This window comes from Pteropus medius, unplaced genomic scaffold (genome assembly GCF_902729225.1).
Source record: "Pteropus medius unplaced genomic scaffold, Ma_sr-lr_union100, whole genome shotgun sequence".
Taxonomy (NCBI): domain Eukaryota; kingdom Metazoa; phylum Chordata; class Mammalia; order Chiroptera; family Pteropodidae; genus Pteropus; species Pteropus medius.
In genome coordinates this window covers 23695725-23767813 of record NW_024354875.1, presented here as the reverse complement: position 1 = coordinate 23767813, position 72089 = coordinate 23695725, and the positions used below count along the sequence as shown (strand labels likewise).

At 35.4% G+C, this 72089-nt stretch overlaps 1 long non-coding RNA gene and 3 pseudogenes across 2 annotated transcripts; 3 read left to right on the top strand and 1 right to left on the bottom strand.

Annotated features, from left to right (window-relative positions):
- The first annotated feature begins 14440 nt into the window (after nt 1-14440).
- LOC120596884 (uncharacterized) lies at nt 14441-58296 on the top strand. 2 transcript variants are annotated; one of them, XR_005651246.1, is made up of 5 exons: nt 14441-14519; nt 16472-16624; nt 18118-18206; nt 50915-50985; nt 57199-58296. It is a non-coding gene; the product is annotated as an uncharacterized LOC120596884 (long non-coding RNA). The 2 variants fall into 2 exon arrangements; XR_005651245.1 differs by lacking the exons at nt 14441-14519; nt 16472-16624 and having other exon boundaries at nt 17632-18206.
- On the top strand, nt 39885-40003 carry LOC120597259 (uncharacterized; annotated as a pseudogene).
- LOC120597303 (uncharacterized) lies at nt 46332-46450 on the top strand (annotated as a pseudogene).
- Nucleotides 53963-54081, bottom strand: LOC120597374 (uncharacterized; annotated as a pseudogene).
- Nucleotides 58297-72089: the final 13793 nt, after the last annotated feature.

Genomic DNA, 72089 nt, shown 5'->3' with positions numbered 1-72089 from the left:
ACCCCCAAAAAAGTATGGCTGTCAATACTTGCCTTCAAGCTAAAGACTATGGTAGAACATTTATTTTACAATAGTATATGAATAATTTGTACTAGTGTCACTCTATATGTTTTTCATGGATCAAGCAGTGCTATTTCCATAAGTGGGTTCAGTAAGCTGTGTTATGGTTGTGGTGGTTGCTGCTGTGGTGTCGATATTGTTGTTGCTAGTCTGTGTCCGCATCATCGTCTTAGGACGACAGTATGAGAATCGTGAGGCTGGGTGGGAATCTAGAAAACAAGTCAATTCTGTCTCTACACTGGGGGACAATGCTCTTTTGGGGGGGTCATTTCAATTCCACTAAGATTTCCTGGCCTCGGCTGACCAAGACTGGGGAAGAGGACATTGACTGATAAGTCCTCCAACACTGAGTAGTTCTCTTTGGAGTAGAGTGACAGGTTTACAGTCCATCTTCCCAGCCTGAACCTGGGAACCGATCCAACTTTAAAATATGAAAAGGATATTCACAGGCATCAGCATTTGTTGCTTAACAACCCTCAAGGACAGGCTCTTCTGCTTTGTAATTAACTATAATCTCTCCTCTTGAGGATTAAACTGCTTTCCTTGTTCTTACTTCTTTCTGGTGTTCAAGTAAAGATGGAGGGCAGAAATGTGGTGGGCATGAAGGAGAGTGAAGAGGGAATAGCATATTATAGTAACAGCCCATCTCCTATATTTTGTACTCTTAGAAATTCTCAAATCACAGTGTGTTTTCCAAAATGTAATTATCTTGGTTTCTTAAGAATTATCTTTAAAATCAATAACATGATATGTATCAACTCTAAAAGTACTCTTTTTGGAAAATTACATACAAAATATATTCACCATAACTGAGGAAATGGCCACTTTCAAAAAAAGAGAGCTGTGGATCCCACCTGACTAGATTCCATGTACTGTTTTAAAAGGCAAAATTAATTTTGCGATGTGTCTAAATAACTGCTTAATGTCACTGCAGGTAAATTTATAGTTTGGATTTCATGGATCAAATCGTATTTGATTGCAACAGTAAAAAAAGTTATTCTAGGAATCTGTTATTATCTCAGCGAAGTAAAATATTTATGTAGGCTGTTTTTTGCAGAGCACAAAGTTTTCATTGATGGCTGCCCCCTGTTTCTTCAAGTTCAGTAATACTCCGAGGCTCAGCAACAGAAACCAAAGTTGTATTCATCGTGCACATTTAGTCCTATGGATTTAATTTCACATTCACATTGGCTTGCTATAAATAACTAAGCAACAGAAATCTACCAAAAAATTACCAATGAAGACTTGGGAATAAAACTCAGGCTCATAAACTAATATTTGGGCAAAATCTGAGCAGTGCTTTTCCAAGCACAGGCATTGGGAGCTCTTTCACCAACACCACAAAACTCAACCATCCTTATTACAAGTTTCAGGGAAATTCTAGACTCAGAGCATGGAGGAAAACAATCTACCTCTGAGTTTAGAACACTTCCCTTCCACTCCTCTCTTCTGAAATGGTAAATTTAGTCCAGTAGCACTCACTAAGAGAGCTAGGCCTCCCAAGGTTAAGACAAAACATCTGCTTAACTGCTAATGGGTTATCAATTGTCCTGTTCTTCCTGTGTAAATTATGTTTATTTTGCAAACCTTCAAGTGAGGCTGACAGTTAAAAGTGAATTTCACAATTTTCCTCCAGAAACCTCACTGGAGTTTCTAACAAACTTTACTATACCAGAGATTCTTCTTTGGATCTAAACTAAATCCTTTGAGCAACAGTTTAAACCATTTCTAATAAGTCACAGTAATAAGGATATATAAGCCACATGTAGCTTAGGCCACAGCTCTTCTTTACCTCTTTCTCTTAAGTTCAGTTTAATTTAGGAAATAAGTCCTGCGATTTCCACTTCTATCAAGAGGGTATGATAAGTAGACCAGAAAGTAGAGTCAACATTTCTGGGCAGACTACAGCTGTTCTTACTTCCAAGGGACATGGTTATCATTTAAAATGTTTTTGCAAAAAAAAAAAAAGAAATTTACAAGAGAAAAATTTTGAAGATACACACACAGACACACACACACACACACACACACACGCACACTTTACAATGTTTCCAGATAAATGATTTTCACCTTCTTGCGTTCTCATCCAACACTGGTCTTATGTGTGGCAGACTGATTTATTCAAAAGTGGTTGCAACAATATTTTCCATTTCACCTGTTCTTCTGCATGTGCCCTTGCCACTTCCTCATCAAGAGGTGGAATCTCATTGCTCTCTCTCGAATGTGAGCTGGCCTTGGTGACTTAGTGGTAATCAATAGAACAAGGCAGAAGTGGTGTCACATGGCTTTTGCAGCTGGACCAGAAAAGGTCATGCAGTGTCCATCTGGTTCTCTTGGAATGTTCACCCTCCAGATGCTCCCTCACAGGATACCTCCTCTCACAATCCAGCCACCATGCTGGCAAAGCCCATGCTACATGGTAAGATCATGAATAAAACCTGTAGTCCATAGTCCCTGCTGAGCCTACCCTTTGTGTCCTGGTGCCAGGAATCTGAGAGAAGTTTCCAGATGATTCCAGACCCAAATGATCCAGTCACTTCTAGCCATTCGAATTTTCAGGCTGAGAACTCAGACATTATAGAGCAGAGAGAAGACACCCCAACATGCCCTGCCTAATTCCTGACCAGAAGAATTTGTGGGCATATTAAAATGATTGCTGTTTCGTACCTTTAAGGTACTTACTGCTGAGCAAGAGAGATGACTGAAACAAAATGCATATGTGCTTTCTTAGCTGTAATCTATAAGATGCATGATTTTATAACCTTCACTTTTTCCACTCAGGCTTTTATTGATCACCAATATGACTGTTATCTAAAGGGTAATAATAGGGAAATAATAGGAAAATAGTTAAATAATAGGGAAATAGTCCATATTTTAATCTGGATATCTGAACATCTCAGCCAACTGAGGGACAACTGCTTTAATTTCTTCATCTGCAATATGGTTACAATAATACTTACTCGTAAAGATTATTGTGAGGATTAAATAAAATGCCACATGACAATAAGTGACACAATGCCTAACACATAGCAGGATTTTGGAGATTTCTTTTTATGTAGGTTTCATATCTATCACTTTGTTGGCTTTATTTTTTCTTTAAAAACGCAAAGATATGTTACCAACTTTGAGTCATTCATCAGAATTTCATAAGAATAAAAACTTTCAATATTTCTTTAAATGAGAATCTCAACTCTTTCCCCCCATATAAGTTGAGAATATATCATTCTACATTATACATGTACTTTTTATTTCCCTCTAGTGTTAGCATTAGAAAGTGTTTAGAATGCTGGCTGTTATCTGGTGAGTGTTATAGAAATGTTTAGCTACTATTATTATTACTTTCCATTTATTTTTATCGAGCTGCGTTGTATTGGTTTCTGACTAGTGTTCAACTTTATCAAATCCAATTTGAAGCTTGAGTTTCTAGGCAAAAATATTTCCATAGCTAACCTCAGACCATTGTCTTTCTATGTCCAAGCACTCTTATTCTCCCTATGAAATATGAAACAAGGTGGCCCACCACTGGCCCCAAGCCCTGCCTGATGGACCACCTGTCTCTTAAAACTACTGTGATGATACAGAAGTCTGGGAACGCAATCTGCGCTTTCAATTCTGTTTTGTAATCTAGATTATTAATGAAAGTAAAACACTAGTCTAGAACCTAACCCTCAGAAGTACCATCTTTCAGATTATCTTCTCCTGTACATCTAATTATTCTAATTATTCTTTATATCCTCATGATGTTCCAAAGGATAAGCCTCTATGATTTCTGATGATTATATATTCTAATGTTTCACATCTAGATAAAAAAAGATTTTTTAAATCTTTAATCTAAATCCTTCCTGCAGCAGATGAAGTTTATTCTCTCCTTATCAAGTCATTCAGTACAAAGACAAGTTTCCCAAAAGCATCCACCCAATATTCCTGCAATTTCTTAAACACCATTAATTGCCCCGCAATATTTTATCTATGGGACATGGAAGAAGCTGGTTTTCAAGGTTTAAATCATTTTTATGTCCCTCCAAGTGGACCATAAACTATTAATAACAATTTTTTAATATAATCCATGTATCACCTTGATCAGTGTCTGTCAAAAGAAATACATCAAATTAACACACTTAAAGTTCGTCTTGCCAAATCTTTGATGGTGATTAAGCCATATCTTTTTATGGGAATTTAAAAATAAATTTTTTATAATACCTTACAATATATTTTCTAGATGCAGAAATTAAGTTTATCCTTTAATGCTTTTGAGAATTTTCTTTTAAAACAACATATTACCTTCCCACCACTTATTCCTTTCAAAACCTGAAAGTGATAACAAGTGTATATGTAATGATTTCAATAAATTGCTGCAAATATTTATCTCAAACGATTTATTTTGAAATTCATCATCAGTTCATTCCTTGTCCCTGTCAATCTCACGATTCCCTCTTTCTCGTTGTCTGCTCTTTTCTGATGTCCTAATTTCCAAGGATAAGTATAAATAAACAAATAAATAAATGTGCATATGTACTTTTTCTACTATTATCTTTTCCTGAGTTATAGAAACAACATATTCCTTGAAATTTTTGTTTCTGATTTTTAAAAATATTTCTAACTTGTGATGTCTAATAAGAAGAGAAGTTTCTAGTACAGCTTTCTGTCGGGTTCTTCTGTCCTTCACCTACAATGGCCAATGATGATATATAGTAGCAGAGCCAATATTCAAGGGGCAGTAAATAGGGACTTTTAGATACATAGATGGCAGAATCCCCTAAATATTTGAGAAAAGCCAATAAATGTCATGAAAGAGCCCTGAAAGTCCACTAACAAAAGAACTTATCCTCTAGAAAAGGAAGTTAAGATAGCAAGCAGAGACTTTGAAATAAGTAAAATTAGGGTCCGAGAGATTTAAGAGGACAATGAATATCTTGGGGAAAAAAAAAACAAACAGAAAATTCCCATGAGTTAAATATTCCATTCCATTAATAATATTAAAAATATGACATTTAATTTGAATAGAACATTCACAGCTAAAGAATAACATTCATCTAGAAGACTAATCCAAAGAGTCTCTCACAGTACAGCTTAAAGAACTTAGTTGCGGGAAATATGAGAGCTTTGTGAGAGACATAAATGATGGACTCAGAAGTCCATCTCTCTAATAGGAGAGTCAGAAAAAGAAAAGAGAGGGTGGAGAATAGGTGGAGCAAATAATCAATAAAATAATCAGGAAAGACTCGGTTTCTCTGGTGTAAGAGATCACTGATAGCTAAAAAGAAGAAGTACAGAAACATAATACCAAGAAACATAATAATGATATTTCGAAGCTACAAAGAAAATCCCCAAAATTTCCAGTAAGAAAAAAATTATATAAAAAACAAGTCAATCAGAATGGTAACAAATTTTTTATTGTCAATACCAAGTATGAGAAGACAAAGGAGAGGTTTATCAAAGTTCTGAGGAAAAAAACATTTTGAATGTAAAATCTTATATTTTAAAAGCAACTGTGGAATTATTAATACCAGATAATATCAGACAGAATGGAATTCTAGGAAAAACACATTTTTAGAATGAAAAAAAAAGTTATATTTTCCATTGATAAAAAGTATAATCAATCAAGAAACTTCGCACAGCAAACAATGAAGCTTTAACTATGTAACACAAAATATGATAGAACTGTAAAGAGAAATTGGTAAATATTAGATCATAATCAGAGACTCTAGTATACTTCTCTCACAAATCAAAATATCAATAAACAGTGTATCCAAGGACACAATCGACAGATTGCATAGACAAACTACAGTATTAGAGAAAATATTTCCAGAACATATATAAGGAAAGGGTTAACAGTCACAATCTATAAAGAATTTACACAACAAAGAAAATCCAAGTTTTAAAATGGACAAAGTATTGTTCTCCAAAGAAGATATACAAATGGCCAACAAGTGTATAAAAGATGCCCAATGTCATTAATTATTAGAGAAATGTAAATTAAAACCACAAGAAGTTTTCATCTCATACCTATTAAGATTACTGCTATAAAAACAAAGGAAAACAGAAAATAGCAATTGTTAATGAGGATGTAGAGAAACAGAAAGCCTTATTTACTGTTGGTGGGAATGTAAAATGGCGTAGCTGCTATAGAAAATCGTATGGTAGTTCCTCAAAAAAATTAAAAATAGATAAAATAATCTGGCAATCTAATTCCTGGGTGTATTTCCAAAATAATTGAAAGTAAGATCTCAAAGGCATATTTGTACCCCCATGTTCGCAACAGCATAACAGCACTATTAACAATAGCCAAGAGGTAGAAGCAACTCAAATGTCTATCAAAAGATCAATGGATAAGCAAAATGTAGTCTACACATAGAGTAGAATATTATTCAGCCCTAAAAAGGAAGGAAATTCTGACCTATGCTACAACATGAATGAATCTTGAGGACATTATGCTAAGTGAAATAAGCCAGACACAAAAGGATCAATAGCATAAGTTTCCACTTTTATGAGGTACTAGAACAGTCAAATTCATAGAGACAAGAAGTAGAACGGTGATTGCCAGAGGCTGTGAAAAAGAGGAATGGAGAGTTAATGTATAAGACGTATGGATTTTCAATTTGGGATGATGAAAAATTCTGGAGATGGATAGTGATGATGTTTGCACAACAGTGTGAGTGTGCTTAATACCACAGAACTGTACACTTTAAAATAATTACAATGGTAAAATTTATATTATAGGTATTTTACCAGAATAAAAATAAAATAAATTTTTAAAAAGAAAGAACTCACAGGTAAGGTTGGGAGCAACTCAGAACAGAAAAGATTTCCTTGCTTTCCAGGAGATAGTCCTACACCTTCCTGGAATTTTAGGTAGAGACACTTCACAGAGGTTTTTCCCCAGCACTGTCTTCCACAGTAGGGTGGAAATAACATGGAAATCAAAGCAGAGGGAAGCCTAAAATAGTGTCTCCCTTAGTCCTGTGTGAGAAGTAGAAGTTACAAAGGGCCTCACTGGGTACCATATTTGAATTTTCCACATAGCAATGTTTTTGTTACTTTTCCAGTGTATCTACTTGTGTGTTTGTTATCTAGCTCTTCCCACAGACTGTAATCTGAAAATAGGCAGTTCACTATCTCCAGTGTTTAGAACAGTGTTGGCCCTGAATATGGGCTCCATGAATATTGTTGGATGAATAAATATCTTGAAAATAAATCTTAGTGCATATATACAAGTATTTCCATAAAACCTATTCCTGGAAATGTAACTGCTAGATGAAAGAGCATATGCATTGTGCATTTTGGTAGATATTAAGATTGTCAGTATGTCTAGATGGTTGGATGTGCTTGAAGAAGCACTGTGTCTGAGAGGTCAGTGTGCTTGGGTTCACCCATGCGTCTCCAGATGGTTCCAATGTGCAACAAGATGAGGAACTACTGTTTTTGACCATCATCTATGTTGTTCTAGCTTTGAAATACATTAGGGTTCGGCTGGATTTGTTTTTCATATAATTGCTCCAGCCAATTCACTCATAATTATCTACTCTAGCAATTCATGAAACCTAGTCTTTTATTTATAAATGTCAACAATGGCATGTAAGAAGCAAGGAATGATTGCAAGAATTGTGTGGTTATCTAATGTTTAACTATTTAATCTTGAAATAAAGGTCGTAACAATGTATAATGTTAAACACATGTCGCCCCCTTTGGCCTTTAATTCCTCAACACAGATATGGTTATATAAGAATTGTGCAAGCAACCTAGACTGTCACAAAGAAAAGTTTGGGGCAAAATCTGCTTATATGGTTCAAAACCTGTATTTAGTTATGGACAAACTGAATGCCTTTGCAAGCATCTTATCTTTGTACTTATTAAGTGTAAGACTCTAAAGAATAAAAGTTTTAAATGCCTTTGTATGAAATATGTGAATAAAGAAACCAACATGCATCAGTGTTTTATTATAGTTTTACCATGTGCAAAAATGGCATATGTTGTGCTAGTAAAGAAAAGATGGACCAGATATAAAATGCATACAGCCACAGAGAATAGGGAGCCAAGATACAATTTATAAAAACTAGGATTTCCTGAAGAAGAAACTAGAACTTATAGACAGTGGTAATAACAAAACTGAAATATAAGAAAATATGCCTGAGAGAAACTAGAGTGTGCACACACACACACACACACACACACACACACACACGTATTTATACCTAAATAAATTCTGGAAAGAAAGTCTAAATGACAAGAAGAAAAAGCCCCTAGAATTTTCAAGGATGCATAACAATATCAAGCTATGTACAAAGATAAAAATCAGCCTAGTCTCACAATTCTCAACAACAACCAAGATACATTTGTACTAGAACTTTCAGGTTTGTCATTCATGCATGTAGACAATAGATAGTCCTAGATATACAAGGGCTTAGAAAATATTTCATGCAGGGACTATTCACACACACACACACACACACACACACACATTACTTGAAGATATACTCTAGTGACCAAGAGATTAACAAATTAATAATTGTAATTTTTAACCTGTAAAATTCACAATGATCAAAAAGCTTGAGAGTACAAAGTATTGGCAAGGATGTGATAGGAAACAGACACCCATTTCTCATTTATGAGAGTATGATTTGGTGCAATCTCTTTTAAAAGCAATTGGAAATATCTAGCAACATTTGAAATACTTATATCCTCTGGTAAGTAGCAAACCACAGTCTTCATGGAGGAGGAGGCATAGGAATTTCATGGCAAAATCCCACAGATAACTGGGAACACCAATATTTGCACAAAGCATGGTGCTTATGGGGTAAAACATTTTGTAGGTTGTAGAGACCACAGGAATTTCTTAACAACTACTTTGATGCTGAGAATCTGGGGAGACACATAAGCTAATGCTTGTTAGAAAGGGTAAGAAAAGAGTAGCGGGCTTGGAACGTAAAGAGAAACCAAGCTTAACCGTGACCTCTCCTTCATGGAGGCCTCGAATCAGAGAAAGCACATGAATGAAGTTGTGCTGGTGAGATCCTACCATATGAGCATTGGAGATGGAGAAGAGTGGCTTTGACTATGAAGAAGAGGACACACTGGACATTGAGGCTGTCTCCCTAACATCCTTGCTCCTTTTTCTTCACTCTATTTAATCACGGTGACCCTATTTCTCTTGTCTGGTTCAGGATCCACCTAAGCCATTGAGAACAGAGATTGGTTTAAGAATGGAGATGTGACCAGTGAGAGGGGAGGGGAGGTTTGCTGGAAGCTTTTGAGAAAAGTTTTCTCTCAAGAGAAGCATCTGGAAGATGTCCTCTCTTCCTGCACTGGGTGTTGTTTTGTGTACATGCCAGGCCAGGAACATCTGCAGCCACTTTCCGACTCCTTGAAGAGCAATGACAATCAAAGAGAGAGACAAGATGAAGCATAACTTAAAGCCTACCCTACTCTATGACTTGAAGTTAAATAAGGCAATCATTTCACCCTCTTTTATAAGCTCATGTGAGTTGAGCTTAATCTCACAACAGTCTAAGCCCTCTTAAGTGATGCAGAAGATATGAGACAGGCAAGCTGGTCCTTCAGCCACTCTCTTGGCCAAGCTTAAGGCTTCATACAGTGGAATTAGTGTAAAGTCAGTAGTAATCCCCATTCATCAAAGGCTTCCTGAAAACTTTTTCTGATCAAAAGGAAGGGGACTTTTTCTGCCAAAGTATACCTCAGATAAGAATAGATTGACATGGAGTGAAAAAAACTTAATATGGGAAATTAGCACTTCAAGTAAAATTGCTCCTGAATCCCTATTTCATACACAGTGGGAAACCCAATCCCTCTTCCAATGTCTCTGGAGATCCATAGGTGTGTGTGTGTGCGCGCATGTGTGCACGTCTGTGTGTGTGTTGGTGGAGGAAGGCTCTTGCCTACATTTTTTCTCATATCTTCTGGTTTCAAGTGCCTATGACTGCTGCATTCTTCATCTTCAAAGTTTCTTTTCTGTGTCATGTCACCCTTCACTGCTGGACACTGACCAATTCCTTCCCTCTCTAAGTTTGTAATAGTGGACTGCTACAGGTGTGAGGCCATGGAGGATGTGACATGGAAGCAGAGCACAGCCGACCTCAGACACCCCTCTCCTGACACAGTCTCTTTTAGTTCTGGCTATCTTTTTTCCCTTGGGCTTCAGTTTCCTTCTGTGCAGCCGGACCATCTTGATCTTGCAAACTTCTCCTCTCCTCCCCACTTTATTTACTCCCTCCTTCCCCAAAATCTTATTTCTTATGAGGAACAGTTTAGCTCTCTGATTGACTCATCCAGCCTATTCCAGCTACACCCAGAGAGACTTAACAGCTATCTCTTAAAATAACATTTTTGTCTCTCTTGACACATTTATAAGAGTAACTACCAAACAATGGAAACAATATAACTGCTTAAATAAGTCATCAGAGTTTATTTAAGCAAATTACAGTCCATCCATATAGTGGAATACCAAGTAACCATTAATATCCTGTGTAGTCTTTCATTTTAATATGTCAGACAGCATATCCCAAAGTAAAGACAGTAAAGAAGTAAAAAAAAGAATAAGTGCATAACAGTGTTATGAAGGAGAGGAGGAAACATCAGGCAACCAAAGCTTTGATAAATCTCTGGAAGAAACTAGAATGGACACTGAAAAGGCTCCCTGAAGAGTAAGAGTAATTTTCCTCAGCCACAAAGCCAAGGAGAAGCTCTAAACTTGGAGACTCTAAAGTAGGCATGAATTAATCAAGATGATTAATTCAAGGATTATTTGCACAGCAACTATACAATTTGGCCCCTCCTCAACCCTATCCTACCTTCCCTAGGATGGTCGCAAAGTTTGCTTCTAGGGTAAAAGCAAAGAACTAATGTCTAAAAAACTAACCACCAGGCCTGGAAGAGAGAGTAGGACCACTGAGGAAAGATAGTGCTCCAGAAAAAAGCCTTCCTCTTTTGGCATGAAACAGGATTAACTGGTCTAATGGCCTGCCCGCTCTCTGGTCTTAGTCCCTAAATAAAACTTTCCATTCATCATTCTCTGTTCCTATTCACACTCATTTCTCCATGAATAAGAGAAACTTGTTGGGTCAGCAGATCTAGACACCTACAAAAGAAACCCAAACAAGTTACCTTATCCATAAATTGATGAAAAAACAAAGTAACTTGACTACAAAAAAAAAAAAAAAAAAAAAAAAAAACAGTGATAATTACAGGAACAGACAATAACTTTTAACTTTAAAAATATTAGAGAACAAGTTTAATAAAGAAAACAAGAATACAATGCTAAGAAATGCAATTAAAGAATACTAAAGAGTTCTTAGAAATTAAAAACATCACGGCAAATAAGAAATTCAATGGAGATACTTAAATCTTCATTCTCATCCTCTTTCTCTCATATTACAGTGTGATTTTATCTCTTTTTCTCTCACTTTCTCTTCTTAATTTGCTTTTAGTAATATTTTCCTTGGGACAGCACACATTTAGTGACATAAGAATGCATATCACATTTTTCAGGGGAAAATTTTATTTTCCATATAGTTTGAAATTTTGTTACCTTGTGCATATGCTACTTAAAAATATTTTTAGATATTGTTGTAAAATATTTATAAATATTGCTGTAGAAGATTATTTTTGTTATGGAAAAATATATCATGTTAAATAAAAAAACATGCATAGAAATAAATGATATCTTTGGTTTATAAAATTATTAATGATGTTTTTCTCTTCCAAATTTTCTACATTGAAAACTAAAAGTAACAATAAGTGTTTTTTTTAAAAAAGAAAACTTATGTCATCTCAAAAATAACCAAAAGTTAAAATTCGTCAGGCAGATTACATCAGAAAAATTGAAACATTTTGTAATGGCGCAATGCTTCCGTCCTTAACGTCTCAAAGCTCATATTATATCTTTGGGGATTAAAAGTTGACATCTAGATCCATTTTTATATCAATTTTCATTTTCGCTTTTCAGTGCCTTAAAACCTGTATATCCAATGTGCACTGAGAGCTTCCAAACATATGTAAATATACAATCCAGAAGCTTCTTCCCTGGTTAAAATCTAAATGGAAAATGTTGAAACTAACACATGTTCTGCTCTATTACTAATATTGAAAAGTTTTTGGCATGATGTGACTTTCTTGTTTTTTATTTGTTCATTTTTGTGTAAAAAGGTGTATATCAGCATTTAGGTTTTAGAATTTTGCCAGAGACAGGAGCCAGCAGATATAATGACATAAAATGCAATTGATTGGAGTATACTTTAGTTACCTCTTAGCATCGCCCATCTGGACATGGAGGATGTATAAATCCAGTAAGTAACTTTTAGTTGAGAAACAGGAAATAAAATGTTAGGTATAAGACAGCAAAATATTTCAAGCCAAAGGCGAAGCTTGAAGGGAGAACATGAAACAGGATAGGAGAAAAAGGAGGTGAATAGTGAGGTAATAAATTCTGTCATATTAGTTTTGGAGAGAACAATTGGAAATGGACCCAAAGCATCTGGTAAGTTACTCAAATTAAAATAAACTAAAAACCAGGGGGGAAAAAATGTTTTTTTTTTTACAAGATACAAACAGCTTTAACTCACTCTTTCCAAATATCCTTTCCAAGTATCACCAATTCTAAGAAAAGTTGTTTGTTCCTGCATGGTTAGAGGTCAGTAGGGCACATCATTTCTTGGTTACCTTGAAATTAAATGGTCCCTATATGATAAAGCTTGGTTTTTAAAGCCTCAAACCGTGAGTAGTGTATTGGCAGCACCAATATGCAGGCTCAGGCTCCAACTTAGATATGTGGAGAAATGACATGGGGTGGCATATGAAGGCAGCAGGACCACTGTCGGGGCGGGGGGAATCACCTCAGTCCCAGCCCATGGTGCTTTCGCAAAACAAGGCCTGCAGCAAAGTCCTAACATTTAACTATGAGAATGGGGTAGGGGTGGGGGGAAGGTGCACAAAGATGAAACAAAAGGAACTCTAGGAAGATCCAGAAAGAAAAGTGAAAAAGAAAAGTGGAAATAAAAGAAGAGAAAGAGAAGAAAAAAAGAGAGAGAGAGAAAGGGAAGGAAGAAAGAAAAAAAAAAAAGTTGGGAAGGGATTAAAAAGGGCTGCAGATAACATTTAAAGCAGAGCCCAGGGCAGGGGGCCAGGACAGACAGCAGCTCTGCTCACTCTTTCCCACCCTCCCATAGGTAATATCCTCAGACCCAGGCAAGAGGCCCCCTGTTCTGGTCCTGAGCTTTAGAGAGCCCTGCACTAGCCCTCCTCCATCTTATTGGAGCCAAAGGAACAGGGTCAAGTGGACATGGTCACTCAGAACCCATGTCCCCACTTCTAAATATTATTCTGTAAACTTTAAGCCCTAGAATTCTCTATGCAAATGGCCCCCAGATGCCATGTAAGCTTCCAAGGTTTACATGGGCACTTTTTCAGCATCATCTTTTGGAAGGTGGTTTACACCTCTGATGTATGTACACCCAGCTCTGAGAGACAGCCAAAGAATAGCCACTTGTAGTATAGGAGTGTATGTGGGGTTTGGACACGGCCTAGGTTGTCCACATGTGTGTATACTTGAGGTCCTTCAATGTGTTGGATGGCGCTGGGAGGGGAACAAGAGAGGAGACAGCAGCCAGTAGTCAGTGGCAGCTTCTCCCAATCACATTTGACATAGAACCCATAGGATTCCAAGATTCTGCGTTAAAATCTGAGCTTCCAGGTTGTTATGAAGAAACATTTCTCAAGGTAAGAAAATAAAAATAATCCCACTTAATATGTTGCTAACTTGATTTGAAACTATTAAATATTTAAATATGTGATATATGGTTTTCCAGCTACACTCTTGCTCCAGGCCTGCAAAACCTACTATGGGCCATACATGTAGGGGCAGGATAGACAGATAGACTTTATTTGTATGTAAATAGAGGAGAATTTTTGCACACACAGAAAACACCAACAAGTGTTTTTAGTATATCTCTATATACATAGCATGGTTATGGCATGGTTAAGCCAATCTACAATATACTTTGGAACATAAAATAAATGTGACTGTTTTTAGTGTTAGAGTAAGATTCTTCCACATACAGTTACCTGGTTTAGTCAGTTACTAAGTATGGCAGATTGTGGCTTCCATAAATGACCACAAGAACGCTTCTCATCCCACATGCTCTTCCAGAACTTCGCCATTCGCCCATCAAGGGGTAAAAATCTAGATCTCCTCCCTGGAACCAGGGTGACCTTTTATCACCTCTTTAATTAATAGAGTACAGCAAAAGCAGCACTATATGATATTTGAGAATAGAACATGAAAAGCAATACAACTTCCTTGTAGCTCTCTCTGGGGACACTTATTTTTGGAATCCAGTCACCATGCTATAAGGAAACCAAGCACCTATGTGGAGAGGCCAAACATAGGCATTCCTGCTCACATTCCTAGCTGAAGTCCCAGCCAAGAGGCAGAATCTACCACCAGACATGTGAGTGAGCAAGCCTTCAGAATATTTCATCCTCCACACGCCCATTCCAGAGACTTTACACAAATCATTGATTCCTGAGCTAAATTATTAACTGCAAATTATTGTTGTTGTTTTAAGGCACTAAGTTCGGGATGCTTTATTGCTCAGCAATAGATAAATAGATGCCTAAATATGAAGTTTTATTTTAAAATGTGTTATTACATAACAAATATCTCACTGTTAAAAATAAAATTTAAAAAAGAATAAGCTACTTAAGCAAAAATTGAGTTATGGTTCTTTCCACATATTCAACAGGCTTAACTCTATTTAATAATTTTAATGTCTGAATTTAGTTAAATTTAATGAAGGACAACATCACATTGATTAGAATGTCCGATATTAAAAAAAAAAAAGAAAACATAAAATAACTGTTGGTGAGGATGTGGAGAAATTAGAATCCTTGTGTGTTGCCAGTAAGGAAGTGAAATAGTACAGCTGCTGTGGAGAACAGTATGGTGGTTCCTCAAATAAATAAATAAATAAATAAATAAACAAAAATAAAACTACCATATGATCCAGCAATTCCACCTCTGGGTTTATATCCAAAATAATTGGAAGAAATATATGGTCTAGAGAAATATATGCATACCCACGATCATAGCAGCATTATTCACAGCATTATTCCAAAAGTTAGAAGCAACCCACGTGTTCACTGATGGATGGATGGATAAACAAAACTCTGCATACACATATAATGGAATATTATTCAACCTTATAAAGGAAGGATATTCTGTCGCATGCTACGACATGGATGAACCTTGAGGAGATTATGCTAAGTGAAATAAGCCAGTCAAAAAGGCAAATGCTATATGATTTTACATTCATAAGGTACCTAGACTAGTCAAATTTATAGAGACAGACAGTAGAATGGTGGTCACTGGGGGCTGGGGTACGGGGAATGCGAAATAGTTTTTTAATGGGTATAGAATTTCAGTTTTGCAACATGAAAAAGAGTTCTGGCGATTGGTTGCACAACAATATGATTGTACTTAACACCACTGGTCTGTACACTTAGAAATGGTTAAATGATAAATTTTATGTTATGTGTATTTTATCACAATTAAAATTTTTTTTAATTAATCAAGGACTTTTTAGGCTCCATGATTCCAGAGTTTCCCCCAGTCTTATTCATTCTCATATCATATAGACATAGCCAATGTTTATTATAGAATAAAATCACCTGAATTTTCTCCTACATTTGCATAAGCAATATTGCTCAACAAATTTGGTGATATTTTCTGAAATTTAATAATGTTTAGGCCAACAAACTGTTGGCCAATGAAACAGGGAATCTGACACTTATTTCATTGCTTCTTTAATAATAATAATGTATTTCATAAACAATACATTGTGGTGCATAACATCTTTTTAAGACTGATGGTAAAGGCTCTGATTAGTGTTTATTTCTATCCATGTTTGATTCTTATAGTCAATTATTCATTCATATTTTATATTTCAAGTTTGAAATCTGTACAAACTGTTTGATTCATACAGTTATGTTCCTAGATGTGGCCCATTAATGTTTATTGTAGACAATTACAATTTTCAAAAATGAAAAAATTGTTTTCTTTATCCTGTACAGCAAATGGTTTAGTTTTCTCATTTTACATTGCTGAACAAATTGAAAATATCTGCAATTACTTTGAATTATTAATTTCAAAAAAGAAAATATTTCATCAGTATTTCTTTGGGGAATTGAAATTGTAATTTCACAGGCTACAGTCCAACAGATAGACTCCTTTTTTAAAAAAATAATAATAATACTCAGAAGCAGAGATGATGTTTAAGAAAAAAAAGTCACGATAAAAACTTCAGTAAATTGTTTCAATAAAAAAATTCACTTAAAAAAATTATAATATACTGATGAGAACTTAAAATTGTTCCCAATGCCTTTCATTTGTTTACCTTGGAAGAAAAAATTACTCATATCAGAGCCACCTTCCTGATGACAGCATCGCATGAGTGTTTTGACCTAAATAAATTATTGTTGACGTTCGCCTTCTGCCTTAATATTTGGGTATTACACACAGAAGAAAAAGAAGAATTTCTACTCAACAGTACCCAAGGTAAGATTTTCTTTCTAATAGGAATAAGTTCAAGTATGTAGAGCAATTTTTTAATACTAACACTTTTTTATAGTTTATAATACAATGACCCATATGGTTCCTGTCCCAGGATAGTATTGTGATTTAAAATATGCAATCCTTGCAAACAAATCTAATTTCAACTTCAAAATAAATCAAGTCTTTTCTTTTATTCCCTGAATAGTATGATGAGGATACATGAGTCCCAGCAATTCTTCTTAAAATCCTCTTTCTTTCCTCTATCCCCATCTGTCACTGTCATACATGATTTATTTCTGGACCTTTCTCCTCAAATCCTCCAAAAACTCTCCCCTACCTTCAGTTTCTTCTACTACTTTCTACTATTATACTCTTTTCTACTATTTTCAACTTATCTTTCCTCTCCTAGCCCCTCATTATATAAATTGACATTATATGTAAATAGGACATTATATATAAATCGACACTAAATTGTCCTCTTTCATCCTCCCACTATTCCCATTTATATCTTTGTTCTCCTATTCTTTTTCTAAGAGAACTGGCAAGACACCTTTTCAGGGGGAAAAAAACAACTGAGCAAAGCTGAAAATATCTCTTTTGTAGACAGGTTGTAAATATGAGAAAGACAAAAACTCTTCATACCACCAGTAATTTTGGGTTTGCTACACTGTAATAGCTACAAAATATACTGAGTTTTCCATAAAAATATAAAGCTGTTCAATGAAGACTCTCTAAACTTAAAATTCTGAAGCCCCCTTTCATTCCATACCGTAATTTTTAAATAACATCAGCAGCAAGAGCCTAATAAATTGAAGGTTCCCTCCACTTGTTTTTAAGGACCTCAGAGAGTTTCAAACCTAGAAGAAAATAGTGTTAGTGTGACTGCTTTTGCTCTTATACTTTCCTGCTTTGGAGAGTTGCCGTGATCTGGATTGAAATTTTGGCCCTAAGCACCATGAAATTCCTGCCCGTGATATGATGTGAGTCCCAAGAAACATCTGGGGATTTTGCGTAACGAGTCTCTAAATCTTCATTTCCCCATGCAGCAAACATACAGGTTGCACACTATGATTTAATCAGCTGCCTTTAGAAAAACAGGCACTTAGAATTCTAACATACTGGAACCAGTTGTGGTATTTTGAAAGTCACAGCAGGACCAGCTCACACCCTAGGACAGCTCTCAGTCGAGTTCTTTCTCTCATAGTTCTCTTCTTTGTACAAAGCAAACTTTTCTTCCTTCGGTCAAAAGGACACAGCTATCGACATGAAAGCACAGTTCTCTTGTCTCATGAATCACAGAGTGACTTGGTTCCACATTAGGTCACCATAGAACACAGACTGTAACAGGAACACATAAAAATCCTAAAAGGGGAGGGGAGAGACGCTGTTCTGGAATATCGTTGCCAGAGTAACATAAACCTTGTGTGTTTTCACAAGGAAATGAGTCACTTGTTTCTGTTGGCTAAAACTCTGTTTTCTTTAATTTCATATTTTAGTTGTCTAATATATGCCGAAAGAGCCCAGGGTTTCCAGTCTTCAAATGAAGCTATCTTGCTAATTAAAAACTCAACAGAGGGTTTGCATGGTAAGTAAACAGAACGGGATAAAAAGAACACTCAAGCAACCGGGAGCATACAGGGAAGGCAAGAGTGAGCACTCAAATGCAATCAGTGCTTTGAGAGGGAGCCCTGGGGGTGAGGGCAGGGGTGGGCTCTGCACTTTGAGATAATTCAGAATTAAACAGCTAGAAGTAAAATGTGCTGAATCCAATTTGTTTAAAAATATATAGTATACTCAGACAAAGTCAGAATGTGTTTGTCTTGAATTATTGGGCTATTTTAATGTTTTTTCTTCTTTGGGCTAGTTTAGTATTAGAAAATATTAGTGCCAGAATTGCAAATGCAAATGAGCACATGGCTGAGGCTGGCTATGGGATAACCAGGAGGGGTGGGGACTGTGGCATTCAAGCAAAACCGTTTAAGCAAACAACACATATCTGTGAGCCAGACTCAGCCTATGGGGTGATAGATTGGGACCTCTGCTCTAGAGTGCCAAGAAATGCATTATTCTTTACCTGTATTTGAAGACTAGCATTCTTTTAAATATATGCACTAATAAAAATGTTAATGTTCATTCAAAAAAAATTTTTTTATTAATACCACTGTGTATACTAAGCTTAACAGTACTTACTTTTAGGACTCATGTGCACCGTCTCTTCAGATTCCTCCTTGCTTTGCTTCCCAAATTATATGGCCATTTGGTAATACTCTTTTTTCCTTTCTGCTTTCCTTGACCCCTCTTTAAGCAGGTAGTCAATACTACCTGAGTCTAATGCATTTGAACTTCTTCTCCCACAATCCCAGAAACCTATCTTCAGCTGCCCACCTTACTGGAACTGTTGACCTCATAAGCGCCACAGCTAATAGACTTATTCAGTCCTAGTCCCTTTGGCTTCCAAATGGTGTTAGCCATTATTGAATAGAGCCACTCTTTATTTGTTCTGCTCTTCTGCATCAGCTTCCTGCTCAATCAAACTATATTCATTTCTCTCTTTATCCTTCTGTCCCTTGATGAATTCTATATTTAAATTATCCAAGTCTGGTCTCTCTTCCTAATTACTACTGGACATTTTTACTTGATATCCAATGTACCACACCTACACAATATTTAAAAAATCAAACTTCCTCTCCTGTTCCTCTAGGACCATCTCTTCCTGACTCCATTATTTCTCTCAATGGCACAATCATTCTCTCAAACCCAGGAAACATCTTTGATTCTTCCCTTTCCTTCCTTTCTCCTACATATCTAACTAGTTACCATGTCTATTGATTCTTGTGAAGTAATCTATTTTGTATCTGTGCCTTCCTTTCCAATCTTACAGCCACACCCTTGTCCAGAATCTTAGTTATAGCTTCACATCTGATTCATCATAGCAGTTTCCTAATTGGTCTCTGCCTGAAGTCTCTCATTTCTACCATCCATCCTGCTCCCTGCAGCCAGATATGCTTTATTTTCAAATAAAATTAAGTCCATTGTGCAGGGTTCATCCCTGCTCAAAGCTTCCGGTGGCATCTTGCACCCACAAGAAGTTCAGACATTGAAGTCTAGTGTTCAAGTTCTCCATAATTGTGCCTCCTCTTACGTCCTTACTTTATTATCCCCATCTCTCCCGTGGAGTTCTTCCTTCTGGGCTGATCTTTGTATTGTCTCATTCCCTCCCCTTGCTCCTTCCCACTGCTCAAACAATGCACCTCATCCCGGAAAGGGTGATCTCTCCCATTTTACTCCTGTTCACTCTCTTGATCCACCTCATTGACCATCTCCTTGCTGAAGCCTTCCCTGATCATATTTCGGCTTGTCTTCATCAAAAATTGCTAGCCTTCTGAAGACAAGAAGTATATCTCTGGTTCATACACACTGTAGTCGTAGTGATATAGCTGCAGTAAGTTTTCTATAATTATTTCCTAAATAAAGATGGTACTTATCTTAATGTCATCCATAGCTACTAGGTTGTACACTGAGTTGAATATTTTAATACATTTTAATGAGTGTGTTTTCAATATTTTTTTTATAGACTTCTTTTATAGACATCATTTGTTCATCTTTCATGCATGTCTGAAAGATTTAAGAACATTAATTAAATGTCTAATCAATTTGCATCATAATTAACTTCATTCAAATTCTTATTTAGCATCCATATTCTTTGTTTCCCCTTAGATAACATTTTTTCTTCTCAGGGAAATTTTTTTCCTATATTTGTATGTATATTACATATCCTTTACTAATTCCCATTTCTATTATTTTAGTTTTAAACTATAGTTTTTAGAATTTGAACTCAAAGAATCTGAATTGTATATAGTGTCTCATTTTTTCAGTTCTTTCTTCTTTGCAATGGGTAACCATTTTATTAACTTCTCATTTATCCTTCCAGAGAATTTGTAAGCCTGAATAAGCCAATATGGCTTCTTTTTTCACCTACTTTTCTTTACATTTCTTTTAAATATCTGTTGCACCTTACCTTTTCCAATTTACTATGTATCTTCAATTCAGAAAAGTCTTCTACATTCTTTTCAACAACTATCTAGCATTCCATAATATGATGTACCATAATTTGTTTAACCAGTTCCTCATTAACAGACATTTGTTCCAATTATTTACTATTACGCAAGGTGGGATATATACCTATACATTAACTTTTGGCACATATGCAATTATATGGCAAGGATAATTTCTGAGAAATAGAATTTTGGGGTCTAAGGCTATATGCTTTTGTGATTTGGACAGATTACTACCAAATGGCCTTCTCATATAATGAATTATTTTATACTCACACAAATGATGCATAAGAGTGCCTGTTTCTTCAGTCTTATCAATACAGTTCATTATTGAACTTTTGGAGGTTTACCAATTCTTTAGGTAAAAAATTAATTAAGGGCACTTTTAATTACCTTTATTGAAGTATAATTTATATAAAACACAAAAATTTCCTCATGCCCCTTTATAGCCAATTGCCTACCCCCAGCTCCAGCCCCAACAACAACTAATTTGCTTTCAGTCACTATAGTTTTGTCTTTTATACAACTTTACATGAACTTCATATAGTATGTACTCTTTTTCTGTATTTCTTTTCCTTAGCAAAATGTTTCTGAGCATCATTCATGTTGATGCGTAAACCAGTCTTTTGTTCCTTTTTGTTACAGAGTAGTATTCCATTGAAGGAATAAAATAAAATGTGTCCACCTATCAGTGGATAGATATATTGGTTATTTCCAGTTTGGGACTATGATTAATAAAGCTACCATGAATATTTAAGTATAAGTGTTTGTGTGAATATATGTTTTTATTTCTCTTGGATAAATAACTAGAAATGGCATTTCCGAATTGTATGATATATATTTTTAACACTATAAGAAACTGTCAAATTGTTTTCCAAACTTGCTATACCATTTTTTAAATTCTCACAAGCAATATCTGAGAGTTCCATTTGAACCATATCTTTACTAATACAAAATAGTGCCAGTTTTAAACTGTAACCACATTAGTGAGTGTGTAATGGTAATTGAGGTTTTAATTTGCTTTTTCCTCATGACTACTGATGTTTTTTCATGTGCTTACTTGCCATTCATATATTTTCTTTGGTGAAATGTCTATTCAAATATTTTGTCCAGCGTTTATAATGTTGTTTTCTTATTATCAAGTTTAAATGTTTTTATATATTTCAGTTAAAGTCTATTATTAGAGATATGTTTCACAAATATTTTCTTCCAGGATATGACTTGCCTTTCATTTTCTTAACAGACTCTTTTGGACAGCAAAATATTCTAATATTTTATTCTAATTTTAAGACCAATGTAACAATGACCAATATAGCAACTTAGTTTATACTTTGTGCCTTTTGTTTCCTAACTAATCTATGCTAACCAAGATCACAAAGATTTTTACCTATGCTTTTCTCTAGAAATTTATTAGTTTAGCTTTTATATTTCTATAATTTATTTTGAGTTAACTTTTGTGTATGATGTGAGGTAAGTATTGTTTCATTTTCTACATATAGATATCCATTTGTTGGAAAGCTATACTTTCCCTCTTGAATTACTTTGACACTTTTGTCAAAAATCAAATTATCATATATATGAGAGTCTACTTCTGAACTGCATTTTGTTCCATTGCCCTATGTGTCTATCTTTATACCAATACTACACTGTCTTAATTAACTTTAGCTTTATAGTAAGTCTTAAATTTAGGTTGTGTGAGACCTATAGTTTTGTTATTTTTCAAAATAATGTTGGTTAGTCTAGGTCTTTTTTATTTCCATATACATCGTAGAATCACCTTGTTAATTTCATAAATACTTCTGGAATCATGCTGAAATTGTAGAGCAATTTGGAGAAAATTGACAACAATATTGGGATTTCTAGCCCATAAACATGCCCTTTCTCTTCATTCATTTGCACCTTCTTTCATTTTCCTCAGCAATAGTTTACAGGTTTTATTGTTCAGATCTTGAATTTTAAAAAAACTTGTTCTAAAATGTGCTGGCAAATGATATTTTATTTTAATTTCCAGTTGTTTGTTGATGAAGTAGAAATATCTTTGATTTTTGTATATTGATCATATATCATGAGTCCTTGCCAAATTCACTTAATTTTCTAAATATGTGATCATGTTATCTGGAAATAGAATTTAAAATGTATCTTATTTGTATGCTTTTATTTCTTTTTCTTGCCATGTTACATTAGCTAATAGCTCTAGTACAATATTGAGAAAAAATAATGAGAGTAGATATCTTTGCCTTGTTCATCATCTGAGGGAAAAAGCTTTGGTCTTTTATCATTAATTGTGATGTAAGGTGTAATTATTTTGTAGTTGCCCTTTATTATATTGAGGGATTTTCTTTCTATTCTCAGTTTAATGAGAGCTTTTTTATGAATGAAAGTTGAAGTTGTCGAATGCTTTTTACACATCTGTTGAGATGGTTATATGGTTGTGTTTTTTTTAGTCTATCAGTATGGTGAATTCCACTGAACTCTATTTGTTCATGATGTATTATCCTTTTAGATGTTGGTTCTTACTTACTAAAACTTTGTCAAAGATATTGCCTCTATGTTCATAAAGATTACTGGTCTATAGTCTTTTATGGGTTTGGTATCAATGTTATGCTGGCATCATAAAATGAGTGGGAAAGCATTCTTTTCTCATTTGTTTTCTAGAAGAGGTTGCATAGAAAAAATTTTAATTAAATTTTTGGTTATTAACCAGTGAAGCTTTTCAGGAAAAGCTATTAACAATTCCTTGAATAGATTTAGGACTATTTATGTTTTCTATTTCTCTTTAAATGAATTTAGCTAACTTGTGTATTTTGTGGAATTACTTCATTTTATTTTTATATCAGATTTAATGCCACAAAGTTGTTCGTAGTATTTTCTTATGATCCTCTTAATACGTGTAGAATCTGTAGTATTGCACTTCTTCCATTCCTGATATTCATTGTGTTTTATTTCTTTTTTTTCTGATCAATCTGACTAGAAGTTTACCAATAATATTGATCTTTTTCAAAAATCTAATTTGTTTCACTGTTTTTCTCTGTCATCTTTCTGTTTCCTATTTCGATGACTATGGATTTGTCTTTATTAGATCATGCCTTCTATTTATGTTAGGTTTAACTTAACTTTCTTTATCTGGTTTCTTAAAATTTAAGCTTGCATGCTTGACTTAAAATTTTTTTTCATTTTTAATATGAGCACTTCATGGTATTAATTTCCTTCTAATAAGCACCACTTTAGCCGTACCTCACAGATTTTGTTTTTATCATGTTTACACTTTCATTTAGCTTAAATAATTTCTAATTCATCATTGTAATTTTTTCTTCGAACTATGGATTATTTAGAAATGTGTTAACTCATTTTCACACATTTAGGATATTCAGGTATCTTTTGTATATTAATTCTAACTTAATCCTATTTTGGTCAGAAAATATACTTTGTATGATTTTAATCCTCTTATATTTATTGACACTTGTTTTTTGACCCAGGATGTGGTCTTTCTTGATGAATGTTCTATGTTCATTTGAAAAGAATGTGTGTTCTTCTGCTATTTGGTGGAGTGTGATATGTTAATTAGGTCAAGCTGGTTGATAGCATTGTTTGAGTGTTCTATATCATTTCTGATTTTCTACTCATTCTATAAATTACTCAAAAGAGTAAAGTTAGATTTTCTACCTTTAATTGCAGATTTATCTATTTCTCCTTTAACTTCTGTCAGTTTTTACTTTAAGTATTTCGAAGCACCATTATAGTTGCATGTACATTTAGAATTATGTTCTTTTCAAAAACTGACTTGTTTATCATTAATGTTCCTCTTTCCTTGTTCTACATTCTACTCTGTTTGATATTAATAAAGTCACTCCAGCTTTTTTTACTCAATAGTGTTTGCATATTATAATTTTTTATTTTTTTACTTTTTACTTGTGTGTTTAGATCTATGAGTTTCTTATAAAAGGTATGTCATTGGATCCTGCATTTTTACGCAATCTGACAGTCTCTTCATTTTAATTGGGGCATTTAGACTATTTACATTTAATGTGATTAACAACATGGTTGAATTGAAATCTATTATTTTCCTACTTTTTTCCCCTATTTTCTACTTTCTACTAAGTTAATTGTTTTTTTAATTATTATTATCCCCTTTTATCTCCACTACTGACTTATTATGTATGTCTATTTCATTTCAGTGGTTGCCTTGGGTTTGCAATTAATACCTTTAATTAATCACAGTCTACTTTTAAATAAGATTTTACAGTGTATATGTTACCTATGCATAGAATAAGAACTTTACAATACTATGCTTCCATTTCCTCTTTCCTATCCTTTGTGTTATTTTTATCATCTTTTTACTACTATATATGCTGTTCCTCCACAATACGTTGTTGATATTTTTGCTTTAAACAGGTGTTAACTTGTAAAAAAAATTTTAAAAGAAAAATGTGCTTGTTATATTAACCATATATTTTCCATTTCTAGGGCTCGTTATTTTTTTTGCACCAATCCAGATGTCCTTCCAGTATTGTTTAGCCTTTCCCTGATGAACTCTTAAAATTTTTTTGAAGTGCCAAGATGCCGATGATGAATTCCTTCAGCTTTTGTATGTCGAAAGGTCTTTTTTTACTTTTCATTTTGACTGGTTAAAGAACTCTAGGTTGACAGATTTCTTTTCTTTTAGTATTTTAAAGATGTCTCTTTACTGTCTCTGGTTTGCATAGTGTCTGATAAGAATTTTATCATTCTTATCTTTGTTCCTTGTGCATAATGTGTCTGTATTCTCTGTCTCCTTTAAAATTTTTTCTTGTCAGCGGTTTTCAACAATTTGATTATGATGTGCTTTGATCTAGTTTAGTCTGATAGATTTGTGGAGCTTCTTGGATTTATGAGTTTGAGTTCAAATTTGGAAAGTTTTGATCAGTATTTCTTAAAATGATTTTTCTACTCTCGTTTTGTTTTATGAGGCTCTAATTAAATGTATGTTAGAATACTTAATAGTATCCTATAGGTTACTGTTACTTAGTTAGTTTTTTCATCTTTTTTTCCTGTGGTCTTCGTTTCAGATAGTTTTTATTGCTATGTCTTCAAATTCATTGATCATTTATTCTATAGTTATTAATTGATATTAATTCCATGTAATACATTTTTGTGTCATGTATTGAATTTTCATTTATTTGAAAATATAAAATATATTTTATTCAAGTGCCATTAATTTTGTCTTCCATTTCTAGTCTCATACTTTTCGTTTTTTTAAACATGTGAAGCATAGTTATAATAGCTGTTTTCACATTCTTATCTTCAGTTCCATCATTTCTGCTTTTGTGTTTTTCTTAACTATAGTTCATATTCTCTGCATTTGTACTTGCCTGGAAGTTTTTTAGACATTATGATTTTATGTTGTTCATTGCTGGATTTCTTGTATTCCTTTAAACAATGTTGTATTTTGTTTTTATGCACAATTAAGTAATTTGAGGTAAGTTGGATTATTTCGAGGATTGTTTTTGAACTTTGTTAAAATAGGTACAGATCAGACTGTAGTCTGGGATTAGTTTAGCCCTACATCTTAATATTGTACTCAATGCCAAGTATTAGATTTTTCTACTGTGGCTGGTATTAACACAAACTATGCCCAACCTTGGGTGAGATCTTGGAATTTGTCTGCCTTCTGATGCTCACTGGTTTTTAACCCAGCTGCAGGTAGTTTCCTCTCAAGCAAGTGTAGATTAGTAATCAGTGAAAGATTCAAGAAACCCCACTGCAGATCACCAGAGCCCTTTTCTCTGAGCCAGTCCCTTCTTTCCAGTATCTGCCCCTCGGTTTCTGGCCTTTGGCATCCCTGCACTCTGACCTTTCTCCTCTTCTCAGTAAGATAAGAGGGAACCCAGACCTGTTGAATTCCCTCTTTCTGCACTAGAGCCTGGAAACTATTTTCAAGTACAGTAAGCCAGCGCACTTACAAATCTTTCTCTCTCCCTCTCTCTTTTTTCTTTCTTCTTCTTCTTCTTCTTCTTTTTTTTTCTTTTCTTTTCCTCAAGGATCACAGACCTGGGCTGATGTACAATATCTGAAAACTATTGCCTCATATATTTTGTCTAGGTTTGTATTCTTTTAAGGCAAAAGATTAAATCTGGTCCCCTTACTCTGTCTTGGCCAGAATCAGAAGTTCCTAACAGTTTAATAGGAATCTCTATTACTATGAGTGAATTTGAATATCTTTTCTGATGTTCAAGAAGAGGCTTTGTATTTCTGTCTTTGTGAAAGAGTTATATCCTTCATCCATTTTTATGGTATTGTTGTTTTTTTTTCATCATTTTTAATAACATCATTTAGTGCTAGAATTCTGCTTCACTGATTCTTTATAGTTCCAAAAATAGTTTTCCTTATCATTCATATTTCAATGGTTCTTCCTAAAATAATTTATAATGCTGTTCTTCTGATGTTTTAAAGATTTTTCATTCTCATTTTATATTTGCGTATTTCTATACTTCCAGTGCAAACATCGATTAAACGAATGTTTTTTAAATTATTTAAGACTGACATATAACTATTCTAGAGAAAAAGGAAGGAAATCAAGCAAAATATACATTCTTTGACATTAAAGAGCTTATTATTTGGATAAGAAAAGGAAATATATTTATACATACGTCTTTAAAATTGGGTAGAGGAAACAAAGCCAAAATTATAAAATGGACTGAGATTATTCATGGACCTCGCTTGAAAAAGATTAACCTTGAAAAAAATTTGAGCAGTTTGGAAAGTCTAAATATGTTAGGAGAAAGCAATGAGCTTTCCAGAGTTCACTAAAACACACACACACACACACACACACACACACACACTCAAAAACAATAGGAGAGAGGAGGGGAATGGGGAAGAAACAAACCAGAGAGGTGGCCTCTGTGGGGCTGCAGCCTCCAATCAATCAGACCCCATTCTATAGAAAAAAAGTGATGCTCTTAAGAAGCGGAAGTTCAAATTTACATAGGTTTGGGAGAGCTAGTTTCAGAGACTCGGACAACCTCATAAATAGATGAAAACAAGATTCCCTAATTAACAATTTCTTAATGTTTTCATGGATACTAGCGCAATTTTCGAGTTATTTTTGTGAGCTCATTGCTGTCATGTTTAACTTAAGAAACATGAGGACCCAGTGATAACTTTAATTGCCATTCCATATTAGTATAAAATTCTGGTCATTCTTCTTACTACTGATCATTAGGCTTTCCACTGTAGAGTAACTGAACAATTTGTATTTTCCAACCTCATACTTCTCAGCACTCTTCTAATCAGAGGAGTATGTGGCTACCAAAACCAGATTCTTTCTCCTAAGGCAAACCCTAGAAGACCCGGGAAAGACAGTTCTATAGAATCAGACTAACGGCCCACATGCTGACCCTTCACTACATTTGTGGCAGATGACTCTTAATCCCATTTCAGACCTCTGTGGCTCGCTCACTTTGTAAGTCCTGTGTGACTACCCAGTGAGGAGAGGGGTACCATCTTTCATTTATATTTTCCTTATCTTAACTTCTTCACAAACTCTACCATCAGTTTGTGCCGACTTTTTCTCATTAATGGCTCAAGCTCCTGAAACCTTATTAATAGGAAGGAAAATATTGCCTCTTGAGATGCATAATTCATTTAATAACTGACTAAAGGCATAGAGGTTTTGCATAGTTCATAACTTGGGGTCAATCCAATAGATAAATAGGTGTTTGATTAAAATGATGATGAAAGGGAAATACTAATGGTAAATACCGATCAAAATATTCAAGAGAATGTCTAAACTGATAAGAGAAATTAAAGAATAAAAACTAACTTGATCAAACTTATCAAAATAAGAAATAAGGGCACAACAAACTAAATTGTAGTCATTAATTAAAATGGATGAAATAAAACCAAGTATATCGATTGTAACACAGAATGTAACCTAACTGACTTTTCCCGTTTAAAGATACTGTCACCTTGGTATACTTACTTAAAAAAAAAAAAAAAAAAAGCCTGAACTGCATGTTGTTTATAAGAAACATGCTTTCAAAAATGGAATTTTTTTTAAGGGCTAAAAACAAAAGAGAAGCAATCACAAACAAAAATAAATAGCAGAGGAAATATTAATAACATATAAGTTAAATTTAAAGTTCTAAGCATTAAATAGAATCAAGAGAGATTGTAATGATAAAAGTCACAAGTCATAAAATAAAAATTATATCTCTCAAGGAAGGTAACATTTATAGATCTATATGCACAAAATATCATATAAATAAGAAAAACCTCTAAAAATGCAAACAATAACCAAAATGTACTGGGAGATTTTAAAACATCTGTTCAGAAGTGGGCTGAAAAGTAAAAATAAGTAGACATAAGTAAGAAAAAAGGGATTAAATGATATAATAAACTCAATAATATATGTAGAGGTGCTTCAAATAGACATATTATTTTTCTTCCTATATGCCCAATGCATATTTACAAAATCAATCATGTAATGGCCACACAAAAGAAGGTTCTTAGCAAAAATTTTAAAGTAGAGATTTTACAGGCCATATTCTATGATCATAATCCAATAAAATTAGAATAAATAATAAAAATACTCAAGCAATTTTACTTACTTGGAAATTAAGATCTATATTACTAAATAACTTTTGGAAATGAAAGCAGCTACTAAAAATGGTATGGAGAAGAAGATGCCCACATATCACATACACACAGCCCTCAGTGAGGAGACAAGAAGTTGTCTTTCATTACTATCCATCATTTTTACATTCAGCAAAGCAGTTACCCTTTCTCATCTTACATGCTGGTGTGTCTAGGATTGATATTCACTGGTTTACTTAGTTACATCACTGATTTGTTCTGTTAAAAATAAATGAATAATCCAAGCACTAATTAAATTGCCCAACTTTTAAAAAACATATACAACATGTGGTTAGTTTTGGTATTTTCAAATATGTAGTTTAATACAGTTTTATAATTTTATTCATGTACATTCATATGAGAGTTAATAATGCAAAACTCTTAGGATAGGACACAGAGCAGTGTGTCACACATCCAACATCATCTATTATTGTTTTAATATACCTACTCAGCTTAGTAAAAGTTTCTGCCTCCTCCTTCCCCTGCCAATTCATAGGTTTCATCTTTGAGTGTGCTCAAAAATCTCACACAGTGCTTCTTCCTTGCCACAGAGCTACCTCCCATCACTCTCAATTGCTTTCTGGAGGTGGAACTTAGACATCTCTTCCTAAGCTGGAAATATAATAGAGAACTTCTAAGAGTATTTAGCGCTTTCAGTGTAGCACTTGACCTAGACTCCACCTTTCTGAATGTCCCTGCTTCCTTACCTAACACCCTCTAGGAGAAACTCATACCTAGCCCTTCTTTCTATTTCTCTGGTAAATGATCAGGAATGGAAATGTGTCTTCTTCTATTTCTCAGCAGTTTCAAATGTCTGCTCCAGAATCCTCAAGCATGTGGGCTTCATGGAAGTTACATTCTAATGTGGGGTGGGGGTGAGGGGATAGAAAATAAACAAGTAAACCAATAATAACAGGTAGTAATAAGGGCTATGGAAATGATATCAGTCGGGATTAAGTCAGGAAAACCATAGTCTAATAAACAGTAGTCCAGAATTTTAAATGGATAATTAGTTGCCATGATGTCACAAATGCTTAAAAAGCAATAGGTGACAATGAGGCAACCCAGAGATTTGCAATTGCCCTGTAGGCTGAAGAATAAAGGAAAGAAGTCATATTATTGAAACCCAGAGGCCAAGGTCACTTTGCAGATGTTGGAACCATAGAGGATTCTGTTTCCCTTCCTTCTTCCTCCCCTCCCACAAAAGACAAATGTCTCTCACTAAGCAAATTTAACTGAAAATCAATGGGCAAAAGAGGTTGGGAGATGTAATTTGGAAGGATCAGTCTCTGAAGCACAGAGAGAGTAGAGGAAGTAGTAGAATGAGTCTGAGATGAAACAACAAACACAGCTCACTGAAAGAAGGATTCAGAGCTACAGGTGGTGGGTGAGAACTATTTTACAGAGGGTAGTTAGGAAAGATGTCTTTGAGAAGGTTGCATTCGAGCAGATACCTGAATGAAGCAAGGATTAAGTCGTCTAAAGATCTGGGGAAACAGTGTTCCAGGCAGAGGGAAAAGCAAATATAAAGACTTTGAGAAGGAAACTAGCTGGGTCCAGTCAGGGAGCCGCAAGGAGACCAGTGCGAATGGAGCACAGTAAGCAAAGGGTAAACCAACAATAGAGGAGTTTAGGGAGAGGAGAGCCCAGAGCATGCAGGGTATGCAGGCTGTGATCTGGAACTTGAGATTAGTGCTAAATGTGATGAGAATCATGGGAATGTTTGAGTAATAGAATGATGTGAACTCATCAATAGTTTTGAAAAATTCTGTTCACCTCAAAAAAATTACATAACCTCAGATGCTGATCATGCATGCATAGGTTCCCACATATCTCTGCTGTGTTTCTGCCTCCTACCCTATCCCTCTGGTACAGATCATCCCATAGGACTGTCTGGGACTTGAAAATCTTTGTACAACACAATTACGCTTTGGGCATAGTGTTATTGTTTCCAGAGCAGCCCTATTAGCATTATCTTTTCAAATCGTTCACATGAAGCAAGCGTGAGGAGACGGTGCCTGAACTGTCTGGGTTGTGTTGGTGCTAAGGCTCTCTGCTAGTTGAGATCAGGGATACAAAAAGGTGAGAACTGCTCTAGTGAAGAATACAAACTCTTGGAGGGGAATGCAGGATCTTTTTTGTCCATACAGGCATTCCAGCTGCTAGGACTCACTCTGTTCACTACGGCAAGCTAGAGTAAATATCTTAAGTTTCACCTGTCAAAAATATCATTATTTATGTGATTTTTCTTCAACATTTAACAATATAAAAACTATTTTTAGTGCCAGACAAAAACAAGCAGTGGGGCAGATTTGACCCATGGGCCCCAGTTTGCCAACCCCTGTTCTTGAGTATTAACAAATCCTCCCTACAAAGCTTCTGGCAACTTGTTTAAATAGGAACAGAAAACCAGAAATCATTATAGAGTTAAGGAAAGTCTCTAATGAGAAAGTAAAAAAACCAAAACAAAGAAATTGCAAAAAGAACTCACAGGGAATAAAACCAATGCAGGGAGTAGGAAGAAACCCACACAGAAGCACATTGGTCCTAAAAGGGACTCATGAGATAAAAATGGGGGACTGTCACATACAAAGGATCCAGAACCAGAATACCATTGGATTACTCAATGAAAACAATGAAGTAATTACTTGAAAATGTTGAGCAAAAATTATTTCTGACCTAAAATTAATTCTCTCAATCAAGTTTGAAGATAGAACAAAATCACAATCTAAGAAATAGGGGATCTAATAAAAAAGAAAGTCAATAGAAGCCTTAGGATGGTGGCAAAATAAAACCCCTGGGCAGTGGTGTAGGAAGCCTTGAGAGTCACCAGACTATACTAGAACATAAACATGTACTTATGCTAGGGATCTCCACTTTTCGTGGAGAATTAAGAATGGATTAGTAATACACATATGCAAACAAAGAAACAGACAATTGTTAAGCATGGAAATAAGAAGTCAAACAGGAAGGAAATATAAGAATAGTATACCACATGACTAGCTGTGTCTACAAATCATGCAGAGCAATGCAAACTGAATTTCTATCTAACTCAAAATTACAATATAATTCTATTAGGAAGATGAGTGGGACTAAGAGGAAGTGGGGGTGTTTAAGAAAGATATATTCGTGTCTTCCATGGATGAGAAGTCAGAAGATAATATCTAAAACAGAAAAATCAAGTAAAAGCAGTATAAACGCACAATTTAGAAATATAGAGGAAACATCTAAGAAACAAGTAAAAGGGTTGAAAGTTGTTACTGCTGGGGACTGAGAATGGAGGATGGGGAGAAGACAGTTCTTTGTTATTTCTGAGTGCTTATTATAAGAATTATAGACTATGACACTTTAAACTATGCACATGTACAACTTTTATAAAAATAGAAATTCACACACACAAAAGATAATATTGGCTGCAACTGGGAAGGCAGGAGGGCCAGTTAGGGGTTACATCTAGGTAAAAGAGAGCAGCAATGTAGATAAAACTTGACAGATTCAAAATGTACTTTGGAGGTTGAAGAAACCACATTTGTTAATGGGTTGACCATGAAGGCAAAAGAAACAGAGCTGTCGAAGACAGTGCCCAGGTTGCTGACATAGGCAATACATGGAGGTATCACTTAATGAGCTGTGAAATGGGTTAAAGTTGTGGATCATACAAAACTTTCAGCTCTCATGTGAAAAAATAACTTCTCAATACTATATTTTAATGAAGATCACTTTCTCTGATTTTCATAGGATTTTTTCCTCCCCATGTATAAATATAATTCTGGAAAACTCCTGTGAGATTAAATTTCCCAAGTAGCAAGGTGAGTCACTTTGTCATTCCTCAGACAACCACATAAATGGTATACTCTAAGGTTGTCAGTGCACCACCTACACAATGCTGTCAGCCTGCCTCACATTTTCTACTGGCGCCATATTTACAAACTATTAAAATCTATAATGAGTGAACTGATTTGCTGAAAACATGTTATTCTTTTTATGGAACAAGTTGTTGCTGTTTTCATTTCATTTAGCAAATAATTTTAGAATAGACCTACTAATAAAAACCTAATAAACTGAATGAAAACATTTAAATATGCTCCAAACCAACCTAGAATCCAATATTCACTAACATATTCATATAGAGAGGAGCAGGATCTGTGGCTTATCCTCATTCTAAGCCACCTTCTGAGAAATACTTTTTTGGAAACATCTGCAAGTAGAGACTGTCATCCCTCCTCTCAAAAGCTCTGCATTTACACCTGAATCACATCAGAGTAACCAGATGCTGAGTCTCTGAGGACCAGCAAGGAACAGAGGACACAGATTTAGGTCAAAACAAGAAAGCAAACAAAAGCAAAGAAGCCACTTAGCCAGAAAACTTGTGTGGAAAAAAAAACCCAGCCATATGAAAAGAGACAAGCAAAGCAATTCAAAGCCACAAGCTGACTTTGTACCAAAGCCATTATATGCCTCCAAAGTTGCATCACCCTTGATCAGGAGTTGAGAGAAAAGGAGGCGGCACCGAGGTTAGAGTTGAATTTTCTTTTTTTTTTTAACTCTACTTTGTTTTGCTAGCACGAGGGCTGTGTAGCTACTCTGGCCCCACATAAAGGAACACAGAGCCAATCCACAAGCTGCATGGACAACATATGTCAGCAGCTTAACAGGTATCAGCCTGTCAGGTTTTTATTGCTTCTTACACAAACAATTCTAAATACCACAACTTCTGGAGAAGTGATAAGCTCTAGTGGGTTAGGTTGGTTAGCATTCTTTTCTGTCTTTCCTGGAAGCCTTTTCCTCCAGCACTCTGGCTTTCTGGGCTGGGCCCTGTGTCAAGTCCCTCAATAAACAAAGACTCTTTCTTTTTCTACAATTAACTAGACAGTGTCTTTTTGTTAGGTGCTTCTCAATATGTATATTTTTATCTTAACTGAATAATCCAGTGAACTTTATCACCTGGATAGACTTTGTTTTATATCTTCCTAAATCTACCAGATCAACTCTTAGTTCTGAATTTACTAGACACATAAAGGTAAGCAATTCCCCATCTTGTCTAGTTTTTGTCATTGTGCTGGTGTGTTATTGCTCATGATTGGTATATCTTAGCCAGGAATGTGAAAAGGAGAGTGATAGGCACCCTACTCCAGATGACATTGTCCAGGAGCAATTTTTTTAAAAAGAGTGCCAGTGATTCTAAGCTGGGTTTGGAATCACTGACTTAAGAACACGCACATACATTCACATGTACACTCACAATACTTGCTGAAGCCGATAAGACTTGTATTAAAGTAGGTATTTTAAAGACAGCTTGCCATTGAAAATTAGACATCTTTATTAGCAAACAACAGAATTAATTTAGAATACTTTGATGATTAGTTTTAGAAATGCTAGATTTAGTTGAAGTCTAAATAGGCACTCAAAGAGCTAGGATAATTTAGAAGAACACATCTAAGTTTATTCTGCTAAAAGATAATTAAGAATGTCCTGGTAATTGATTAACTTTTGGTGTCACTTAGAAACAGGCTCAGTTTCTCCTTTTATCAAATAGCCCGATGGGACAGTAGTAAAGATTTTTGCCCAAGAAGTCAATGAATTTCTTTTAAATATCAATTGTAGATTTCAAAATAAAGATGAGTGAGTATGAACTAATTCTGCTAGGACAAGGTTATGCAGATGATAGAAGACAATATCTAGAAACACTAAATATATGTGTTCATTTGGACGATACATATATTAATAATTGCTGCTCAGATCATTGAATTAATTACATCTTTTAGATTAATGCTTCCCCAATATTGGCCCAAATCACCAAGGAACTATTAAAAACTGCAGGTTCTCTACCCCTACTCCAGATGACATTGTCCAGGAGCAATTTTTTAAAAAGACTGCCAGTGATTCTAAGCCGGGTTTGGAATCACTGACTTAAGAATGCCAAAATAACTGGCTCTTAATTTGTTGTGTCTGGTTACTTTATCTGTCGTAAAAATCAATACACATATCATCTGGTGATCAGTAATGTATATGGTTGAACTAGTTAATTATTCATGCAAAAAATTCCTAAAATGGAATCTTGGAGAGGTTTGTTAATGGTTTCCTGTCACTGAAATATTGCATTAAAAAGTCTGCTCTCTTGATCTCTTAGTTCAGCCCCAATCTGCTAAATTTAATTTACTATCAGAACACAAGGTAAATAGTTTCAAAATCCATTGGATAACTTAATGTAGACTATTCAATAATTTTGTGACTGAGTAATAGTTTGATAAATTATTTTATAGGCCTTTCCTACTTACATTTTCCACTTTTCCCTCTCCAGTCCACCTGAATCACATTCTCCTTTACTGTTTATGGTTTCATTGCCTGTGGGTGGGGGTGAGGACTGTGCAGACATTGGAAGCTTCCTTCCCTGATGTTTTCCAAAAGCCTCATCCCTTAGGAGAATTTACAAAATTTGAGGAAAAGGCAAAGGAGACACAAGTTTTGAGAGAAGAAACAGAGTATTCTGGACGAGCAGGCAGGAGAAATGGGCTACCTCCCAAAATATTAAAAATCTTCTCAGGGCTAGGAGAAGAAGTAAGAAAGCCTTACTTCTCCTAGGCAGTGCCCTGGGATTTGTCAGTGCCTTAACAGTAGCCACTTGATGTATCAAGTGAAGAGATCAGAGGGTCCGGCCTCCTAAAAAGTACTGAGTCCCAAGCATGGTATACAAACAGCATGGGCCACTAGGCCTGGAGGGGTTATGTAAATAGGGGATGATGGCCAGCTCAGCATTTGTCCATGTGACCAGAAGACTAGCGACCAGATGCCTTGCCACCCACCATGACACCTTGAATGACATAAGGCTCTATTTTCATTCCCTAGGGCTGTCATAACAAAGTCCTACCAACTGGATAACTTAGAACAACAGACATTCATTATCTCACATTTCTGGAAACTACAAGTCTAAAATCAAGGTGTCGGCAAGGCCATGATCCATCTGAAACCTATAGAGAAGCGGAGAATCACTCTTTGCCTTTTCTAGCTTCTGGTGGCATGGGCATTCCTTGGCATTTTTTGGTCTGTATATATATAATTTCAATCTCTGTCTCTAACATCATATGGCTATGTGCCCTCTATGTGTGTCTCTCCTCTACTTATAAGAACACCAGTCACATTGGATTAAGGGCCCATCTGACTCCAGTATAACCTCATCTTGACCAATTATATCTGCAGTGACCTTATTTCCAAGTAAGGTCACGTTCTGAGGCACTACAGGTTAGGACTCCAACATATCTTTTTCAGGAGAAACAATTTACTCCATAACAGGCCCCGATACCTCAGCCTGACTCCAGAGTGAGAAGGAACCTCAAGAATTCCTGAGCTGAAACTTTACACAAACTGGTGGGATCAAGACTTTAATACCAAATTAAGCCAACTGACAGAGAGTTAAGAGTGAAAACATGTATTGCATACTTTGTAGACTGAAAATCATGTGCATTGTCATTTTCATCCAAATGTTTAATATGTATTATGAAGTACTTAATATTTTAACTGTCAGTTATGTACATGAAATCTGATAATTCTGTGTACCAGCTTCATAGCCTTATCGTCAGCATTTCTGTTTAGCACAATCTAAGTACCTGTCAAATATGAAATAAATGAATAAACAAGTGTAACATGGAGGATTCCAACAGAAAACATACAGTTTCCTGGATATTGATACAATCTGATACTTTTCATGGAAGATATCAAAACTACTTATAATAAGGTCAGTTTCTACTTTGATTTCTGAACCTGATGTTACTATAAAAGTCATTTTAGTTAAAGAAAATTAGCTTCATTTAGGCTCTTCTTTATAATTTTCATGGTTACTTTTCCCATAGTTTATCTGATTCTTTTTCTCCTTTAAAAAGTAGATCACTGGGGAGTTACAACCCCTCTAAAAATTCTAAATGCAGGTACAACATTTAAAGCTCATTTGATTCAAATTATTCCTTAGAACAGTGGCTTTTTGAAAAGGTTAATTTTCTTCTAATGTAGTCAGATTTTTAAATCAGAATGCTAGTGCTCCAGTGGCTATATTTATTTCAGAAATGTCAACCCAAAATTTACTCTTATAACCAACTAGGAAAATAATAGTTACAGAACCCATGTCATTCTTGAATTATAGCACACACACACACACACACACACACACACGCATGCACACACACACACATACTACATAGAAACGTTTTCAAAAGATAAGAATTTGATTTAACTGACATAACATATTTAGTGACCTTGTTTCATGGATAAAAATAGGCAAACTTTCCCCTGTGTCCCTCTCATCTTTTTGAGGAAAAAACATGATAAAATCAGATGTTTGCATTGCTGGGTTTGAGCTCACCTATGGGGGCATTTAAAGCTGCTTTGTAGGCATAGAATTCAGAATGAGTGATTTATTTTTTTAAAATATTGTGTGTGTTCAGAAAATATATATATACTTGAGTTAACATCAATACAAAAGACACAACCCCTGATCTCTTGCCATGAGGAGTAATTACCTTTGATGTTACTGCAAAAGATTTCCAGCTGTTCAAAACAATTCAAGGCCATTAAACTAGATTTTAAAATTAAGTCCTTGTTTTTATAATCATAAAACCAGATGAAAACCATAATCCACAAATAAATAAGTTTAATTTTTAATATCTGCTCAATTCATATCCATCCTAACACTATCTCCCACATATTTTAGTATCATTATGTTAGGACTTGAAACACTTTAGAATCACAGAAAGGTAAGTTTGAGGAAATCATTTCTTCTACCCTTCTTTCTTCAAACTGAGCTCTTCTTAAATTATCCTTAGATATTGAGGTTGGAAGTTTTCCTAAACCATTGTGTATTTGTGTTGTCTTTTGAGGGTGCAGGGTTTGAAGGGAACCAGGAAAGTATAGGTCAGAAGTCTTAGCAAATTCTCTGCCTTGCTAATGTTGACTAAAGAAACAGAATGAGAGGAATCCACAAAATTCAATTTTATTCTTGACGGAACACTGAAAGAAATGCCAGTGTCCCAGCCTTGATCTAATCCCATTTAGTTTAAAGAAATGGAAAGAATTGAAAGAGGAAATACTTAGTGGTCGCAGGGAAACAAAACAAAACAAAAAAATTATGGTGCTAAATCAGAGTTCCATAAGAACTAAATTATTATATGAGTTTGGTGACTAAGGCCATCCCCTTTAGCAAAGTAAGAGACTCTAGAACCAGGCTTAAAATTCTTATTTGTCCCAGTCTTACTGTGATCAGTGATTATAAGCTTGGTTAAATGCCTGAGTTACAGACCAAAAAATCCTCATAAAGATCTAAGGTATGAAGGAGGGGGTTGTGGCTAGCATTCTAGTCCTACTGTAAAGATAAATCAAGAATAATCTATATTTAGAACATCTTAATTTTTGCCCAAATCTTTATCAAACTGTTTTGAAATAAAAAATTTTGGGGTGGGAGGAGGACATGGTCAAGTGAAATTTTTGAAAGTAGGACTATAATGGAAAATTTGAAATGGACTTAGAATTAGCCATCTATCTATTTAATAAACAAATATGTTAGATACTAATAGCTCCTAGCTACCATGCTAGGGGTTAAGCATACAAAGATGAAAACTATCTTCAGAGAATTAAAATTTAGTAAAATTTGGCAATAAAAAAGGAATACTGATATCCACTATAACAATGGATAAGCATTGAAAACATTATACAAGTGCAAAAAACCAGTTACTAGAGGCCACAGATTGTATGATTCCATTTATATGAAATGTTTAGAATAGACAAATATGTGGAGATGGAAATTAGAATAGTGATTGCAAAGACAGGAGAAAATAGAAAATGGGGAATACCTGCTAATGGATACAGGATTTTGTTTGGAGAGTAATAAGATAGATTGCAGTGATGGTTGCACAACTCTGTGAATATACTAAAAAAATTGAATCGTTCACTTAAATAAGTGAATTTTATGGTATTTAAATTATATCTCAATAAATATGTCTCAAGACATCAGTAAAGATGGACATATTCTTAAAATGGTATAAATGGCATAATTAGCTCGACATGAAAATTGATGAAAAAAAAGTAATTGCTCCTGAGAAAGGAGCAATTCATTTTAAACACAAGGCAAAAATAGGAAACAATGTTAGATGGGTAGTCACTAAATAATCAGTGCATGCTCATATCAGGACACTTCCCTGAGATTTACTCAAAAATAAACTCTACACAATGATGTTCTGAAATGTTAGTTCTGAAGACCCCTAGGTAAAGATGGAGAATTCAACCCATGTAGTTATCTCTAACTATAACAAAAACTCAAGTTAAATATGTTGTAAAAGGTTAAAAAGTCACAATATCAAAGAAAAAAGTGATATTAATGGAGGAGTGATGTCAACAAATTGTTAGATTTACCAGCAGCAATATTGAAAGATGAAAGAGTGGAATAATGCTTTCAAATTTCTGAGAAATAATGACTTCTAAATTAGAATTCTATACCCAACCAAACTAGTATTATTTAAGTTAAAGTTAAAAAAAGACATCTGAAAAATTTATTCTTATAAACCCCTCCCCTGAAAGCCAATGAAGGGTGCCCTCAAAAAAAAAAACAACAACACTATGGCCATATCACCCTGAACAAGCCTGATCCCATCTGATCTCGGAAGCTAAGCAGGTTTGGGCCTGATTAGTACTTGGATGAGAGACCACCTAGGAAGACCAGGTGCTGTAGGCATAAAATAAATAAATAAATAAAATAAGGGATTGTAAGCTGACAAGGTCCTTGCAATCTGTGAGGTCAACCAAGGGTTGCCTCACCTTAAAAAAAAAAAAGAAGACACAGAAAACAAGAAAAACATGGGATCCAATTCAAGAGAAAGATAGAGATTTCCCATAATGATAGCTGTTCTGGAAACTGAGTAGCCAGTCCAGATACGAACATGAACATCAAGGATTCCAAGAGAGAGTTCCTGAGAGTGGAATTGTGGTTATGAATGAAACTGAAAAATTATTTAATATTTGACTATATTGGGAAAAATTTTATAGCTTTTTTTTTAATTAGCAGTTGAAACTAAGACAAATTTTTAAATAAGGCAATTATTAACTAAGAAAAACGAAAAGTTGTATAAGTAAGGATTTGTAATCATAATATACTACTTTGCGACTGGCAAACAGTGTTTATGTAAATATAGTAATATAAACCCTGAATATTTACCCAAAATATAATTATCTTTAATAAAAGGAAGGCAGGAAATAGCAGAGGTTGTGAATAATAAGAGAGCTAAATTTTCATTTTGAAAGAATAAAAAAGTCAAGAAATATTATTTATAAATATTAAGTTAAGGAGCTCAACAAATACATACAAGACATAAATGTGGTTTCCTCTAGGTAATGAAACTCAAAGAAGAGTGGAGCAGAAGTCCCATTTTTCATCATAAGTGTTTCGTCATAATAGTATTTGGCATTTATAACTTTACAGATATATTTCTTTCATAAAAACTAATATTTGAAAAAATATGCACAGCACTGAAAATGGTGTCCAGTCAAGAACATGTATAGCAAAGTGACATGTTTTATTCTTCTTTGAGGTTCCCTCCCAACACCAAAACAGTGCCTTGACTATTCAATAAGTATATGCTGTTTAATAAATGCTAGTTTAGTGGATTTGGCAATGGATTCTGTAAATATAATCTGGAACCTAATTTTCTCCTTCTAAAAAAGGCCTCATGATCATTACATTCCATGCAGTCCTTTGTCTCAATACTGAAAAAAAAAATGGCTGGATGACAACTAGAAGAAAACAGAGCTGGTTATATTTACTATACAATAGCTGGCAAACTATAGGTGCTCAATCAAGTAAACAATAGCTTTTATTAGCCAGTCTAATTTAGAGTTCTGATGATATGAACTAAGTACTTCTAATTTTTCACTTTTTATACCCTCTAGAACTTTGTATCTTATTTCTAAGACTTTAAAAAGAATTCTCTTCTTCCTTGAAAATTAATTAATTTGAAATGTATTTGTTAAGAAGTTATCAAAGATGGCAAATACATGGGGCTCATGTCACCTCTCCCAAGGCAGGTATTGCCATTTAAAGGACATCCTCAAATAATGAAAATGGCATGGCATTTTTCAGGGACCAGGAAGTTAATTGCCTTGACTGGAGCTGAAGTTTACATATTAAGTAGCAGGAGATGAAAGTGACCACCAAAGCAGCAACAGTAATGCTGAGCCTATATATCTAGTTGAAGAATTTGAATGTGACTCATTGATAGTAACAAACCCATTTGAACTTGGAAGCAGCACAATAAATAATACAACACACAACAAAGAGGCTCTGAAATTCCAGCTATGAAGACTTTCATTCAAAGCATAAATGAAGTAGAGATGAAAAATAGATTAAAAGAAGGAAGAAAAACAATGTAATGAATTACTAGATATACAGATTAAAGAGAAGGCAAATTATGAATAAGGACTAATAATAATAACTAACATTTTTAGCATTTACTATGACACCAGGGTGCTGTGTCATATATTACTTACTTTCTATATATTACTTACTAAATCCACTCAAGTAGACTTTATTTTCACCTTTATTTTCACTCATCATATTACTCTCCAGTTGAGGAAACAGAGGTAATAAAAAAGTAACTTGTACCAAGTCCCACAACCAATAAATTACTAGATCCAAGATTTAAACCCAATCAATCTGTTTCCTGGAATGGAGAACTTAGGATGGGAGATGGGATATCCAAGTAGAAATAAATAGTAAATAGAAGTATGGAGCAAATTTTATGTGAGAAAGTAAAGATTTGGAGAGAGTCACTGCTGTTTTGATCAAAGTATTATTTTGAAAATGAATGGGTATGAGGATAAGAACAAAGTCCTGAGTTAATGGTTAAAGGGAGAAAAGGGAGTCACTAACGGAGAGAAGAGTTGAGGAGGTGAGGAAAGAATTTAGTATAGTTACAGAGACAGAGCCTTGCACAAATATCTAAGGAAAGAAGATATCAACTGTACCAAATACCTCAGAGAGACTTAATGGGGTAATAACTGAGAAAATGACATGAGGCTGGTACAAAAACACAAAGAAAAATTATTTCAATGTTTTGTAGGAGTAGAAATCAGATTGCTAAGTCTTAATATGAAAATAAGTGATGAAGAAATTAACATAATCAATAAATACTACCTGTTCAGGAATTTGGCACTGAAAAGTGGTTGTGTTGACACAGTTGTTTGAGAAGACAACAAGGGAGAGCAAAGATTTATATTCCAAAGTAGGGAAAAACCTAGGCATAGTTAAAGACAGAGAATAGGTAGCCTTTGTTTTTTTTCATGAACTCAATCTTAACTGTGAGGAATATACCTCAAAACACTGGGAAATCCATTAAACTTATCTCTGCAAATGTAGTTGTCAGCTAACATATCATTCCTCCCAGATAACCCTGGGCCTACAGCCAGGTAAAGTGCATTCTTACGATCACTAAATAATTTGCCTCCTACTCCCTTCTACTCATCTGGGAGAGAGATGCTTGCCAAAAGGGGCCTTTTGAACATTCAGAGGAGGTAGCTGATTCTGCCAGCACAGAATCAAGGCCAGGAAGCTCACTCCTGGGATAGAGCAAGGTCAGTGAGGAAATGAGTGTCAGGAGGTTGGGTGGGGAATGGATCAAATGGAACACTCAAGAGGCAGACATTTCACAGACATTTGAGTGGGTGTTCATGTCATCACTTAGCAAATCTCACTGCAGAGTCAAGACCCAGGTGGTAGTCTGTCTCCACTGACTCGGCAAGAGACTGCCCTGAATGACAAACAGTCTTGCTGTCAATACCCCTTATACCTATTAAGCCAGTTAAACAAAAGAACAAAAGCTTGTAATCAGCCTAAGTGCCAGGCGACATGTAAGCTAGTGCTTTCCCAGATACCCAAACCTCCTACACACCTATGAGGTAGAAAAAGAAACAAATTTGCATTCATCCTTGATCAATGCTAGAACTGAAGGAGTCTGGGAAAATCAAAGTCCCATTCTCCAGAGTTCCCAGTATGACACTAGCAGAAGTAAGATTAGAATCCGAAATTCTTGCTTCCCTGCTAGAGATTTTCTCATTAGCTATGCTAATTCTCTGTTCTCTCTAATGAGTGACCCTCCAGTTCCACCAAGTTAGTTATTTGGCATTTATTGTATTTTCAATTTGAATCAGAAGCTACTAATCCAGAGTTAAATCCTTAAGCAATAAGTTCGTCCTTTCTAAGCAGGGTGGGTAAAAATCCTCACCTTCTTTGAATGCCCAAAGCTAACGATTAACTTTCCATCTTTATGTCTACATCAAATCTGTCAAAAAGGAAAATCAAAAACATCCTTCCTGGAATACAAAATTCAAAAGCTGAAAAACATCTTAAGAATTAATCTTTATGCCTTATTCTTTGGCTGGCAGGTTAAAAACTGAATTTGCATAAATCCATAGCAGTCAGCCCTCTTTTGTGGGGATAAAAGAGGTCTTTGTATGCTGAAGGGGAGAGGTCTGGACATGCTATTACAAATTTATGAAAAAAATGGCATGAGGATGAGTGCAATAGTGCGCTTTAACTAGAATCCTGGGAGGTAATTATAAGACAAACACCTGCCAATTTACCAGTGTTAAAGACTACAGTGAAAAAGTGTTAAGACTACTACTCAATGGTATATAGGCCCAGTCTAACCTTTAGATGGAAGGGAAGAAAAACGAAGGTTGAAGTTCATAAGGGAAATTTATCTGAAATTTATTGAGCCTGGCCCCTCCGAATATCCAATAAGTTGTTCTGCCTGTTCCTTCCATCCAGCATAATAAATCCTAGATTGATAGGCCCTCATATAGCCTAACACTGGCATCTGTATTGATCAGTTGAAGTCACGTCATACCTCATTAAATATTTTAATATCACCCCTGGGCATATCTAAAACTGGATTCATCATCTCTTCTTAAAAGCTGACCTCATTACTTCCTTTCCTAAAAATATTCCCTCTTATGTGCTCTCTTTCTGCCATGCCACCTCCACATTCCTAATCACCCAGCAAGCCTCAGTTAGCTTTTGACTTTTGTCCCACATACATCTGCCTTTTCCTCAAATCCAAGAAGTTTCTAAATTCAATGTATTTATCGGTTATATCTTGAGATTCTGTAGGGCACCACCAGTTATATACTAGAGAGACAGAACAATCAGACGAACCATCAGTCATGTCCACTAGTGGGTGTTTGGGGAGAGGAGCAAATGCCAGGGGAGGAATAGTTGCTAGTGACATCTACAGCCTGCAACAGAGACTTCAGACAGGTGAACAAGTATGAGGTCAAGTGTCCAGAGCTATTTAGGTATAAACTGGGTCATTTGCCAAGAGAGGAGAGCAGTAGGAAGGGGAGACTAAGAGTTGAGTCATCAGGTGTCTAGAGCAGATGATAATTGGAAGTTGTTATATAGTTGGTCACATAGTTCATGGTTGTTCTATCAACAAGTTGCTAGGCTGACACCGCCATAGAGTCCAGCCATCGTCCTGACAATGGCAGAGGAGGGAGCAATAAGACAACACAAATCAGCCCTTGAATATGACTGTGTTAGTGAGCAGTTAGCACAAGAGAAATTCAAGAACAAGGATGAAGGCAGGAAGTCGGTTGTAAGAGCTATGTTATGAGGCAGGGAGTGTAGGACCCAAGAATAAGGCAGGATCTTTGATTATCAGAATTTAACTATTCAATAAATATTTACAAACTACCTAATATGGTCCATCACAGTAGATATTGGGAAAGAGTTTAAATATAAGTGCAGTTCAGTTTAAGTGCCAAATCCACATTCAGAAGAGTCCAAAGGAAGGGGTAGTCACCTCTATTACCTGAAGGTATTATACAAGGCTACATAAAGGAAGTGATGTTCAAGCAGTTTCTTGAAGTATGATTAAGCCCCGGCGATATGGAGAGGGAAATTTAGAAGGAGGTCATAGCAAAAGTGCTGAAGATGGGGTGACCAGAAAACTGCAGGTTGTTGAAGCACATTGCTCTAACAGCAAGGGTGGTGAAAGATACAGCCATCAGTCCATGTGGTTGGGGCTGGATAAGCATCTCCAGCATCTGACTAGAAATGGCCCTGGATATTCAATCAGGACTGGGCTTGAATATCAAATTAAGCGGAGCAGAGAGGAATGCAAGATCCTGGAGATACACAGCTTGACACTTCTGCACCTATCTCATCTCCATTCTCCTGGACACTACCCTAATTCAAACTGCCAAAACCTCTTAAGTTCATCTAAACCAATGTAATGCTTCTCTAACCAGTTTCCCCAATTAGACTCCTCCATTTCCTTCCAATCTACCCTATTCACTATTGCCTTCTTAAGCTCCCTAAAGCACAACTTTGAATATGCTGTTCTAAGAAAAATTATTTCAATAGCTCCCTATCTCTGGAAGAATTAAGACTCTTATTTGTATTTTATATTTAAAAGACTACTGTAGGACTCCATTAAATATTTACTTGTCTCACACTATGAAAATAATACAAAAATTTTCAAAGCACAGCATGTCATTTACAATGGAGGTGGGAGAAAGAGAGAAATACAGTTAAGTGGGGCAGAAACCACAGGCCACCCTGGCCTACTCTTCCTCTGTCCTTCCATCCCTAAGCCTTTTTATTTTTTCTCCCTCAGTCTTTAGAAAAGTGAACACAGAGCCAAGGAGGCAGAGCTGATGTAATGACGACTTTGAAGTTTTTGTCATACAATGTCCTCTGTGGCACTGCTTTGGCTTTTTGTTTTGTTTTTTTGTTTGTTCATTTGATGACTTATATCTCAGAAGATGGTTCTAAATTTAATGAGTACCTACCAATATGGTTTTCCCATGCTGAATGTATTTTTTCATACATGTAGAATGAAATATATTTTGTTTGTAAACTTCGCAAGTATATAAAAATAGATTTTGAAAAGCAATGTGATGAAGTGAAAGAGGTCAACCACTATTTTTATAATGTCAACATTTAAAATCTTGAATCAATGAAGCTTTAAGTCCAAAATGGTAAAGAATTACTAATTTTAAAATCTTCAGTCTATAGCCATGCCACCCTGAACATACCCGATCTGGTCTGATCTCGGAAGCTAAGCAGGGTTGGGGCTGGTTAGTTCTTGGATGGGAGACCACCTAGGAAGACTGGGTGTTGTAGGCGTAAAAAAAAAATCTTCAGGGTTTTTTTGAAATGTTGAATGTCATATACACAAACAGCAACTACAATAATATGTGATTATAGAAGGTCAAAAGTTATCTGTGTAAAAGAGAATTGTTTTAAATCAAAAAGCAACTTTCAGTGTAATAAAAATTGAAAGGAAAATGGACAGGCAGGATCAACATAACTTTAATTTATTTTTTATAAACATTATGTAAGTTTTCAAAAATAGTATTGCGTCACTTCATAGTCACTACCTTATTCATAACATATCCCTTTTTATCACAGTGTAGTCTGAGGGTCTGGGCTTAATTTCAGATAATTCTTATAATAGTAGAAACAGTTAATCTTATTAAGGGAAAGACTTTTATACATGACATCATTTGCAAAAGACATAAATGGCTTCTGTCTGTTAATAGTCTGCTTTCAAATTCTATTCCATTTGTATGACTGAAGAGACTATAATTTAGATAGGCTATATTCAGAGAATTAAACTTCCCCAAACATCTGTCTAACCATGAAACAGAAAGCTCTAAAAACCACCATTGGCTCCAAACCTGAGATTTTTTTTTTCATAAATGACACCAAGAATTTGGCACAGGAAGGAAGCAGGTGAGTCTGCCTCATCAGGGCTGGCAACAGATTCCTATGGCTTCCATGAGATCGAGCCTATTTCCAAGTGCAGCTGACCATAACTATGCTCTCTGCTACCTCAGGAAGAGCTCAAACAGCACTGCTCACTCTGCCTTGGAAGCGCCCAGGAGTCCCCTTCCAAGGACTGGAACACCAGTTAGGATGCTCTGGGCTGCAAGGAACAGAAGAGCCAACTAAAAGTGATTGAAACAAAATAGGCATTTATCACTTTCAGAGCAAGCAGTCTAGAAGCGGGGGAAGTTCCACAATTGAAGTAAGAGCTCCAGAATACCACTGAGGACCCAGGTTCTTGTCATCTTTCTGTTCCACTTACTCAGACTTCGGCTTTTGTCCTCAGTCTTTTACTCCAGTGATTACAAAATGGCTGCCTCTGTCTCAGTATATTTATTATATCTTCGCACAATCACTCCAAAATGCAGAAGAAAGATAGATTTTTTCATGCATCTCTTTTTATCTGGGAGGAAGACCTTTCCTGGAAACCTCCTGTGGACTGCCCTTCAGGTCCCTTAAGCCTGGATTGGGGTAGATGCTCTAACCCTCGCTGTAAGGGTGGAAAGTAACATTGGTCATTTCTTGTCTTTCATTCTTGCCTATCAAAGTCTAACAACAAGATAGAAGTGGTAGTTGAGAAGGAAGCAGGAGAAATAGCAAGATGCAACTGAATGGACAACCAACAGTATCACTGACAGAAAGTTAACTTCTTTTAATGGGAGCTCCTTTTAAACATAAACATTTAAAGTATACTCCTTTGTACTTACATGTAACATCTCTTACCAGCCTGCAATGCTATGTTTGCACACTTAAGTAATAAATGAGAAAGGCATAGCCACTTTCCAGAAGATGATGATGATGATAAATGCATAAAATAGTGACATTTGCAAAGTATATTTCTAAGTAATGGCCAATTAAACTGGGAATTTCTAAATGGTTGATTTCCCCCACCTTAGATATTAATTAATTCCTTCAGAATATGATCCAGATACTTAAACTCTATATTGAATGCCCTCATCTGTAAAAATGGGTTGAGCATGAATAACACAACTAGAAGGTATTATTGATATATATATATTTGAAATATATATATTTGACAAAATGGATTTTTTTCTGAGAATTATTTTTAAATTTGAATAAAGAAAGCATGATTGTGTCAGTTATTAGATCTCTCCCCAAGGGCAGACTTTGCCTGAGGGTTGCTGTGGGAGGGCCCCAGTTGACCCTCAGGAGGAAGGGCATAATAATCACCACAACATTTCACTGGGCTCTGTCAATATTTGTCAGATTTCCCAAAGCTGCAGTACTGCCTATTAACAGCTCAACTGCACAAAAAGTTAATCAACATTTTCAACAGGAATACTGTGCTGGCATTCATAACCCACTTTTAAGATGAAAGATAGGCTCATAGAGAAGAGATTTCATTATTCTGTTTTAGAAATTTTAAAGGTACAGTGAATTATTTTATTACCTGTAGACCCATACAGGTAAATGGCTATTATGACACATGACTTGACAGTACTGAAAATCTTCCTCCTCATTTATCCCTTATCCCTTATCTCTACTCACAAATATTACTCCCGCATCACAGCTGAAAATTATCAATGATGCGAATTTATTACCTGGGAAAATCAAGAGTAGCTAGTTTTCTGTTGTCACGGTAGCAGAAAAACAGCTTTTGAGAAAATAGGACTGGATTGGAGGAGAGAAAGGGAGTCAGCAAGGGATAGCGGGTCCTCCCAATGTGGTACAGCGACCTAGAGCTTGAGCACCACCTGGCCTGGGAGCTTGTTAGTCATGGCGACTTTTGGGTTTCACCTCAGACCCACAGGACAAATCAAGACTTGCAACTTTTACCAAGACCCTGGAGGCATTCCTGTGCAGGTTAAATCTGAGAAGCACCGCTGTAGGGCAGATGCTCAAACTCCAAGGGATAAACCATAATAGAATGCAAGTGCTTGGAGTCCTGACAGCTGGGGAGCCGTAAATGCTGGAGGTGAGTGAGAGGTTAGATGAATGGCAAGCTCAAGTAAGGAAAGAAGGAACCAATAGGTAATGACAATCGTGGTTATTGCTAGCTTTAATTAGACACCATAATGACACATACTATAGTAGGGCTTTTCATGCATTGTTTCTGATCTTCAAAAAACCTACAGCGAAAATGGCATAAAGAAAACAGAAGCTCAGGGAGGGTAGCTAACTTGCCTAGGTTTCTATAGCCAGCAATTGATATCTGGATCAACTGCTGGACTTGAGAATTGGAGAAACTAGAGTCAAGTCCTATCTGTTTCTTACTAGATATGTAATTTTGTCAACTAAGTTCCTTCTCTGTGCTTCAGTTTCCTCCTCTGGAAAATGGGGATAAGAAAAGGGTTTTTTTAGCTTCTAGGGTATTGTGAGGTTAAAAATATTATCTATATAACTAGAAGTGCTTATCTTTGCATCGTCTGTAATATGTATGCATTAAATAGTAATAGCATATATTATTACCATTTCACTAATAAGGGGTCGCCAAAAACAAAGCAACTTCTTCAGAATTTTGCCCATGTTGGCCTTGTCTCAGCAGGTCTACTTGGAACAGTGAACAGTGAAAAGGACAAAAATGTGCATGATGTGGTCCTGGCCTTCATTTAGCTTTCTCTCTATAATAGATCTTCATTCACTAAGAGAATCAGTCAGCCTAATCTTTTTTTTTTTTTTTTAATGCATTAAACATCCACCATGTACAAATACCAAAAACAATGAGATGCAAGGCTCACTAATGGTCCCTGCCCTGAGGGGATGTTTGCTGCAATGCAACAAATGCCTACGAGAGACATGTTATACACTCGTGGAGCGTTAGGGGAACACGAAAGGAGAAGTGTCAGGCATTCCAGTGGAGTCAGAGAAGACTTTGTAGAAGTGCCGCTCACTCCTCCATGCCTTCTAAAATGATTTATCTCTCATATTAAAGTATAATTTTTAAAAGTTAGACAATGCTCAAATGCTCATTCAACTACATAATGAATATATGTCAAAGATTGTATTTAACTCATTAATTAATGAAGGAATCAGGGATATGTCAAACCTAGTTCAAATGAGAATTGGAGGAGCAAGTGTTTATATGCAATCTAAAAAGGAATGTCAGGATAAAATTGCTCTATTATATACAAAACTGGTTAATATCCTACAGGTTAATAAACTGTAACCTTTAGAGTTCTTTTTTTCCACTGGGTAGAATTTTGTATCTCTAACGCACTTCCATGAGTAGTAGAAGGGAGGATTTCCTGGTTTCTCAGTCTTACCACTTTCTGAAGAGCTAAAAGGAAAGAGTTAAGTTTTAAATATTCCATATGCTTTGGACTTTCCTCTAACGGTAATTTAAAAAATCAAATAAAATGTGAGTTTAGAGAAATTCAGAATTATCTGGAGTCACACTTCTGAGTGTATACGTTGGTTCTAGGTATGCTTATAGCATTCACTGAAGGAGGAAACAAATACTCAGAAGCAATAAAGCATGGTAGAAGGAGTTTGGCCTGGGAATGGTAAGAAACCTGGGTCCACTCAAGCTTTACCACTAAATGGCTCAATGACCTTTCAAAGGTCATTTATGCTCTCTGAGCCTCAACAACCTCCTCTGAAAATGAGGGAGTTGACTAGATGGCCTCTAAGGGAGCAGGTCTCAAACTCTGGTGAGCATCAGTGTCACTGAGAGAAGCTTGGTTAGAAAAACAATGCAGATCTCAGACCTCACACCCAGAGATTCTGAATCAAAATCCAAAACCTGCTCAAATGAGTCCCTGGATTTTGCTGCTAACTGTTATTGTGTTTTTGTTTTAATAGCACCCCAGGTGTGCTCAGGGCCTGAAAACCTGGGTTCAGACACCAGCTGGTTCTCTTGTTGCGAAGAGCTGGTGAGTATCCATGGGGATTTCCTTTGTTACTTATTTCCTTCCAGGAGACTGTGAGGACTAATAAACCGGCATTGGCTCAGCATTTAATAGCTCTTAAAAATAATGTGCCGTTATTGCAGAGGACCTTTCTGGAAGGCTTTTAGGTAATAATTGTTGAGCTCCAATTTATTGTTTTACTTACATAAGATTTCTGAGTGGTAAATCGGTATATACATTATTACAGTGTACTATTTTCTCAGCAAATAGGAAGGGATTTTTTTTTTAACCTAATGCAGCTTAGCATTTACAATTTTCTGAAAGTTAAAATCATAAACTGTCTTGAATGGGTTTGTCTTTCATCTTAGTTATATTTTTAAATTGATTCTTCTAATGCAGCCATTCAGGTCATTTAAGTGTGTATTAACAACACACAAACATCAGTATTAGACCCAGCTAAGCTTATATTCGAGACTAGAGTAAAACAAGTTTATTCATGTCGTTCTTTGTTTCTGTAAGAAGCTAACAATTACTTTCAGGGAACTTACACGAACAGAAACAAGACTTAAATTGATCAAAAGATTAAGGAAACTCAGATTTCGTATCTTGTATACACTAAGAACTTTTGTTATGATCAAAGAAAGGAGTAAAAAATTAATATCTCCCTGTTACCAGATTATATGTCAACTCACTCTCTCTCTCTCTCTCTCTCTCCCCTTCCTCTCTCTCTCCTCCTACTTAAATCACATACATCAAAAAAAAAAAAAAAAAAAAAATCAGAATTCTAATTAGGAGAAAAAATAAGCTAATGGTGAAAACTCAGCTGATGTTTACAAGTTACAAAAGTTTATATTCCAAAGTGGAATCTGGGCTTTTTTTAATAGTCTAATTAACACTTCATGTTATAGTTAAGCACAAGAGTACTTAGAAAACCAAAATAATAAACTATGTAAATTAGCTCTTTATCTCCTAGGAAAGACACAGTCTCCATAGTATAATGTAGATGGGAGATGAACAGATAGATAATCTATGTTAAAGCATGAGTTAAGATTACTTGCCCACCTTCCATCCACCCTATAATCAATGATTTCAACCAACTCCATGACTGCTTTGAGGAACAGCCACATCTTGCATATAACAGGGTCACTTCTATCTGACTGTCACATAGCTCCAGCTAACAATGAACAAGATAAATTACTTCAAGCATAGCCCTCACCTCACCCAGAAGGCCTCTGTCTCAAACCTGCCCTTCCCAATAACACCAATCCTTCATTTATCTGGAATTCTCTTTGCCACCTGCCTTATGCTGACCTCATCCTCTTATGCTGGTGCATGCACAGGATCTGTGGGTAAAGGAAGAGAAGCTTTTGCTACCCATCTTCCCTTGTTCTGCTTATTGGAAGATTCTCTTAAGTCGATTGAGAGAATTGCTCTTTTGTTGAGCACATTCAATAATTTATGTAAGACCTTCCTTATAGTCTTTTAAATTAAACTTTGTGTCAAAGTACAACAAATACAAAAAAAAGTACACAAATCCTATGTGTGCAGAGTAAATATGCCCATGTAGTCAGCACCAGATCAGAAACAGAAATAGAAATAGAAATTTACCACCATCCTAGAATCATTCCTTTTCTCCACCTCTAGTTTCTACCTCTCTGAAAGAAAAACACTCTCATTGCTTCAAACGCCATATATTAATTTTGTTTGTTTTTAAAATTCATATAAATGAATTTATGTACTGTCTACTCTCCTTTGTCTTCTTTTGCTCAACATTGTGTTTGTGAGATTCATTTATGTTATTTGGCAATAGTTCATTTTCATTGCTGTGTGTCATGCCATTTTACAAATACACCACAATGTATTTATCCAGTCTGCTCTTAATGGACAGTTGGTTTATTTCTAGTTTGGAGCTATTATCAATTGTATGCTACGAATAATCTTTAGTGAACATATACTTGCATTCTCTTATCAATATGACCAGGAATGGGATTGCTGGACCAGCTTTAGTAGATTCTGCTAATTGGCTTTCCAAGATAGTTATACCAATTTACATGCCCACCACCAATTACTTCAAAACTTTGAGTGTATAGTATATATCATTATGGTCTTAATTTGCATGTCTCTGAAGATCAGTGTAGTTGAGCACATTTCCGTATATGTATGGCAATTCAGATATCTACCTTTACAAAGTGCCTATACAAGTCTTTTGTCCATTTTCTATTGGGTGTTTTTCTTAAAGAATTCCTACATTCTTGGAATAAACCCTACTTAGTCTTATTGAACTATCCATCGTGTAAATTACTAGATTTGATTTGTTATTTTGTTTAGGTTTTTGCTTCTAAATTCATGAAAGAGAATGGCTTATAATTTTCTATTGTAAATTCTTTTTAGCAGGTTTATGTTGGTCTCTTGAAACAAATTGGGAAATACTCCTCCCCCCCTTTTTTCTTTCTATATTCTGGAAGAGTTGATATAACATTGATATTTCTTTCTTAAATGTTTAGAATAATTCATCGGTGAAGTAACACAGTCCTAGAGTTTTCTTCGTGGGAAAGGTTTTAATAATGGATTTGATTTCTTTAATAAAAAAGGTCCTAAATAATAAATTTAATTACTTTTTTTTGAGGAATTCATTGATTTCCTCTAAATTATCAAACTTATTGGCATCAAGTTGTCTAGACTATCCTAGTTTTATTTCTTTAATATCTCCATGATCTATAATGATGCCTGCTTTTCACTCTGAATACTAGTAATTTGTGTCTTCTCTTTCTCAAGAACAGTCTTAATACGAGGCCAGTGGTGCAATGGATAACACGTCTGACTACAGATCAGAAGAACAGTCTTGCTAGGGAGTTATCAATTTAACCAATCTTTTTAAAGAACCAACTTTTAGCTTTATTTTATTTTATTTTATTTTATTTTTAGGTGAGGCAACCCTTGGTTGACCTCACAGATTGCAAGGACCTTGTCAGCTTACAATCCTTATTTTTTTTATTTTTTACCCCTACAGCCCCTGGTCTTCCTAGGTGGTCTCCCATCCAAGTACTAACCAGGCCCGACCCTGCTTAGCTTCTGAGATCAGATGGGATAGGGCTAATTCAGGGTAGCATGGTCATAGACTAACTTTTAGCTTTATTGAAATTGTTTTGTAAGTTTGTTTTCTATTCCATTGATTACTTCATTTTTCTTATTTTTTCTATTTTATGATTGCTGTTCTTTTTTTAGTTTCTTGAAATGAAAGCTTAGATCTTCCTTTTCTTTTTCCCTAATATGTATTTTTAAGTACTTTAGATGCATCACACAAGTTTTGATCAATTGTGTCTTTCTTATCATTCAGCACACAATATTTTCTAATTTCTATGTATAACTTAACTTAGAAATACATTGTTTAATTTTCAAAAAGTTGGGAATTTTCTACTTAATTGACTTTCAGCTTAATTCCACCATGTTCAGAAAACATATTCTGAATGATTAAATCTTTAAAATTAATTGAGGCTTGCTTTATGATATGGCATATGAACAATTTTGGAAAAATTAAACATTTGCCAAAATTGTATTCTGACATTGCTGAGTATTCTCATTGCCAAAATGAATATTCTAATATTGTTTGGTGCATTGTTCTATAAATATGAATTAGCTCAAGTTGGTTTATTTTATTGTTCTATAACCTTATGAATTATTTTGTTCATCCAATCACCTTAAGAAAGGCAAGTTAAAGCCCCCTACTATAATGGTTGATTTGTCTGTTTCCTCTTTTGCTTACATCAATTTTTGCCTTATACATTTTGAAACTATGTTATTGGATAGCTGCAGATTTAGAATTGTGATATCTTCCTGGTGCCCTTACCCCTTTTTCATTATAAAATATCTCTTTCAATCTGTTTTAACACTTCTTACCTAAAGTCTAGTTTATCTGAAATCTGTACCTTTCTTTTGGTTAGAATTTACATGGTATACCTTTTTTCATCCTTTTAATTTTAATTTTTCTGTTTTCTTATATTTAAGGCATGTCTTTTTAAGTTAATATTTTTAAAAATATTATAGAGTTTTTTTTATCAAGTCTGAAACTTTTAAATTTTTTTGTGGTAGCATGTAATCCTTTTTTATTTAATGTAATTATAACAAATTGGATTTATAGTTGCCATTTTCTGTTTTCTATTTGCCCTACCTACTTTATCCTTATTTTTCTCTCCTGTCCTGCCTTCTTTTTAATTAATTGAATCTATTTGTTATTTCATGTTTTCTCTAATTTTTTTTGTATTTATATTTTCTTCTAATATTCTTTCAGAGGTTATTCTAAAGATGAGAGCATGCATCATTCACTTAGTACAATGAGATTAAATTGTTTCTTTTACAACTTCCTTTTACAATACTAGACCTTGAAACGATTTAATTCCAAATAGCCCCTCTCACCTTTCTCATTATCACCAAACATTTTATTTCTATATATACTATAAACCCAGTAGATATTAGTATTAATGATATCTACCGTCAAGATTTACTTATATTTGCTTACATATTTACCTTTTCTGTGTTCTTCATTCCTTTTTGCATTTCTGTTTTTCTATGTGGAGTGATTTTTTAGTTAAAACTCTATTCACAAAAACTCCCTTTAGTGTTTTGGTTTGGTTTGGTTTGGTTTGGTTTGGATTGGTTTTTTAATTGCAATCTGCTACCAAAAATTCCCTTCATTTATGTTTCTCTGAAAATATCTTTATTTCAGCTTATTTTTGAAGAATATTTTTGCTGAGCAGAGAATCACTGGTTGGCAAATATATATATTTCTTATGACTTTGAAGATGTCATTCTGTTGTCTTCTGGCTTCCATCATTTCTGTAAAAGTCAGATATAATTCTTTTTGTTGTAGTTTTGTTGTGTTGTTTTTTTTTTTAAGATAATGAACCTATATTTGGTGCTTTAAATTTTTTCTTATCATTTTTGATTTACAGCAGTTTTTACTGTGATGTGACTTGTTTTTCTTTTATTCATCCTGTTTGCGTTTTAGGTATTTCTTAAATCTGTGGGTTTATCAGTTTAGAAAAATTTTTGACTAAAATATCTTCAAATATTGCTTGTGCTCTCACCTTTCTTCATGCATTCAATTGATATATGTGATAACATTTTTACTGTTTTCCATGGATCTCTAATGCTCTTTTCCATATTTTTCATTCTTATTTCTCTCTGTGCAGCAATTTAGATACTTTTCTATTGACATATCTTCCAGTGCATTAATCACGTCTTCTGCTGAATCTATTCTATGAACCCCATCTATTGAGTTTATTGTTTTATAGTTATAGAATTTCCATTTAATTCTTTTTAAAAAACAGATTCCAACTTTTTAATAAAATATCAACTTGTTTTCTATTTTTCTCTACCTTTTCTTTATTTTTCTTAGCATCCTAATCATGGTTAAGATCCTTGTGTGCTAACACCAATATCTGCTTCATCTGAAGGTCCATTTCTGGTTTTTTTCCTCTCTTTTTTTTTTTTAAAAGGTCATATGATTTTGTCTCTTGGCATACTCAGTGACTTTTTATGAAACACTAGAATATATGGATATAGGAATATAGATGATATAGTAGTAGAGGATCCATATAATGTTTACTACATCCAGAGAGAGATTGACCTTCTTTTGCTAGGCAGGTAGAATGAAAACTTAGCAACTAACCTACCTAATCCAATCAAGGAGTGAACTGACTCAGACTAGTTGTAGTTTTGGTAGGGCTTGGTTTATCTCTGGTTTACTTCAATTCCTAAGACATAGTCTTCCTCTGGATGGGTCTTGAACTCTAACCCTTACGCCTCAGCATGGCAAGACAGCTGAGAACTTTCTCTTCTTTTGTTAAGTCTTTCTGCTTAGCTTCTTAGTCTTCTGAGACACAGCTTCATATTTTTAGCAAACGTATTAAGGAGAAATCTGGCCTTATGTCAATTTCAGTATTCCATTCTATTTTTTTTCCTTAAAAACCCCTTCCTTCTGGGGTGTGGAGAGAGAATCTCTACTGTTTTTTCAGTTCTCCAGCAGCAGCCCTCCCTATGGGAGGCAAATTCCAGATTCTCAGCCTCTTTCCCCATGCCCAGAATCAGCAAATGCCCCCAGAAAAGAAATGAATGCAGACTATTGGCTGAAATCTCTGCCATTTCCTCCTTTTAGAAATAGTCTCTATCTCCTTAGTCCTGGATGTTTCAGCAGCTGTCATATGCCTTGAAACTCATTGTTTTGTTTTGCTTATCTAGCTTTTCTAATTGTTTCCAAGAAGAGAATGGTCAGCTATAAACTACTTCATCCTAAGCAGAAGCAAAAATCCATATCGTTTTAAGTATGGGTTCTGGGGAGTCCTTGCTATAGAAATCAAGAGGAGCTACCAGAAGATATTTGCCCTGAGAATACTCACTGGTGACCATACCCAAGAGTCAGCATAACTGGTTGTAACCACAATTTTTCAAAACTACAACAAAACATAGACCAGTCATTCAACTTTCTGCACTTAATATACAAGGACATTAACTGTTCTTCTTAATTAATAGAGTTGTCATGAGAAAAGGTATTTATTTGTTTGGAAAAGTAAATGTATGCACATTAAGAGTGTCGTCAATTAGTTCTACATGATTGAATATTTGTTTGTTTCTCTAGCTGTTCTTTGGATGAATGTCTTTCTCTTTCAACTATTCTGTAAACACTTTAAGGACAGAGCCTATGTCCTCTACTCCCATTTTATTTCCTGCAGTTTTCAGTACTGTGTAATTCACAAACTAAGCATTGTTTAAATATGTTACTGAAAAAATGCCACTTTATCTTGTGTCCGTGTATGTTAAAGTATTCTGAAGTACATTATGAGCCTCCTTTTGATTTTTATCAATCGATGTTTGTAAATTTCAACTAGCGATTCATAATGTTATGTGCTGACAAATTTGGGGGACAAATTTTGATAATTAGCTTGTCCTATTTTATCCTCTCAGTTAATAAAACCTTAGGAAAAAGAACTTTCAATTGTATAAAAGAGCAGATGACTTTGTAATCTTTAGACTCGATTACTTTTACAATAATTATTAGTATGTGGTACAAATGGATCGCCTCTCACAAAGATGGGGCACTTGAAGCAAAATGCTATCTACTCATTCATTCCCCACACCATTTGATCCTTAAGCAAAGAGAATCAGTTGCTTATTTCAAGGTAGTCTTGAAAATAATTTAGGCATAATTAAAGTTTGCAATATCCTGTAAGTAAGTATTATATTCTACTATTTTCTGCCAAGAATTGAATTAGCTAAGCATGACACATTTATTGCTGGCAGTAGATGTACCAAAACGTACCAACACCGGGAATTAATAAATACCACAGCCCTCCTATGGAGCAAGTTGCATGAATATTTAATAGGAAATGCATGATGAATTTCTTGCATGATTATGCAGAAAAACATTTGGGAATGGTTGCAGCTGTTACATGAACTAGCTCAGCCTTTTATCCCCCATCTCTTTCGATCTTTATCAATCTCAATATTGTACTTTAAATTCAGCAGTAAATATCTCCAATGATGAGTATTTCAGACACCTGTCAAATTTTAGCAATTATGTGACTCTTTACATATGCTCTCTGTGTGTGTGTACCTCCCAGGTTTCAGTGATACATTTTGAGGGAACAACAGAGAGCTCCTTGGAGAACAGAAAAACCATCAGGGAAATCTGACTCAAAAAATAAGGTGAAAGAAGCTAGAAGAGTAACAGCTGCCACTCTTAATGGGTGTGTCAAATTTTCTCTGACAACACCTTTATATCTTCACCCAAGCCTGGTGAAAATATATTCTAATCTAAATTTAAAGTTTTGAGGGACAGACTTTGATGTTTTTGGTATTACAGATTTTTTTTCTCCTTTCACGTGTACTAGATATCTTTTAAGCCCCTAAAAATGTGTGCGTTTTCAGCAGGTAAAATATTTCCTTAACATTTTTGCAGTTTTTGGCATATTCATAAGGTTGAAAGATCATAGCACAAAAGGAATTTTTTAAATCAAAAATGATAAACAAAAATTTATTGAAATTGTGAGCAGTGAGGTCAGATCAACATGTATTAAAAACCAGTTGGTTCGGGTCTTTCAGAGCTTTAAAGTTCATCTCTCTGAAACAAAAGCCGCTCTTTGGTTCCATTCAAATGTCCCAATTCATAGTAAATCTTCAGCATCATAGCCCTAGAAAATGGGGATTCCAGAAAAACCTCCAACTCTGGAATCTTCATAGATAGAACACAATGTTATCAAATCACTGCAGGGAGCTCAAACATGCTGCTTTTGACAATGGCCTGTGACCTTCTAATGAATTGAGGGTGACACAATGTCTCTGTCCCCTAAAGCAATTTAGTGCTTACTAGATGTCGTTAAAGAGCTGACACCCCATAAATTATCAAGTGATAATTATATTCTTAGCTTCAAAACAAGAAGAAAATTTTCCTTAACCCTTTTGCCGTTTAGAAAAAAACAGTGCAGTTCGCTGCCAGCATTAATTTAACATCACACTAAAGAATGCTACGTTTTCTAGGGTTTGACATTTTCAGCCATCGAGAATTATTATATTTTGTAAATGGGAATACCACAACTAAAAGCAGAATGCTATAAATAGAATGATGTCATTTGTTTTCAAAGACTATCAACATACTAGAACGATGCGAAAATAATAATAAAAGCCAGATATCTCATGGCAAACTTTGAGGGTAAGTTTAGGATTGTAATCCACAAGTTGCCTCAGAGTAAATGCTGCAGCTGCGTCACCAGTGAGTATTCTCAGGGCAAACGGGAAAAGAATTAACAACATACTTGTTCCCCAAGTGTGGTAGAGATGAGTTACACCTCCTAAAACGATGACTTTATTTACGGCCTTCACATTTTAGAATCTAATTTTGGTAAGAGCTCTTGATCAGCCTGGATAGAGACGCTGCAGTCACAAAGATAAACACATCTTCACAGAATCAAATATTTCTGTCTAGAGAAAGTTTAGACAAAAGAGAGGGGATAGTTAAAATCCCAAAGCTCCAGGATATGCATCCATCTAAAAAAAAATGAAATAAAAAAGAACAATACTAGAAAACAACTTTATTTTCCAGAAGTTAAGATGTTGCAGTGAAGCAAGACAGCTAATTTCTGGGTTTCCTGAGTTTCCCACCAAAATCCAAATGTCTTCTTTGAAAAGTCCACCAGAAAGAGTTACAGAGATCTCCCGCTCTATATATGAGGACATTTAATGCTGTACTCCAAGATCCTACAAACACATAATACCCAGAATGGTCACGCAAAGGACGTTCCCATTTCAGTGAATGAATGTCCATCCTTAGCTATCACAGAACTTCACCAACCTTCGCAGAACCTTCACCAAGAACTATCAGCATAGTCCCTTGGGGATACAACTTAAAGTAACATTTATATCACCTCCTCCTTCCATATTGTTTAAGTCTAAAATCACAACCAGTTCTTGTGCAAAAAAACTTAAAAGAAAAACTCATCATATGCTGAATTAACTTGAGTGCTCCCTTTATAGCTGTTCACCTTTGGCACTTTTCAAATATTTACATGAAGACAGTAGTATATATTCAAAGAAAAGAAAGCTCAAGGGCTTTTGTTGTTCTACAAAGAGATGACTGAAATACATTTCAACCTGACAATTAGAATAGTGTTTATATTTAGTTCATAGAAGCAGAGAGCAGAATGGTGGTTGCCAGGGACAGGCAGTGGGTAAGGGGATGGAGAGATGTTGGTCAAGAGGTACAAAGTTTTATTTACACGGGATGAATAAATTCTGGAGATCTAATGTACAGCATGGTGACTACAGCTAACAATACTGTATCATATACTTGAAATTTGCTAAGAAGATAGATCTTAAGTGTTCTTGCAACAAAAGATAAAAAATAAAAACTTTATGATTATGACTTAGTACAAACTACAATTAAAGCAGGATTGGGGGGTGGTAGAGAAAAGAATTCTAGTACTAATGGTCCTAAGGGAACTTTTTCTTGACCCAGCATTATCAGTTATAGTCTATTAAAATGCCCAAAACACTTATATTCACTCACAAAGGAAAAAATATTGTAAGAAAATTGATTTTATTTCTTTTTGTATCTTGCAGGTTAATTCAATATTACCTCTTACATGAATGATAATGAATACTTTTTTTTTTCTAAATGAATAGCGTTGTTTAGGGCAAATCTGCAATATATTTAGAAACTGACTTGCCCCAAATCAGACTTGCTCTAAAGGTGTCCAGTTCAAACCAGTCACTGGGAAAGGTCCAAAGCACAGCTACCAGCTTCCTATTGTCTGAATCTTTTATTACATTGGCTCATTAAAACTCCTTGTTTGTATTTGCATTTTACTCTTGGGCAATTTTACAACACAGAATAGTGATACGCTTGCAGACTGTTCCTACTCGTTATGTTTAATCATAACTGCAATAAGGAAGATCATCATATCATGCCTCTATCTCAAATACTGCAGCGATTTTAAAATAAAATTCGTACCTTACAATAGCTTTGGCACATGCTCTGTCTCTTTTTTCTTCAAGATGAGCTCTTGAAACATAAAATAAAAAGCCTACGATAAACTTGGAGAGGTCTCCTTTTTTTTTTTTATTAGAATGGATAATTAAAACTAGGGAAAAGCTTTGCCTGAAAGCAACTGTGTGTGGAAAGAGAGAGAGAAAGGAAAAAAGAATGGATGAATATCATTAAAGGGTTAGCTGATCTGTGACTGCACCACCCGTTCCTGCTCTAAGATATCTATCTTACTGTGGTCCAAGAGGACCCCCATGTTGTTTTGGGTTGATCTTCTGAATATTAAGGTTTATATTATAGTTTAACTAAAGCCAATGCTTCAATTTCTGGCATAAGTTACTAATTTTCTTATGCTAATGAAAAACACACATCGGCTCCTTGAAATTCCCAAAAGCAGCATCAGTTTTGCCACTAATTGCAGCACTGTCGGTGCAGTGGAGGGACATGGGGAGTGATTACAATAGCAATAGCTGGGAGAGGGCTCTTTGACTCCCTGAGTGGTTCTCTAACTGAAAACATTTGAGACTTGCCCCTCCTGGCCTTGAGTTCTCATGAATTTTAAGAAATTGGAAGCTCCCAGGAACACTGGAATGTGATGAAATAATGGAACTCTAGCCTAGGAGATATGAGGAAGAAAGTCGAGCTCAAACTTCAAACCCCAGCAGAAGGGAATTTGAGACAAAACCATTTGATCATCTGTCTCAACCTGACAAGATTCTTCTTCAGGGCCAAATGTACTCACACTGGCTTCTCCAACACTGACACCTTATTCATGAGACTATTCTAATGAATCTGACAGGCACAAATATAATAAATTGGTTTTCCATGAAACATAATTTTCAAACCAAAAGACTTTGGGATGCTGAAAATTCTCCCGAAACTTTGAGAAAATCACCGGACGGTTTGTTCTCTGAAACCCATCCCAGGTCTTTCTAATCCTAGTTAAGAATGCATAAAAATTAGCTTTGCTCAATATAATTTGTTCTCTGGATTAAAAAAAAAAGAAATGTCGCAAAGGGTTGAAGACCCTATTACACAGAATACCTCAACTTGTGCGTATTCAAAACACGCATGCTCTGCAGATATTTTAGTAAAATTACTTGCTGCAAAGCATGAACCAGGCAGGAAGTCGATGCACAATGAATTGATTTCCAAGTCTTATTTGTGGCTGATCTGAAGTTAGAGAGCATTTCTGTGCTGGGTGGAGTGGCAAAATGAATGTTTATTGTTTAGGATTTAAAAGGCCCATTATCATGCAGACTCAGTAAGGTTCTGCCACACAAAACTGAGTGCCAGGCCAGCAGGCAACTGATTCAAGTGACAAGAGGTGAGCTTCAACAACCTTTCCATGTTAATAAAACATGTCCCTGCACTCTAAGGAACCCTAGCACAGTATGAGAGCAGATAGAACTTATTAATCAGAACTACTGTTAACTCTAATTATAGGCTTCCCCCAAATTACAAAATAAATGGATGCCTTGGCAATAAAGCAATGTTTTGTGTATTGAGTCTTGTATTTCCACTGAATTTTCTCATTAGAATTGAAAGTGAGTTTTGATAGAACAATAAAATCTAATACCACGAGTACGGAGATCTCTAATGGATAATGACTGAGTTACCTTTCTATGCAGTTTCCCACCGTTAACCTTGTAATCTTTAGTTCTGACTGACGTGCCTATCCAAGAGTCAGGAACAGAGATGCAGGATCTTATGTAAGAGAGTTTACTCACCTTTCCTAAAGAAAGCGTTAGACTAGATCAGTCCGATACAACTGTTGGGGAATCATAGTTCTCCATGAGTATTTGAAAGCTATGGACCCTCTCCTCAAAAAAATACATGTACACACAGAGGACATGTGGCATACATTATCATGAATAAATCAATAGAAGCTATTCAAGAATCTCAGGGTGAAAACTTTCTATAAATTTGGTTTCTTGACCAGCTTCTACATGGAGATAATGGATTATAGATGTTAAGCTCAGGTGCATTCCCTAGCTCTCTTCTTGACTCCCCAAGATGAATGTTTCCCCCTTTCTTCATATCAGCTGCCTCTACACAGCATGGGCAGGGAGAGATTTTGCTTTAAGTAACATATTCTAGTACATCAAATACCAGCCTGTACCACCATGAAATAATGTATGCTTACCTGTGTGAATAGGTCACAACTTCAAAGGGTAGAGAGATTACATTCAAGAAAGGCCTATGGGGGGATGTCACATACACCACCTTCCATCTCCATCCAGGAACTGTGATGGTCTGTGGAGTTCTTGCTACCACCATTTTGAAACTTAAAAACAAAACATTTCACATGACTAAAATGTCAAATAATTACTCTTTCATCTTTTAAATTTTTATGTAACATACTTTAAAACCGTCATGCTCATCCCTGATACTCCCCTCCTTTTTGATACTGTAATCCTTACTCTCAAAATACCCTTAGATACAGGGTATCTCCATCTATCAAAGGTGAGGATAGGGAGGTAGAGATAGATTAAGAGTTGGGACAACGATGAGGTTCAGAGGTGAAATGAAGGTCAGGAATGGGTTGGTATTTGTAGCTAAGGACTTTTTATTTCAAGGTCACTGAATTCGCACACTTTTTCTTCACTCCTCTTACCAAAATTTGGATCCCAAGAAGTGGTTTTTAGTTTCTGTAAAGTCTATATATGTGTAAAGAGATTGTTACAAAAAACAACAACAACAACAAGTAAATCAACCCAGAATTACTCTGAGATGTTTAATATGCCTATTAATGACACACAAAATAAGAAAAAGGGATAAATACTGAGTCAGCTTGTGTCTGTCCAACACTGGGACACTGGAATTAGTTCTAGTATTACTGTCACCAACCAAACGATAGAGCAACATTATTGCCATAGGAAAAGGTATTTACGGTATGTAAAACCAAATCTATCCAGAATTCACAAAGATTTCTATAAGTCAATAAGAAAAACACAGACAATTCAACAGAAATATGGGAAGAGTCTTGACATACTTCAAAAAGAACATATCTAATAAATATGAGAAAACATATTTAATCTCATTAGTCATTAAGAAAGTGCAAATTCAGGGGTAAGTATATACCACTATTTGCTAGAAGATAAAAATGAGAGAAGGCTGACAATACCAAAAATAAAGATGTGAAGCATCTGGAACTTTCATATACTACTGGTAGGAATGTTTAAGATACCTTTGGACCCAGAAATTTCACTCCTAGGTATGTACTCAAATGAATTGCTTGCACATATACACCAAAATCATGTGCAAAAGAATGTGCATAGTAACGTTAGCCATAATAGCTCCAAACCACAAACAACCTAAATATTTATCAGTAATAGAATGGATAAACACATGACAGTATATTCATACAATGGCATATCAAGTGATGAACTACATTTAAATGCAATAAAAATGGTGAATTTTATAAACATTTGATTAGACAAAAGAGCCAAACACAAAAGAATATAACTAGAAATTTACTTACATGAATTGGCAAAACTAATTTGTGATTTTAGAATTTAAGATGTAGTTACCACTGGGGAAAATGGAAGAGATAGTAATTGAGAGGGGATTCAAGAGAGGGGTTCTTCTGTGATTTTTCTATTTTTTGACAAGAGTGATGGTTTCACATATGGAATCATTTTGTGACCATTTATTTAGCTATACATATACAATCTGTATACTTTTCTGAACATATCATACTTAAAAACAAAAGTTAAGAGAAACCATTGGTATAGGGGTGTAGACTGAATCCAAAGGGCTAAAACCTTTATTTTTTCATTTACAAATTGTATGACCTTGAATAATTTATGTAATTTTTCTCAGTCTCAGTTTTTAATCTTTAAAATGAAGATAATACTTATCAGCTTTGTATTACTAAATGGGAAAATTCATTAAAAAATTATTAAGAACAGCCCATCCCCTCAATTTGCAAATGAACAAATCAAGAGACAGAGAAGTTATGTGTCTTGTTCATGGTCCTTCAATTAGCCTGTTGCCAGGGCCAGAATTTAGGCTTAATTGGATAGCATGCAAAGCAAAGGCAGCTATTATACTGTGAACTCAATGTAAATGGAAGACAGACACCTTTTGGACCATTTTGTTTCCTTCTTCTATGTGTGTCAAGAACACAAGACAAGATGGTAATTTCTTCTTCACTCTGGTCCTGACTATAGCTACAACTCAGCCAGTCTTTTCAGAACAGCCTTAGGGAAAAAAATAACAAATCAAATAAATAATTAAATCAATTCAACAAATATTTATTGAGTACATACCCTATACCAGACACCATTCTACACCCTTAGAATTCATCAGTAAACAAAAGAGACAAAATGTTTGCCCTCCAATTTATTCTAGCAGATAGAGGGCAGAGAGGGAAGGAGTTGGACAGTGAACATTAATATGCTTAAATAACATATTGTTTTTGAAGGTAACAGGTGAGATGCCTGTTGTAAAATGTAAGTTTTATTATTATTCAGATATAGTGAGGCCAACAGATCACGGGATGACTTCCATTGAGAAGAAGTTATATTCACAAGTCCTAAGAGGAGGGGAGCATACAACACCACAGTGTCCACCATAATTAATCAGTAGGCAGAAGAAGAGAAAGAGAAAATGTGGGCAAGAGATTTTACTGTGGTGTCTGCAAGAAATACCAGTTGAGATGGGCTAAGCAGGCTTAAGACTGACTGCTTGAATAATTAGAATAATTTAGTTTGAATAATTTCAGCAGGTTCTGAGTGTAGGTACCTGGCCCGGGATTGATTAGGGCTGGGGGATATTGTCACAGAGTGGGTAGCTGAGCACGTGGGTTCTGGATTGGTTGTTTTGCCTATGAAAGGTGCACTCATGTGCCAGTTGTATACTATCTCTAGGAACTGGCTAGCCCTGAGAGGGACAGTCTCTCCAGGGTCAGCAAGGCACCAGATGTCAAAGCATCAGAAACACCTGGTTAATACTTTGCTCTGAAAACCAAAGCAGGCACGAGGAGCTAATAACTAATACCATATTTAGAATATTTATCAAATAAATCACCAAATGAACATCTGAATCTTTGTTGGACTAGATTTATTTGTTTCCTTTTCTTTTTAGTCCTTAGATGTCAGTGCGGAATTGGCTGGCATGCAGGGGAAAACATCTTGCATATGAAAATTATACCACACTTCGTGACCAAGAACACTATAAAACAAAATAAGAAATGATGACTTGTGTTATCTATGTACTTGTGTGGCATAGAAGCCACCCAGACAGATAAGCTTTAAGTCATAATTCTACCAAAACAGCTGCTTACTTAATGCTTACATTCTCTGCACTCAAGTATTAATCTCATAATCAGATCACCTGACCAAAAGTATTCACATGTAGCTATATCTCTATGAAGATATAATGTGATGATGGAATAATTTATTGTTATATGCAGGTTACTATACACTGTCCTGAAGAATGAACGGTGAAGACTATACAGTGATTCTGGCACCAATTTCTATTCTCTCCTCATGGTGAAATAATAATCTTTAATCTGTGTGGTTAAGAGAATAGCTCTGATCTAGATCTATGCTTAACCTTTTTCATAGTTAATCACTAAGAAATAGTAGCTAGTGGTAAGGCAGACCTTTGTGAGTACAGGAAAGCAGAATGAAAGAAAAGTAAAAGTTGGCAAAGTAATAAGTAAGAGTTACAAGTAATTAATCCAAGAAATAAATGACAAGAAGGAAAATATTTTTGCAAACATTTTTAAAACACTGCATTTTACGTATAATCAAGGCAATCACAACCTGTCCTAAGCACATAACACTTCTGAATAGAAGGCAGTGAGACTGGGGAGTTTTAAGAGGCCCTAGAGTGGTTAATGGGGGAATTAGCACAATTCAGAAAAGACATTAATTAGGTCAATCTGCAGTTTTGAAAAACTTTAGCACCTCTCCAACACTATTAGTGAATTAATGACCCCAGTTACTGAACAATAGACAAAGATTAATACAAAAATTTGGGCTGTTTAAATCCAGCTTTAAAGGGAAATCCAAAGAGGAAGCTAACAAAGTTGGAAAACTACAATAAGAATTAATGGAAGTGTGTTTGTAAATTATAAAAACAAGTATATATTAAATAATGGATTTTTTTATAAAGAACTCGCCAGCACAAATCTTACAACTAAAAAGAAAAGAACGCCCATTGATATTGAGCCCAAAAGAGAGATTGTGTAATTTCTCTAAAAAAGAAAAATTTTAACTTGTATAGAACATCAGTTTGCTTAATAATACTTGAGAATAGGAAGCATCCCAATAATTTGTTGATCTTTAAATTAAATTAACTCTAGCACCCAGTTCCCTTCATCAGGGTGGAGTGTCATATTTTAGGACCCTCTCCTTTGAGCATTACAGAGTTCAAGATGTTTATGTACTGACTCAAAACAGGGAAAGGAACCTGTGCCTTAAATTCATGGTGGTTCCCATAATCATTGCCTCTTCTACCACTTACACTAGTAATCCCTGGTCATCTGCTATCAAGCAATGTTTCTTCAGAAAGGGCAGAGCTGTCCTTCCTAGCAGTCCCCACTAATGACCACAGGAATCCTACAGTATCACTCTATAGGGCCTCATGAAGTAAGTGCAGAACTTTTACCAGACGGTGTATATTTTGTAACCTGTGTATTGCAAACAACACTTGATTTGTTATGCAGATACCTGGGATTACATAATACAAAATGATACTTGTTTCAAAACATGGGATACCATGTTCAACAAATTCTTCTGACTTTGAATAATCACACAAGTTCTTGTCATACAGCAATCAATAATCAATCAAATATCAAGATTTTGATGCTCACTTTTTTATGGAAAAATCAATGACTTTGGCATATTTTGCCTATCGATTTAGGATGTGTTACATACACTTGCCTTTACGATGATATAAAAATCAGAATTCATTATCAAGAGCTAAAGCTTCTGCCTCCACCCAAATAATTCTTCAATGTGTTGTAAGTAGCTGGCCAGGAAAAAAAAAAGATCATTTTCCAGAACTATCAAGTTACCATAAAAGGGATCCTTTATGAATGACAAAGCATGTTGACTGACTTGAATTCCCCAGGATGGTTGTCAACCTCCTCTGCATCTATTTTAAGATTTGCTATGTGGGATTCCACACAGTTAATCAATCACAGAGTTTGATCAGCTTTAGCACATGGATCAGGGAAGTTTTCTGATGTTAGAATTTCCAGTGGAGGTGGCATACCTCCACTGGAAATGATTGGGAACCTGTAAAGAGAAAGGGCTGAGAGCAAAGACATTTGATGATGTTCTTTCAGATTTACACACAAGTTTGCAGTAATAAAGATTGGACGGAAATTCTAAACTTCTTTAGAGGGACATAATTAAAGGGTTTGTTTCCTTTCTAGAAAGTAGCTAAAGAAGACTTACAATCAACACAAATTTTAGTAGCACCTCCCGTGGTAATTGCAAAACTTCTCAAGAGGTTTTGTAATCAATTTCTGTGTAGTTCTGTTTTACGAATTACACAGTTCTTGAATATTAGAGAATTAATGCCTCAGCCCTTACTTGCACTTGCACTTGACTAGCCCCAACTCCAACACTGTGAGATGAAACGTCAGAAACAAAAAGTGGTAGTTTTTGATCATCTCAATGTACCAGTCATACATTAATGTTGAAATAAGCCCTACAAATTCATCACTTCATCCCAGTGTCTTGCCTGGTTTTGCTCACTCAGGACACCAAAACATTGATTACATGGTCAGGCAGATACTCAGGAATCACTACTAACAATCCATGCAGAGTACTGAATTCGATCTTGAGATTGTATGAAGAAGACAGAAAGACTTACTGCAAATGACTAAACCACATCCACTATGAAAATTTGGTTTATTTACTTCACATGTTTGTAGACAGTAGACTATAAAAAAGAAACAGTGATCTGGAATCAATCTCTAGTTCTGCCTCATTGTGGAACTGATGATAACCTTTAACCAGAGTGATTAAGAGACGAGCTCCAGTTCAGTTTTAATCCTCTTTAGAGCCTTGTGTTGCATTCGTCCTACATTTTCTGATATGTGCTAGTCTGATGATCAAGTCGGTTCTTGAGAATGACAAAGTAATGCTACTTCTCTGTCAACCTGAGATCTCTGTGCCTGGGGCAAGGAGCATAAAAAGGAATCTTACTTAAATGGAGATTAATAAAAATGTAAGAACAACAAAAAGAGAGAGTGGAAAGAAGCTGTGTCCTCATAGGACACCAAGGAATCTCCAGGCCTGCAGCTCACTGATCTTGAAATTGATTCTCTCACTTCATTCGTCTTTGCTCTAAGGACAATAGAGGAGTCACAAGTGACAAGAAAGGGGGCTTATATTTTTGTAGTATCTCAGATTTTTTACCTTGTTCTTGCCAAATACTGCTGTGTAATCTGTGCAAGGGCAGCATTCTTCTTTAAGCCATAGCAATGGGAATATTTGAACCTCTGGGCTTAAAAAAATGGATGCCATGATACTCTCTATGTAATACTAATAAGTATCTCCCCAAATAACAGAGGGCCCAGGGATTCCCAGTTGATCACTTCTCACCCACAATTGTAAGGGTTACAACACTCCAGGCTCAAAAGTCTATGGACATTTTTTATATTCCAGAAAGTATCCTCATGCTTGAAATCCAAAGTTATCAGATTCCTTTTAATCTATAAAATTGAATAGCTCTAAGAGGACCACATTCTTGCTTTATTTGTAGCCTGGGCCTATTAAAGATTCCATTTTCTCTTTCTTGACTGGAATTAATACTAGTAGTTTCTAAAGGTGACACCAGATGTTCCTGATCACTTTTTTTTTTTTTGCTGACAGTGAATTATCACAATGATATGAACCTATCTAAGATCTATCTGAATTTGTCCTCTGCCAACTGCAAAACTAAAGATTCACTAAAATGAGGTAACATACCTGAGTTCTAGAAATCAGTACCTGGCTAAGGCACTAAAGGACCCAGGATTGATGACTGGGCATCTGCAGTATTTATATCCACAATCTTGGGCAAGAGCCATTATTGAAGGCTAATCCACACCCATCTTGCTGGGCTCAGGACTACTGAGATGCCATAGTTAGCCATCATACAGGACTAGCCAGTTTAAGGACTCCTTGTTGATTGAGGCTGAGATCATCATATCGAAGATTTGAAATTTTCAAGGAGCAATGGACAGGAGGTAAAAAAAAAAAAACTAATGCGTAATGTCTATTTTCCCTGTGCCAGGCATTTTGCTAAGCATTTTACAAACATTATGTCACTTAATCCTTTCTACAAACCTGAGAACAGGAATGACTTTCATCACACTCCACAATAATTACAACACTGGTACTGACGAATTAATTTAATAGACACTTAACCTATCCATACCCCTCCAGTCATTATGCCATACCAATTTATACTGGCTGAATATTAAATCACATTGTACAGATGAGAAAACTGAAACTTAGAGAAACTAACCTGCCCAAGACATATAGCTATAAAGTGGCAGAATCAAGATTCAAATACAGACCTGCCTGATTCCAAAGCTTGAGATCCTTTTGTTTTTATTATACCATGCTTGCTTCTGTTTGAGTAATCAGTTCCAGACCAAGAGGTTTTTGATGATCATTAAAATGATGGATGGCCAGTTATCAATGAAGAAACTGTGCTGAACACTCCAACGTCACTTGTGTGAGCACTGTAGTTTTTATCTTTTATATAGTACCTCCCTGAAAGACATTTTCAAGGTCCTTCCGTTGTCTACAGGCTCTAAACTCCCTGGCTCTGGCCTCACGACTTCATAATCCATAGTAAACTCTACCAACCCTGTGGATCTTATACTCCAACCATTCTCGGCACCAAGTATAGTCCCCAAATATACTTGGACTTTGCCTTTGTTCATGCTTGGCCTAAGTCAGAAATGTCCTCAAGCCTTTATCCCCAATTAAATCCTGTACTTCTTTTGATGGTGAATTGAAATTTGCCTTTGTATGAGGCAGTTAATTTGCCTGCTCCTATCAAAATCCTTGAAAGGGGCAACTCAATAGGCCATGTGATCCCACCTTTCTGCATACTCATGACCCTCAACAATGGCAGACCTAAGGCCAGCCTGTCTATCAGCTGATTGGTAACCAATCAGATATCTTCCTAAATATAGAGACTGTAGCTAAATGGTGCTGAGCACTAGACCCAGAAGGTCTTGTCAAGCTAAGGCTTGCAACACTATAAGGCCAAGTGAAAGTAGAGGAAGTCAACAGAAACAGAGAAGAGACAAAGAAGCAGAGACATCAAAGATCAGAAACTGCTTCTGCTATAGTTCATCTGCCTTAGGCTTTATTCTCTATGGGCCAGGGGTGTATTTTCATTTTATATGATCTTCATATTCTTTAAACAATCCCTCCTTTACTTGAGTTAACTTGAATAGGTTTCTCCTGGGAAACAAGAGTCTTGCATAGAGAACAAGTTTCTCTGCTCACTGTTTGAGATTTAATATTTTCCCGGTTAGCATTTACTAACCCTTTTATTTATACTCCAATTTTGGCACTTTTATCTCTCTTTCAATTAATGTTAATTATGCATATATCTGTCTCCTCAC